The sequence below is a fragment of the Lemur catta genome, chromosome 2, assembly GCF_020740605.2.
Source record: "Lemur catta isolate mLemCat1 chromosome 2, mLemCat1.pri, whole genome shotgun sequence".
In the NCBI taxonomy this organism is placed as follows: Eukaryota; Metazoa; Chordata; class Mammalia; order Primates; family Lemuridae; genus Lemur; species Lemur catta.
The window spans coordinates 55,197,729-55,269,817 of NC_059129.1; the positions used below are offsets into that span (position 1 = coordinate 55,197,729).

The 72,089-nt window shown below is 40.8% G+C and overlaps 1 protein-coding gene across 3 annotated transcripts; it reads right to left on the reverse strand.

The window, feature by feature from the left end:
- Positions 1–1,037: 1,037 nt before the first annotated feature.
- ADGRF1 (adhesion G protein-coupled receptor F1) lies at positions 1,038–36,081 on the reverse strand. 3 transcript variants are annotated; one of them, XM_045543699.1, is made up of 17 exons: positions 35,904–36,081; positions 26,855–26,932; positions 25,737–25,851; positions 24,389–24,446; positions 22,615–22,764; positions 21,226–21,399; positions 19,417–19,517; positions 18,514–18,572; positions 15,413–15,573; positions 13,732–13,895; positions 11,864–12,052; positions 8,870–10,243; positions 7,220–7,261; positions 6,130–6,189; positions 2,443–2,509; positions 1,844–1,846; positions 1,038–1,255 (listed from the first exon to the last, which is right to left on the reverse strand). In XM_045543699.1, exons 3-17 carry the CDS (start codon positions 25,803–25,805, stop codon positions 1,182–1,184), a joined length of 2,745 nt encoding a protein of 914 aa, XP_045399655.1. In that variant the 5' UTR covers positions 25,806–25,851; positions 26,855–26,932; positions 35,904–36,081; the 3' UTR covers positions 1,038–1,181. The 3 variants fall into 3 exon arrangements, with proteins under 3 accessions (XP_045399655.1, XP_045399657.1, XP_045399658.1); XM_045543701.1 differs by lacking the exon at positions 35,904–36,081 and adding an exon at positions 27,071–27,128; XM_045543702.1 differs by lacking the exon at positions 1,844–1,846 and having other exon boundaries at positions 35,904–36,080.
- Positions 36,082–72,089: the final 36,008 nt, after the last annotated feature.

Below are 72,089 nucleotides of genomic sequence, written 5' to 3' on the forward strand. Positions count from 1 at the left end.
TAAGAGATACCCCTAAGACTCTGCAACTCCCAAGACAACAAGGATGAATCAAAAGACTTCATTATTCTGTGCACTGTGGTCAGGGCTGAACCTCAGTGAACTCCAAGTGGTGCAAGCATGGAAGGGAAATGCTGCTTCACACGGCGTCCACTTACCTGCTGCTCTGGGTCTTACCCAGAAGCCACACTGGCTATACACAAAAACAACTTCCAAAAAGTACCTACAGTGTATCGTGAAAGAAAATCAGGGTGTTTTAAGGTAGCTCCCTGGAAGCTGACAACCAAATTCTCCTTCAGTTTCCCTCTTACATAGATAGGATTCTGGGAGTCATGAACCAGGTATCTAACCTCACAAATATTTCTTAGGATTGTAAGTGATTTTCAAGGTTTTTATGAAGCTATAGAAATGGACTAGAAACCAAAAATCTTAAAAATTCCCAGTTCTCCTTTATGATGACCTCACAATCTTTGGCAAGTCACTTCACCTCTCTGAGACCCCACACCCTCCCCCACTGCACTAGGTCTGCCTGGACACTTCACTTTGCAGGGTTGGGGACCAGGTGAAAAATACTGCATTACATACCAAATCACATCACTACATATACTTTCTGATAAATGGCTGTAAAGCTACCTGAAATGGAAGTTTTCATGTTATTTCTGATTAACTTTCCAAGTTAAGTGACTGAACCTAAAAAGCAAAGATGAACATAAAATCCAACTGGAAAATTTGGAAGGGAAATGGCTCTTCTCCAGGAAATTTGCACCAATGACTTTTGAAAAGAAAGAGATTGCCCATTAATTTATCTAAAGCTATTTCACAAAGGTTTCTTACTCCAATACAGATGATTGGAAATGCCACTGGGAATAATGCTATTTTATGGAAAAGGGAACCACATTTTGTGGTCATGAGAAAAAGGTACAACTTATACTATTTCCAACACAACCTACTCTTCCGCATTTACAGAGCAATTTCTTTGAATCAACCACATGGAAATAAATTTTCTTTTCATTTAATTGAAGACAAAGGAGGCAGAGAGAAAGCCGCTGAGATCTCCTTGTTTTATTCCTAGACTCCTAAATCAGAAAATCCCATCTAATACTGAGCATAATTTCTTTACTGACATTTAGCTGTAAATGTCAAGTTGTTCCAAAGTTTCTTCCTTGATTTTAGGGTTCCTTGTTTTATTCAGTTGATGAAAACTGGGTTAGTATGATATCGTTGGAGGAATCTCCAGTATGAGAAAGTGCATAATTGCCTGGGGGAGGAAGAGAGGATAAGAATTATTGCTAGTATGTTGGGATCAAGCATGAGACCAAGGTGAAACTCAGCCTGTGGAATTTCTGACAACTGGGAACAGTTTTAGGAAGGTGAGAAAGATGAGGAACGTGGTTGGTGCAGAGGCACAGCATCTCACTGACACCTGGAAGCTTGTACTACCAGGCATGCCCCACTGGAGAAGAGAAGCACCATGTTTTTCAGATCTTGCTGGGAAATGAGATAAAGTAGATCTGAGATCACAGGATGTCATTGCTAGAAGGAACCTTAGTGATCTCTTAGTTTTTCTGACTTTTACTAATGAAGAACAAATGCCCCAAAAGGTAGAGATAGGCCGGTTGGTGGCAGTGATAATAGGACCCAGGGGCTCTGGATGAGCACATTCTCCAGGCACTTGTACTTTATCTGGAATTCAAATAATTTTGATAGGAATCTAAAATGAGTTGCCCATTTTCCTACCTAAATGATGATATTAACACAACTTAATGTGAAATGGGACTTGAGCTCTTAAGTCTGACTTCAATTCACCTTGTAAGGCAATGACCCCTCCTCTACTCCATGCCCCAACCTTCTTCTCCAAGAATACCGTGACTATTTGCAATGTTTAAATACTAGGTGACTCACTGCTGAATATCATAGACTTTGGTAACTGCCAATATATCAATATAGAGCCAATGTATGTCATAGGCAGAGGAGACAGTGCTCTTCCACACTTGGCAGGTGTGGCTGCCTCCTCCCCGGGGACACCTTGGGAGGAGGGTGTGTGCAGCATTTGGGCACAGGCATGTGGCCCCATGCCTGCTGCTCCGTGGCTGGCTCAGAGGGGTCATTCTCCAGCAGGGACACATTGGTGTTAGAATGGCCACATGCCTTCACCCCATGGCTTCAATGACCAATGCCACAGATTTATATAATATCTAATTGAGGGCATGGAGATAATTTGTGGTGAAAATACATAATGGCACACCCTGGTCTCCATGAGCATCAAATTCCCAACATTGTTCCATCAGCCCTGAGCCCAATCCAGATAACCTCTGTACACACGGCTGCTGATATGCTCACACTTCCCACATGAATTTCTAAAATGTTGCCATTGAATTTTCTCATACGATGTATTCGTATTCTCTCTTCACACCTTTTATAACCTTTGCTTTTATTGTAACTCACCTTTTTTTTTCAGTGGATTGAAAGGCTTTGAGAATTTGGGTTTGGCAGATAAATCTGATGAGTTTTGCTGCACAAAAGAAAAACAAGTTATTTGGACATTAGTAGTATTCTTTTAGTGTATTAGTATTATTAGTGTAATAGCATTGTGTTAGTCTGCATTTTCTGACTTCTTGATGTCATTAATTATCCTTCATTCCATCTACATAGTGTGTTATTCTCTTTTCAACACGGTAGAGTCATCAACGCCTTACTCTCTATTCTGCTTTAATCTATTTAAAAATGCCTAATAACTTATTTCCAAGTAACCTTTGTGTTTCTGTATATTTTTACAACTTCTAACAACAAACTAGAAAATAGTTTTAAAGGAGATATCCTTCTGCATGTCCACGCTTACATTTCTTTGGTTCAAACATTTGTCACTAAAAGAGACCCATGGAGGAAAAACAATCCTCCTGCTAAAAATGGTCTCCACTAGAGGTTTGACTTATTCTTGCTCATCTTAGATTCAGATCTCTCTGTGAATAATCCTTTGGTCATTGGAACAGAGGCCATATAGTTTTCAATAATTTAATAACCAAATTATCAACTGAAATAAAATAGTTAAGACAAAAGAGCATGTACTTATGGAGAAAGATAAAAGTGTTTAGGTACATTATATTGTTTTCTACTCCTTAATTCATCATTCATTTATTCATTAATTTAACAGCTCATATTAAGTGCCTTTGTGGGCCAGACACTGTTTTAGGCACTGGAAATATCAGAAGACATAAGTTCCATTCCCTGCTATAGTCCATGTCATGAGGAAACCAAATAAAGATGGGAGAAAAAGTCCTTGTCACGTGCAATATGCAGAACCCAGTTTTCACTGAGATATATAAGTGGCTACCCCATATTGAGCTTGAAAAAATAAAAAAGTTATAGAGATAGGAATAAAAAGGACTTAAACTTTAAAAGCAAAAGAATTGATTTTCTAGAATTTGGGGTTTCTTTAACCCTCCTCGTCCTCTTCCTAAGAGAAAATCCTAAAGTCAGAATCATTGCATCTAAAACTGCATCCTGCCCCATTTGGAGAGAGGAATCTTAGGTTGCAACACCCACAGGAACTCTGTGTGGTCTGGGAAGGTGTGTGGGTCCAAGCAGTTGGTCGAATAACAGGGTCTGAGTCATTGAAACTAAGATGTGGCTCTAGAAACCTACTCTGGGAGTGGGAGGAGGGGTCTGCAGAGGCCACCAGAGTCTGTCTCTTGGTGGAGAGTTACAGAGAATGTGGCTAGGGACAGTGAAGGGTCAAGAAAGGGCCCTGAGTCTTCAGCATGGAGGGGATTTTGGGTCCCCACAGTGTTTTGGTGAGTTGAGGACGGTCCTTGCTGAAACCATTGCTGGCTTCCTCTTTCATGCATTCCCTTCACAGACTACCGTATTCTTGCTGCTCTTTTTACCTCCCCTTTGCCATCTCTCAGTGGACAGCCTTGCCCCCTATTAAGAAAAAGCATTAAGGTCTGGACCCTCAACATCATGACCCCAATCTGTACATCAGTCTGGTCCTTCCTGTGTTAAGGGAAGAAGCTAAGAGGAAGAGAGAGAGGGAGAGAGAGAGAGAGAAGCAGCTAATCCTGCCACCCTAGTCTGACCGCTCAACCTGTCCTCCCAGGAATCCTCTCTTGTCCATTATACTCCCTCTCCCATTTGTTTTCAGGTTTTCAGACTCTCTCCTTGCTGGCCCATCGCTCTCAACACATGAGCTTGTCACATTCTGGCAACGTCACCACTGGTCCTACGTCTGCATCTGGTAACAACCTTCGCTCCCTTTTCACTCACAAGTGAGTTTCTCTGCAGGAATATTCGCACTGAATGCTGTCTCTCCCTCACCTCATCATCTATAAACTAGGTTCCCACCTTTTCATTCAAACTCCCTCGGAAAATTACAAATACTCCTATTGTCTTTTGCAAATGGATATTGATTTTAAAGCAAATAAGCCACCTAGCCAGATAGCAAAATCTCATTTTTATCACCCATTTTGGAAACTAAATTGGGGAAGGGGTCCAAATCCGGAAGTGGCAAAGCCCTCCCTGACCACTGCTGCCTTCTGGAAAGCGTCAAAGTGTCAGGCACCGTCAGGCACTGTTTGGGGAGAAACACCGGCAGGCATTTCCACTTTTGCTTTTATTTTAATTTTGGGTGTTTTTCTCTCTTTTGTTTTCAGATGAGAAAAATTCTGATTTCCTGCTTTGCAGAGTAGGGAGTGTCTGTCTGTTTATATGCCACTAAAGGCTTTTCTTTGATGTAGCCACATGTGCTGTGACCCGTCCTTTTCTTAAGACAGTGACTCAATTAGCTGCACATTTTCTGGTCCAAGGGATTTTAGTTCTTAAAGACATAAAATGCAAACCAGAGAATGTTAAAACTTTTTGGTTCCAGTAACTAGTCCAACACTTAATTTTTTATAGTTCAGAAAATGGAAACTGAAAGAGATGAAGTGACTTGTAACCATACAGCCAATTCATCATGGAGTCAGAAATACAGAGCAGGCCTGCCGGCTCACAGCTGCTGTTCCCCAATTCACGGCAGTGCCTTCTGCTACAAAATGCAGACCCAGGAAGATTTTTCAATGCCAGAAGATAATTTCATCATTGATTTTTATTTCAAAAGATTATTTCGTCACCTGTAAAAATCTCTAAATGCCCATAAAGGGTTGCACACAGTTAAGTCAGTTGACTTTTATCAAACACAGAAATCTCTGCTTTAGGACCCTTTCTGAATGATCAGTGCCTTGCTGAAAGAGAAGAAAGTCTAAATTAACACAGAAAATACAAAATAGGCATGAAAGTACTTTTGTTTCTAATTATACTATCCTCATACTATCCGTTTGATCGTGTGGCAAAAAATATAATAGGAATTTTCCATTTCCAGGTAAACTTGTCAGTTTGCAGACTTAAGAGATAAAACTGTAAAGGACAAAGTCAGTGACACCAGCCTAGGAGAGAAAATTCAGAGACAGCATTTTGTACAGTAGAAGTTGATCAAATTTATATAAGAGAAATTATTCAAGATCTCCCCCTTTACTTTCATAGAGAAGGAAAAAAATGGTCTAGAGAAGGTCCAGAAAGTCAGAGGGAGGAAAGGGCCTTGCTAATTCTAGATGCTGGCAAGCAGGTCAGACTAAAACCAGTGATATTGTTCAAAGGTATTCTCCATTCTCTCATCTTTCAATAGAGATAATAGTAATATTTATATCATAGCATACATGTGAGGATTAAATGAGATAATGTAGCACTTTTGTTGATACAGTGCCCGGCATATAGTAAATACCCAATAGGTGTTTCTTAGAAGCAGCTGGTTCTCTACCTTTTCGGCATCCAGAGAGCATTCAGGTGGCAGTACAGATGGCAACCGTGGAGGGCATGCACCCGAAAAACCCATGCTCACAGCACGCACCCACAGACCTCCGTGCTTGAGCAACCTTCCGAGTTCCCACACCCTCACATTCACTCCCTCCCTCACTCAGCAACTCTTTACTGAGCATCGACCATGTGCCAGGCCCCATGCCAGATACTAGGAATATGGTGACCGAAACCCAAGGGCTTTACATAGAAGCGGGCTTGCTGCAAGACTGTATAAAGAGCAAAATGCAAAATTGAAACTTCAAGCATTGGATTCATGGCAGTAAAAGACTAGGAGATAATTACCTTTGTTGTTTGCTTCCAAGAACTTAAGGGAGACAACTTATTAAACAGAAGTTGTCGCAGCTATAAAGGCAACAAAGAAATATTGAGGAGATACACATATGCAGTCATACATAAACAAATCAAGGACAAAACGACAGGTTGAAACTTATTTAGTAGTGTTATTAGTATTTTCTAGAAGCACTTAATAGGCCATGACTGGATATCTGATAGAAAGATTAGTTTCTTCGCCTCTTTACCTATAAACAAAACTAGAATTAAACAAAGAACAGTACCAAAAACCATAATAATTCAGATTCTACACATTAGCAGTTGGCAATAATTACTAAATTGAATATCTTTGAAGAGAAGGGTTTCCTAACCATGTGAATGGTACAAACAAGGCAATTATTTAGTACAATTAAGAATAGCAAACTGCTTCTTTGTAAATGAGGGTTTGTGCATGTGCAAAATTGTTGCTATCATTAGCAAAAATTGTTCTAATTATCAAATATTCTTATCTTCCTATCGAAATAAACACTCTACATCTATTAGCTTACTGCCTTCATCCCTCTCGATAGAGTTGCTCAAGGCTTGGGCTTAGGAAACAAGTTTATTTAATTTTTTACTCCACCATCTTTCACTTAAATTGGTTGTCCTTCTTTAGGAATTTTATTTAATGTGAGAGGCTATTTAACATTTACTGTATAAAACACTATAAATATTGAAGTAGATATATCTTTCAGCATATTCCAAGTAAATGGGTAAACTAATTAAAGGAGCAAAAGGGAATTCACTCCTTAGGAAAGTAATTTTTCTATTGAATTATTGCCTACCATGATTTAAATTAGAAAAATTAAAGACAAAGAGAATTTATCCTTTTTTTCTATACTATTTACATATGTGTTTGATTAGTTCTATATAGCTTGTTCAGCAGTGACTATGTAGTTCCTTTGTCTCCTGAATGAGCCTACATTTTGTAAAATCATAGAATTTGATTACAAAAGTATCCATAGACTGACCTCTTACTATATGAATAAAGGCCTCAGAAGTGAAGGGGAGAGGCTTAAAGATGCTTGGGTTAGAGGGTAAAGAGAGAAATAAATGCACGTACCTTACTATCCAAGAGTATTCCAAAACATAAGATGAAAAACCCCTTTAAAAAAAAAGGAATAAATCACATGTATTGTATTTTTCTATTCCAGAAAAGAAAGCATTTATACATAACACTATTCTATCACCCAACACTGAAATTGTTTTCTTGTCTGTCTTCCTGCTAGACTGTAGGTCCCTTGAAGGCAGGAACACAGTGTGACCTCCACAGTGCATGGCACAATACAAAATACTCAAAAAATTTTTTTATTGAATGTGTAAATAAATGATTGAGTGAATGAAGTTTTGCATGCAGGGCTTCATTCTCCCCTACTGTACCATTCCAACCCAAAACAAATAGCTTCCATTTGCTTCTGTCTCTTAGTCTTTTCTTTGACTGGGCGTTTAAGGTTTACTAAGCGTCTGCAATGGCAGCAGATGCGGAGGGCTGTGACCTCTGTCAGCACCCCTTCCTTCCAGTGCAGCTCTTGGGGAACCCCTGGCAAAGGCTTTCTTGGACCTTGGAATCCTCCTCCTGGTCAGAGAACCTTCCATTGGTGCCTGTTCAGACAGCATATCACCTTCCGCTCCTGACAGGAGTTCCCTACACTTGTCACCATCGGGTGCATGCCCTCCATGGTTGCCATCTGTACTGCCACCTGAATGCTCTCTGGATGCCGAAAAGGTGGAGAACCAGCTGCTTCTGAGAAACACCTATTGGGTATTTACTAAGTGCCGGGCACTGTGTCAACAAAAGTGCTACATTATCTCATTTAATCCTCACATGTATGCTATGATATAAATATTACTATCATCTCTATTTGAAAGAGAAAAGAATTGAGGGCCAGAGAGATGAAGCAATTTGTTAGAGGTCACACAGTTAGTAAAATGACACATTTCAGCCCAGACTTATTTAACTCCAGAGCTCAAACATTTAACCACCATTTCCCTGAGTTGTTGTCTGAGCTGGTCTGACAAAACCCGCATTAAACCAAAACTGAAGCCTCTTCGCCACATTCATCAAAACCTGAGGATGACTTTGTCCACCTACTCTCTGAACGTCCTCTGACTGTGGCACGTAAAACCCATCCCTTTGTGGCAGGAGTGAATAGCCAGATAGTAAGTATTTTAGGTTTTGTAGGTTCTGTTGCAACTACTTCATTCTGCTGTTATAACAAAAACAGCCATAGACCATGTGTAAATGAATAAACTTGCCTGTGTTCCAATAAAACTTTATTTACACAAACAGGCTGCTGGTTGACCTTTGCTAGGCCTTGCTCTATTGTACTCTAGGAACTTCCTTTGCACTATTGAGAGTCAACCAGTCCTTGTGATTCATTTCCCTTTCTCTGTGTGCCTTTTCAGAGGTCTGCACGAGAAAAAGAGGACTGGGACAGCAGCAAGAGGGATTAATGTTAGCTATGCAAACTCTAACAGAGTTAAAGCCTTGCAATGGGTTACTGAAGAAGTCCAATATTCTGCTCCGGTATAACAGTAACTATTGGGGAAAAATGGATTTTTTTTTCCTATTCACTGTTTCTGTGCAGTTTTGGTTACAGTCTTGCTGGAGGCAGGGAGATGAGATAATCTCCAGAGCGGTCTCACCAACCTGAGTTCTCTATACGTATCCCAATTGCCTGACAACGTAATAGGTTATTCCTATTGTTCTCACCTGGAATGCATTGAGTAAAGCAAAAATAACATGCCAAGCCAGGTTCTGGCTGTCCACCATTGTTCCTATACCAAAGCCCCAGGTAAGTCCTAGCACAGGGGTCAGAACGAGGAGGCTCTTCCCCATACGGACAGCAGTGGCCTTGTCGTCCTGGCTCAGTCTCTCTCCAACAGCTGGCCTCCAGAGCTTCCTGAGAACTAGCAGCACCACGACCAAATTCACCACCACAATAGTCAGTGCAGGGACAACAAAAGCCAGGAGAGGTTTGCTTCCGTCGGACCAGCTAAGCCAACACACATCTTTCCTTCTGTAGCTATTGCTGGGCAGTGTGACAGCAACGGTGATGACAGAGATAATGAGAGGGCACCCATAGCCCAGGCAGAACCCGACAGCCATCATCAGAGGCAGGGTGGTGTGGTGGAACACGAAGATGATCCGGTACGCCAGCAGGAGGCCGAGCATGAGCATCCAGAAGAACAAAGACAGGTAGAAAAAGTGCGTGAAGAACACTGCAGCTGTGCAGACTCCAGAAGGGTCCACCGTGGCGTCCACAGTAGCAGCGATAATAAACCAAACATCAGCAATCAAGAGGGACAGGGCGGTGTTCACCATGCAAATATGACGTGTGTGTGAGGTTTGGCTTTTCTTGATCTGCTTCCAAAACAGAGCCTCAATGACCAGGCACAAGATGAGGCTTCCCATGGAGATACTCAGTCCCACATAGGTGATCCAAGTTACAACGGGAACAACAGCAGGGGGCACAAAGGGTGACATCAGCATGGAGAAGGAGGTCAGGTGAGTACATCGGCACATCACGGTGTCTGGAGTTTCGTTCACCAGGTGGCAGCCTGCATTGTTCCACTGCAAATGGCTGAAATCCCAAAACACACAATGAGGCTGGCTCAGGTTTGACTCTATCTTGGAAAAAGTCAGGAAAATTTCATTTATGGAATAGTTTTGGATAACCGTGGATATCACAGGCCCATTGACCTGAGCATTTTCATTTCTGGCAATGGGTAGAATGTTCCCCAGGGTCAACGAGGCCATGCTGATGATGGTTTCTGGAAGGGACCACTGGAATTGGTCTGACCCAATTGACACGTGGCCTCTGATGGGAATGGAGGTATTCTGGGGAAACATTTCAACCTGATAGTTGTAACCATTTTTGAGTTGGCTTTTGGTCACTGGAATCCCTTGCCAGTTAATGAATTTCCCAGAAAAATTCAGAGGCAGGGCTGTCGGAGGCACCAGAGTGCTGATGTTTTCCAGTGTCTCTAGTAACTGTGAGCTGGCATGCTTTCTTGTCTGCAGTAAGACTGTCCAGTTGCTTACTGACGCTGAATTAAGGATATGGTCAGCTATATTGATGACTTCCTGAAATACAAGGATGAAAGTCAGTTGTGTTTTGAGTAAACAGACAAGAGACCTAAGAGTGCATGTTCGTTAGTATAAAGTATAGGAAAAATGCCCAGAAAATTGGCTCAGAGATGAACCACATTAGAATTCATTAATTAAATTCAGCTCAGTTGCTCGGCACAGTAGACGCTTTGGGCAAAGAAACTTGGGTCAGCAGAATCACAGAAGTTCCAGGGTGATCACTGCCCCGGGGGATTCATAAGCACATTGGGGCTTCCCCACGGAGGAGAAAAAGTCCTGCAATTTGGGCTGCACGAGCGCATTTCCTTCTCTCTGAGATGGCAAAAGTGACGACACTGCTCTGACTGGAGACATTACTTTGAACCGCTTTCTCGTATGATGTTTGCTAACATCAGAAATTCTAAATTCACATCATGGATATTGAAGTTTTTATGTCTTTTTTTTGTTTGCTACAGGAGAATATAGGACAAAAAATTTAAAACTTGGACCCAAGCAACAAAGAGGTGTTGAATTTGTATGGGTTTTAAGGGTCAGTCTTAGTTTGAAAGATTCCTGTTCCAAGCCATTCCTTCAAAGTCACTACTTTCTCTCACAGAAGCCCCTCTCTTAGCTTATGGCTCTGGCTCCCAGACATTCTGCTGCAGGCATCTGTCGCTCTGGCCAAGTCCTACCCTAACCCAGCTCTCTGTGGCTTATAGCCCAGAAGCCCATAGTGTGCTTTTTCCACCACCCCCAGGAAATCTCTGCTCTTTATTGCTTTGTGTTTTCCTACATTTTTTTACCCTTCATTTTATTTTTAGCCTTTTTGTGCTATTTTGTTGTAGTTGATCTCATGCAAACATGTGGTCAGGTTTTTAAAAAACAAATCCAAGAATTTTTTTCTTTAATTCAGGAATTTAACTTATGCACATTTAATGTGATCTTTAATGGTTACCACATACAGTGAAGTGTCATTTTGTGATTATGTAATACACATATGATCTAATTGTGTACAATATTATGTACTCTACTATATATTAATAAAATGGATATATCCACGATGTTTGGAAGGATATTTATTGAACAAATATTTATTGAGCACCTGCTATCTAAAATGTAAGTAGTGGCTATTTTGCGGTGACCAGATTGCAGATAATTTCTTTTTCTTTTTTTATTTGCATTTCTTATAGGGACTAAATATCAGTTTGTATAATTTGTAAGTTAATTTTTAAATATGCAAATTAAGCCACGATTTCCCCAGTTGAGAGAAGAGAGTTCTTAAAATATACACTGCTAAAGTCAGAGTTCATGGCCACAGAAAAACGTGACTATAGACTGCAAACATATTGAAAAGTTGGTGCCTGTGTCACATGGTGCAAAAGTTCATCCCTTCCTAAGCCAGGTGCTGCCCAGGCAGCCTGCATGGGGCAGCTCTGTCTTCTTTCGAACTCACGGTATGGATGCTGTGAGTCCCTTGTATACTGCAGAGAGAGCAGTAAAGCTCACATGAGGACTATTACATGGCTCTTCTGTCCTTTCCAGTACAAGGATACAAGTCAATGATAGGGAAGTTTTTGTCATGTCTTCTATAAGATTGAGCATTTCAAACAAGCCCTTTCAAACATAGGCAGATCATACCTTCATTGTTGAATTGGACACCCTAAAATGGCCTGCCAGTGACAGGGATGAAATATCGCCCAGAATGGACACCACTGAAGCCAGATTCCCAGCTGTGATTGATGGGCTTTGCTGAATGATGACTGCAAGATCTTGTACCATGGATGACACAGCTGCCTCAGTGGCATTGCTTGCAAACACATTGACATTCTAGAGAGAAAAATGGTTAAGTTCTTGAAAACAATGAAATGCTGGTGTTGCATCAGATTTAAATCAGGCGCCATGGTCACATAGAACTGACATTTGTTGATGAGTTACAACATAGGATGATTATATAACAACAATAACAATGGCTGTTACTCAGTGCTTTCTGTGTTCTAGATGTTGTGCTAAATGCTTTACCAGGGATTTATTGATTGAATCCTTTCAACACCCTTTGAAGGGAGGTGCCATTATCATTTTCATTTTATAGCTAAGGAAACTGAAACATGAAAAGATTCACTAAAACCTTTTTCATATAAATTATTATTCTAATTATACAGAAACTGATGTTCAGTGCGATTGGTGACCTTCGAAAGAGGACTAAGCTAGGAAATGGTAGGGTAAGGTCTACCAGTACTAATCGTCTGTTATATCCACGATACTACACTGAGAATCCCCTGTAAGATGGGAAGACAGAGGGATATATGTAGAGATTTGACTACTGGGCTTGTGCCAGCCCTGATTTTGTTATTAAATTTGGAGTTTCACTTCTTCCTGAGGCTCCCATCTGCTTCTACTACACTGGGCTAACTTGCAAAGCAGCCAAAGAGGGGTGTTCCCTTCCAGTCAACATAAGTCAACCCAGGAGCCCGGATCCTACCTGTTCCCCTTCTTGTTCTTCTCTGCTGACAGTGCCCTTCTCTGTTTAGGGCACTGGGGTCTACCTACCCTCACACCATGGGGTGCACTAGCCCCAACCATTGCTCACATCCAGAACAGAGGCAAAGAAGGCAAGAGCAAGAATAGACATACAGGCCATCCGGCCCAATCCTCCTCCCCAGTTTTCAGATGAGAAAACAGGTGTCCAGAAGAGGAGAAGTAAACAGTGCCTTAATAAACACTATTTCTGAGGTTCTCTGCTGCAGTAGCAGGGTCTCTGGCTGGGACAGAAGTTCTGCTCACTATGGAATCTACTTGCCAAACAGTGTTTGTGAACTGGTCTTGGGGTCTTTCTTTTCTGTGATTTGAGTTCTTCTGATTCCTGATCACTCACTTCCTTCTTTCTGTCTACCTGGTCTTAGTGCTTGTACCTTCCTAAGAGAGCATGATGTAGCGGTCACAGCACTGGACAGGAAATGAAGTGACCATGCTTCTAGTTCAACACTATTGCTGCCAGGGGAACTATTGGCCCCTTGGTCCTTTGCTTCCTGATCTGTAAAAGGAGGTGGGTAAACGAAATGACCCTTAAGTTCCATTGCAGTCCCGTCATTCTATATGATTCACCCCTGCCCTACCCACTCCTTGCCCTGATTTCTGATACATGAACATCCTTACTTGTACCATGCCTACTGGCTTCTGACTCACACCTTCACTTTGCTCTTTGATTCCCTGGCCTTCTGGACTTCTGAGGCTAACTTAGCTGCTGCTCTACCATCCATCACAGACCCCTTCAGCATTGGTTTACTTCTCTGCAGCACCCCTCCCTGACAAAACCATGCACTCTGACCTTTTGAGCTGCTACCCAGATGCTGCCACTCATGCCATGCTCCCCGGGTTCACCCTCACCCTCTGCACACTGGCCAATGATACAAACAGGCATATTTACCCACCACTCAGCCATGCTCGCTGTGAGATGCCCACTGGGAAATGCAAAACCAGGGCAAGTCTACAAGGTGGAAATGTCTCACCTCCTCCAGTTCTTGCAGCTGAAGGAGCACACAAGTCTCCCGGATGACCTGCCACCCAGAGAGCTGGCACCTGGCTGTGATGTTTCCGGCGTAGCCACTGCTACAGGGCAGGATATACTCATCATTCTTACACCCAAATCCAAAGGTATTGCTGTTACACGGGGCTGGGAAAGAATGAAAACAGAGAGGGAAAAGGATTCTGGAATATCCTGGCCCTCTATATAAACCATGCAGTAGTGTTTAAATGCCTTAGAGGTTGAATTTTTAGAGACAATACCTCACCTAGTTTTGGAGAGGTTTGCCCAGAACCTCTAAGAAGTTGGAGAGGTTTGTCTTTGGTGGCCAGCTTCATCTCAACACCACCATTTACACTTCCTGACACCAAACCCTCCCTAAGCCTGGCTCCTCCCTCCAGGTGTTGGGTCTGTGCCAACAACATCACTTTTAATGGGCAAGTATTGGCTGAAAATAAGGCAAGATGTGATCACTCCCAGGAAATATTCTCCCTCTTAAGGGAACGCTAGAAAACCAGAAATTTTTCAAGATACTATGGAACAAAGCAGAAATGATACGGTTAAAAGATGGGCAGTTGCTATTTGGGGGTGACATTTCCTACCTTGTACCCCTTTTAAAAGCTTCTCACATGGCAACCAGTCACAAGTTACTCTTGCAGGTAGCCTGTAATAATATATTCTTTTTTTTTTTTTTTTTTTTGAGACAGAGTCTCACTCTGTTGCCCAGGCTAGAGTGAGTGCCGTGGCGTCAGTCTAGCTCACAGCAACCTCAAACTCCTGGGCTTAAGCGATCCTACTGCCTCAGCCTCCCCAGTAGCCGGGACTACAGGCATGCGCCACCATGTCCGGCTAATTTTTTCTGTATATATATTTTAGTTGGCCAGATAATTTCTTTCTATTTTTAGTAGAGACAGGGTCTCGCTCCTGCTGAGGCTGGTCTCGAACTCCTGACCTCGAGCAATCCACCCACCGGCCTCCCAGAGTGCTAGGATTACAGGCGTGAGCCACTGCGCCCGGCCTTATATTCTTAATGTGTTTGGAAGTGGGAGACGGAAACACTGAATGGAAGATCCACAGAGCTATGATTTTAGTTTGTTTCCCCCATTGCTACATTCTAAGTATCTAGACACTTTGAACATCTGGTGAACATTTGTTGACTAAATGTTGTTGAAACATGTGACACAAATTTTGGTAGAAGAGGCTTAAGATTATGAATATAAAGAAGCAAAATGAAAAAAGAAAACCTGAAGAGTGGCATGTATGTGTGTGTGTTCATGTGTGTTAGAGACATGGATATATGCATTCTTTCCTTGGTTGCTTGGATTGGATTTAGGAATATTGTCAGCCCCAGGGCTCTTTCAACACGTATACCCATAAACTATTGTGCAATCATTTCCACCACGGCCTGCAGCGAAATCAGTCTTCCACAACGTTCACACTAAGAGGTGGGAGATCAGATCACCAAATGGCAAGAATTTGAAATAGTTAGCTGAAGCTGGGTCTCATCATGGTGGGGGAGAAACAGCTGACTGTTTCTATGGAAAGTCAGTTAGAGAACAATTCTTTATCGAAACATCTCCAGTCTACTTCCTGAGGACACAAATGAGCTACTATTAATAATTAAAGGACTCTCTCAACCTGAGCAAAGGATGTGAATCCAGGATTACCTTTTCTGAACACTCTGAAAGAGCTGTCTTCTATGGGAAACAGCTTGCGAAGCTCCGCCTTGGCCTTCGCAGCCACCTGTTCGATGGCTGACAGCAACTCGGATGCGCTGCTGGAACCGACAACTTCGTACCCGGCAATGATGCTCCCATCCGTGTAATGACTGTGGAAAGAGAAATGAGATTCACTATGTTTACTCATTCAGTCACTCAGGGCGTACTCTGTGTGTGCATAACATTGGGTCCACAAGAATAAACCAGACAGATTTGGTCTTTGCCTTCACAGAGCTTACACTCCAGTGGAGAAGGCAAGACAAGCAGGAAACCAGTGACCACCACTTTGAATCTGAGGCCTGAAGGATGAGAAGAAAAGGCCAGTGACTCAAAGAACAATGGCATAGCATGCCAGCACACGTGACGGTCCCAAGGAAGGAGAATGCCTGCGAGTTTAACAAACATAAAGACTGGCATGACGACCTTTTCAGGCCACACCAATGCATGCCTTCCATGTATTGATTTATGACTTTACCTGTAACCCCTGTCTCCCTGAAACACATAAAACCAAACTGTATCCCAGCCACAGTGAGTCCACTTGCTCAAGGATTTTTGGCCGTGGGTCTGGGTCATGGTCCTCAAATTTGGATCAAAATAAATCTCTTTAAAATTAAAAAAAAAAAAAGAAAAAGACTGGCATGATGAAAATCCAATCAGCAAGGGAGGAAATGGGGAGGAGATGATATTGGAGAGGTAATCAGGAGCCAGAACACACAGGACCCTAGAGTTGGAATTTTGCTCTTTATTAAAAAGTTTTGTTCTTTATTGAAAGGTAGTGGTGTGATCAGATTTATTTTTAAGATCATCAGTCTGGCTGCTGTGCAAAAAAAATAGACTGAAGGGAGGCAAGCAGAGAAGCAGGAAGAGCAGTTAGGAAGGAGCTGGTGGTGTTTGAACTGGTTAGGTAGCTGTACATGTGGAGAGAAGAAGTCAGATTTGGGTTGTATTTAAAGATAGAGCCACAGGATTTGGTAATGGAGAAGACTGTGGGTGTCAGAGAAAGAGATCAGTCAAAAATGACTCCAAATAAAGGAAAAACAGATTGTAATATATCATACAATGGAATACTACCGGGCAGTAAGAAAGAAGGAATCACCGATGCTCAGAAAAACAAGACTGAACTTCTAAGGCGTTATGCTGAAGGAAAGAAGCCACCAGGGAACTTCTGAGGTGATGGAGATGTTCTGTCACGGTAGGAAGGCGCTTGCAGAAGCATTTGTCAAAGCTGATTGAACTGCACACCTAAGGTTTGAGCACACTCCTATATGTAAATTCCACCTCAATAAAAGAAATTAAAACAAAAGATGGCTGCAAGGTTTTGGTCTGTGCAACTCGTAACTGGAAGAATAGCATCCTGATAACTGAAATAGGGAAGACAGGGGGAAAAATAGGTTATAGGTTAAGAGGGGGAGAGTTGGAGGACCCTGGTTTGGACATGTCGCATTTGACATGCCAACTGGAAAACCAAGCGGGGATGTCAAGTGGGCCATTGGATATCTGGGTCTGGAGTTCAGGGAAGAGGCCAAGCCTCGTAATACACTTAGAAACCATCCATGTACAGATGTGTTTAAAACCATGAAAGCAAATGGATAGCATCTATTAATTAACTTAATCCTGCAATAACCCATTATATAAGCACTGCGTTATCCGCATTTTATAGATACGGGAACTGAGGCCCGAAGTGAAACTGGGTGAGGTGATTACTAATTATTAATCAATGTTTTGGAAACTCTGATGCTCCAAAGCTCAAATTCTTAACCACTACTTTGAAATTTTGCTCAAAATGTATAAAGAAATCCAAACACCCTTTTGTGCAGTGAAGGCCACAATGCCTTTGCACTGATATCACCCTTCTATTATTTACAAAGTATTTTCCTGCCTACTATTTTGTTTAATCTAATGAAGTTACATCAGTTTCCATGGCTATTAACCGTCCTATTTGACAGATAAATAGATTGAGACAGTGAGAGATTACAATTTGTTTTAAATCATACATGTAAAAAGTAAAACTTTAAAAGTTGTATTTCATAGGCTTATGCCTACTTTTACTGTGATTTTGTCTACAAATTGTTGGAGACAGCTTAAAAGATATACATGATGGAATATAAGTTATAAGTATAAATAGAAAATCAGGAGCAATAAAAGAAAAATATGAATATTGAATACAACAATTACTATGATTAAGTTTCAGTTTTGTCTATGAGTTCATGAACAACAAATTTACAAAGGGAAATATAATTAATTAACTAAGCCTCGATATAAAAAAAAAAAGCAGAGTTTTTCCCAGCATTGAATTTTAAAGAAAATTATTAATGTGGGACTTCATAGAAAGACATGGGATGACTTAAAGGACAATGCCCAGGGCAACACATTTATAGCAAATGCTGTTAAAAATTTCCTATGGCTGTTTTTAAGTTAGCTGTGAAAAAATACGTAAGTCAAATTCTCTGACCTCTAAGCCACTTCCTCTATGAAGCAGACCATGTACAGTTGGTAGCTAATGTGCACATGGCTAACTGAGCAAATGAGCTTTGGAATCAAAGCATAAACAAAAGGATAATTTACTAAATATCTCCTTTTTGTAGACTGCTGGGTTTTGAACTATGGTGTGTACATAATGTCTACACAAAAATGTAATATTTTACAAAATTCTGGCTCCCAATTATGGAACATCATGTTTCCTGTGGTTGTGGAAAGAGAACATCCACCCTTCTGCAACCCACAACCCTCATCTCCAGCCCTCACCGCTTCTCACCCACGTGCATCATGATCTGCTTCCTTCCAAGTTTCTACCCTACTACTACGGTTTCGCAATCCTACTCAGATCCACAGCTTTGAGAATGTTCTCTAATATTTAAGGTCCTAAACTCACTTAAATGAGAATCTAGGCTTTTCTCTTCAGACTTTTTAAAGCATCACAAACTCTTGTCCAGTTAGTAAGAATCCTACTTAGAAAGACCAGTTCTGCCGTGTTTTCTGCCAAGGTCACCTGGGAACAGGGAACAGTACAATTCTGGAGATGGCCTTTCTAAAGCCATTGTGTTACTTACCGAAATTGGGTGACCTGAACTGACTCAAAACCTTGAATTCTTTTGTATGCTGTTTTAAGCTTAGAAAGAAAACAAAAGGCAATGTGTTAATCTTTATCCCCACACTTCAGAAAGACATTTGAGAAAAAATGGATGCAGACAATCACTACATCAACAGTAGCAAATGAGAAAAGAAAAGAGACAGAGTGGGAAGTAATTGCATGTCATACAAATACGGTTAAACCCACAGTTGAGAATGTATACATGCACCCACATGCACACACACACACACACACACATATAAAATTTATTTTTGAGGTTGCTAATGAAGAGTGAATAAACAATTGCTTAAATAGGAGATGAATTTGGTGCCAGATAATGTAATAAATTCACCCCAAATCTATTTTTTCCTTATCAGAAATGTGCCACTAATTTTCACAGGTACTTAAACTGAATCTGTCTCTAAAGTATTTGCTCAGATCTTGAGTTAGAACTACATCTGAGCCGTCATCCTAGGCAAAGGCACACTGATCTAGTTTTTATATGATTTCAGTACGAAACCCAGAGTTTTGCTCAGTAACTCCCTTCAGCATTTAATGAGAGAGTCTTCTTTATGGAACAAACCCCAAAAGCTGAGCTTAGATCATGAAAAATAAAAAACCAAGAATAATCAAGAAGGCTTAATTTAATATTACTCTAATAAGTGAGCACAACTGAACACAAGTGACACAGAAGGAAGTCAACTGGTAAACTTTCCTAGAAAGAAGATACTCAGGAAATTTCAATTTGAGCAGAGCAAATAACTGCCCTATAATAGCTTATTGAAGATGAATAATTAAGAATATCTATTAAATATGCATGTTGAATTGAAAACATGTTGAGTTTAGCAAATAGTTCCTTATATAGTAAGTAGAAAGTACTTACTTGCATTTCAATTCCAGAGGCATATTTGTAGTACATAGCAGAAGATAAATTTAAAAGGTCATTTGTAAATCTTTCATTAATTTTGAAAGTGCCCCAGAGCTCTATGGGAAATAAAAATAAGTTTATAGATACAATAAATTCCTAACTTAATTTTATTAGTAGCATAAAATTATAGAAGTACAATTTGGAGTCAATCTATTCAACAGTAGCATTTTAATTTTTTTCATAATAAATGTTCACCTAAAATAATATAGGAAGCATGCATAAAACCTGAGTTTTTATTTTATTTTTTTTATTTTATTTTTTTTATTTCAGCTCTTCGTGGGGGTACAAAAGCTCAGGCTATATACATTGTCCGTGTCCCGCCCATCCCCCTGAGTCAGAGCCTCAGGTAATTGTGGATTTGGGACAGTAATGAGAAAGTACTGGTAAACGAGACAATCTTACGAGCAGGTGCCAACTCACACGTGCATAAAGAAAGCTGTCACTGAACACTGAAATGTATCCCCATCTAGGCCACGGGCTTAAAAAAATTTTTGAAAACCACACCACCACTACTTGCTAACGTGCACTTGCTTACCCACTGCTGGTGCTTCTCTGCACTGAGAGAGGTCTCCGTGTGGAAAAATCCTGTTTATCCTTCATTCAGGACCTAATCACCTCTTCTGCAAACCTTTCCCTAATCCCCAGATGCAGTCTTTCCCTCCTCTGAATTCCTGCAGTAGTTTATCTGTACCTCCTTCACAGCATCCAGTACCTAAACATCTGCGTGTACCTGTCTCATCTATGCCTGTCCTCACAATACCGTGGGAAGGCTCTCGTGAGCACAATCCCTGTCGGATCCGTCTTTGTATCTGGTCTCAGACCAGACCATCTTTCAAAAGCTAAGCTTTCTTCAACATTTGTTGAAGAAATTATCTTCTTTTCTTTCTTACATTACAGCCTGGTCTTCCCAACCAGCCTGCTAATTCATAGCTAGCAAGAGAAATGCTTCTTTGTATCCTAGAATTTGTCCCAGCACGGGGTGTAAAGATGGTGCTTAATAAACATGTGTTGTCATAACCTGAATTGCTGTGGTCCCGGGACGGGGAGCCAGGGATGTCCACTTAAGCTGGGCTATTTCGGTCAGGTTCCTCCCTCACTCTTTGCTCAGCTCCACCAAAATCTGAAGTTTCAACATAACCAGAGGAGTCTTTGGGGAACCTTTTTGAAGTTCTTCATGACCTGGAGTCCGTGTTATCTGACTCACCTCATCATTCACTGAACATAAGCCCAAGTCCACAGTAGCCCCTCAGCTCTCACTGGTTTCCTAAGCTGGACTTTAGCTTGTGTTTTGTTTCAGTAATGCGTTCAGTACACGCTGGCGCATTGGCACTTCGGAGCATTTCTTTCACTATAATCACTAGGTGTTCCTCCCTGCAGTCACATCTCTAGGTTTCCCTTTGCTCAGAATTGATGTTGACAAAAGACGTGAAAAGAGGGTAAGAAGAAAACCGTTGCTTACTCAAGCAGTTTCCCTGATTGGGATTTTAGTGAATCTCCCCAAATCGCAATAGAGTTACGTAATTGCAGAACCGAGCTGGAAGTACCTAAAGGCTTAAATGACATCCAAATGTCAACTTGTATGTCTGTATCTTCTGCACTGTGAAGCCCACTGTGTCCAGCCAAGCCTAGCAGGCTGTGTCCTCACTGTCCTTCAATCACCCCGTAGACATTAGCTCTCCTCAGCAAGGCAAAGAGCTAGAGTCCCCTCTCTGTTGCACACTGGGGTGGGAGAAGCCCCAGCCCAGAGCATTCTTACGTGCTTACTTGTTCTCTCGCAGAAATTGACACTCTGGCTGAGGTTGCTGAGATGACATTCACAACTTGAGTGTGATCCAGCCGTGTGAAGGTAGCAGTTCCGGGGGTCGAGACAGGAGGAGGGGAACCAGGTGTAGCCGTCTTCACAGGCACACTGCAGGACTCCATTCAGGCTGCTGCAGTCTGCACAAAAAGCAGGAATTGGTTTCATGGAGTCTGGTTTTAATAACTGACTATTGCTGAGTTCTGATCCTTGGCTCTGACATGGAATCTGAACCAAGTATTTCTCACCAAAAGCCAGAAGGATAAAACCAGGATGGCAATATATTTAAGCTAAAGAAATGCCCATCTCAATAGAGTCTAAGGTTGGTATCAGAAACTTAATGAACATAAAACTAAAATGGCTGGGGTTGGCATCCAAAAGAAGGCTGAATGCCCCATAGATACCTGCTGCAATGGAGAAGAGAAGTAGAAGAGGGTATTGGTAATGTGGGAGTTATTTAAAGGATTCTAGAAGGTGTTTGACCATTCTCTTAGTGGAGGCTCCCTTCCACCCACCTGCCACCACGCCCAGGTAGGTTCTATCAGTGAGATGGCAAAGGCAAAGAGACATTTTTGGGGGAGTGATGAAAAAGTTCCACACGCCAGCAATCCAGTATGCTCATTCCCTTCTACCACTCCTGAAATTCCCACCAAAGTCATTCCTTTTTAATAGGCAAAAAAATGAGGCACAGTCACCAAACACCTTTGTGGAAATGCATATGGTGGGGTGTGCAGGGAGTGGTTCTCAAGCTTTCCTGTGCATCAGAGTCAGCTGGAGGGTCTCACCCCAGAGTTTCCAACTCACTAAGTCTAGGATAGGCTGAGAATTTGCATGTCTATGAAGTTCCCTGATGCTGCTGCTGGTCACCACACTTTGAGAGTCCCTGCTGTAGTCAAATAATTTAATTTCTCTTCACTCCATCTTTGTGCTTGTGAGTGTTACTTGACAAACATTTCTTGCCCTCTTCCAGGCACATGGCATTGCATATCCTGGCCCCTCCTGAATCAGTTGGGGCCACAGAACCAGCTCTGGCCAATAAGTTGTGGCAGAATTAGTGTGTGTCACTTCTGAGTTAGAGAATTTACAACTGCCATGTGAAACTCTCCAGTGTTTCATTTTTTGGCTCAGGATGGGTACAGTTGAGACAGGGTCCGATTCACCAGCCTGGGTACCCAAGTGACAACAGACACAGTGCCTCTGCCAACCTGCGACGGACTTGCAGAAGAAATGAAACCTCTACCCTCTCACGCTACGGAGACTGTGGGATGATCGTCTCCACAGCGTAACCTCACCTGCCCTGACTGATGCGCCCACCTTCCCCGTTCACATTTCCTGCCACCAGACAGCTGACTTACATGTGGTGGCCTTTGCCCTGATAACCTTCGTGGGCCCATGTAACCATGGTGATGGAGGCTTCAAGAGCTTCAGAAAATTCTTCAAGTCTCTTTTCTCCTCGGAATTTCTATAGGTCACCTGAAGCAGCAGCTCATATTCCTGGACTGGGGCTGAAGAGAGAAAGAGAGTCAGAAGCCACCTGGCTGTGGCTGGGGGACACTGTGAGGAAGTTACTGGGGGACAGTCAACAGATTCAGCCTGCAGGGCATGCACTGTCCCCTGCTGCTCTCGCCTGAGTTCTGCTCAGTCAGACACTCACTAGAAACTAACATCCAGCATGAACCCGGGCAGATGGTTCTCGTAGAGGTGAATATACATCTGTCCTCTCACTTCTGCCAGGCCAGCTGCTCCTGTGCTCTCTGTCCCCCCCCCCCACCACACACACACAATCACCCTCTTGATTTTGCACACATCCTCAGGGCACACCCAGCGTCAAGGTTAGGTGTCCAGACTGAGCGAAGGAGAGGCGAGGACATTCTAGTCACGCTTCCCTCCCTCCACCAGCCCTTGTGTCCTTGAAGCATCTCCAGTAGAAAACCCCCAACTTCACATTTCCCGAACAGCCCTTCCTCTGTAAAAAATGTCCCATTGATTAGCTATTTGGCATTTATATGAAATAGAAAAGCAAACCAAAACTAAGCCTGCACTCTTGGCTTTGTGCGCCCTCCCCTCCAGCCATGAACGGGTCTTGATTGGGAGAGATCAATCCCATGAGTCTTCTCCCACCCAAAGTTCATTTAAAATTCATTATGACATTCCTGGAGCTCAAGACCCTCCAAAGCTTACCTATGGAGGACCCAACCTCTCACGCTGGAGCGCCTCAGCCCCCTCTCACTCTCCCATCTGCCTGCAGGCTGGAGCCCCTGTGCCAGGCTGTGGGTGTCCCTAAAGGTGGGAGCTGAGGCAATTCCCACTCCTACTGCCCAGGCAGGTGAGGAGTGGGGAGCAGGGAACAGACTGGCCCTGCTCACACTGTCAGGAGTTAATGGCACGAGTTCTGGAGCCAGATTGACTGGGTTTGAGTCCTGGCTCCTGCCCCTAGCTCTGTTTCACTATCTGTAAAATAAAGACAGCTACTGTCCCTAACTCAGAGCATCCGTATGAGGAGTTAATGCATCTGATGTATTTAAAGAGTACCTGGCACCTAGTAATAGTCCAATAGATACTTGCTAGATTTTGTCACTTTTACTCTCAGGAAAAACGCATTCATGGCATTGCAAGTTGAAATTTTGATTTTGTTTTCTCAGCTGCAGCCTAGCACGGGGTAGGTGCTATGGTATTAATGCTAATAGCACATTATCATAGGGCAGATTTATTGCATGGTAGAAAAGCTTTTGTGGATGCAGGAACCAAACAATCATCTGTATGCATCACTGATTCTGTGTGGAAATACATTCAGCACTGGAAACATCAGACCCCCAAGTTAAATCTCAGAACACAACTCCTTTCTAGACTGAGGGCTGTGCCCATTAATTCCATTGTTAGGGTCAAGGCACAGACAAAAATGAAGTATATGGACAGGCTCTTGCCATGTACAGGGCAAGATACTATCCTTTATTATATTATTTAGTCGTCACAGGTATCTTGCTCTGAGGAATTACTATTATTCTCATATAGATTTGGGCATTTCATAATGTGCCTAAGGTCATACAGTCAGTCAGAGGCACGTCTGTGGTTTGATGCTGGCCTCTGGCACCAAAGCCCACTCTACCATTCCACCTAACAGAGTCTCACCTAGATGCTTTGTCTTATTCACAATGAGTTCTCTTTTTGTTTTGATGCCATCATTTCTCTGTCAAAAAGAAAAAAAAAAACAGTTATGGTGAGGCTTTGGACAGTTGTACTTTATAAGATCTTGTTTGGTTTCCCAGATGAATTAAAATCATGGCTCTAAAATCCAAGCCAGGGATGGTGGAGAGGTGGCCAGCAGAGGCTTCGCTGAAGCGAATTTTGAGCAAAAACCTGAAAGAGGTGAGAAAGTGATGATCCCTGGAGGAACAGCTTTCCAGGCAGAGGACAAGGCCCCCGGGTAAGAGTGTGCCGGGCACGTGCAGGCAGAGTGGGGACACCAGAGCATCTGCGAGGGGTCAGGCAGAGGAGAGGGGGTCAGAGAGTTCCTGGGGAGGCAGGCCGTGTAGACCACAACAGGCCATAGAGAGGGTTTTACCCTTTACATGAGTGAGATCGGAAACCACTGGATAGTTCTGAACAGAGGAAAGTCGTGCTCTAATTGACCTTCTAAAGGCTCAGTCCTGAAGCCGTGTTGAGAAGAGACAAGCTCAGAGGCAATGACAGAGCATTTCAGGGGTTGTTGAAATAATACAGGTGAGAGATGATCAAGGTGGATATCAAAGTAGCAGCCATGGAGGTAGTAAGAAGCTTTTGAATTCTAGATATATTTTAAAGATGAAGCTAAAAAAAATAATGCCAATGGTTTAGATATGAAATGTGGGAATAGTCAAGCATAGCACTAAGTTTTTTTGCCTTAGGAGCTGGTGAGATGATGGTACCACTTGCTGAGACAGGAAAGGAGTACGTTTGGTGAGAAAAAGTCATGAGTTTGATTTTGGACGTACAAAGTTGAGGGTGCCAGAGAGAACAGGTTGGCAGTGGACACCTGAGTGTGGGATTCAGTGAAGAGGTCTGACATGGAGATATACATTTGGGGTCATCAGCATGTAAAGAACATTAAAACCATGATTCTGAATGAAAGCATCAAGAAAGTGGGTACCAATGGGAAGACAGGGTCCAGGGAAGGCTCACATCAATCCATGATTTTTCTGCATCTAAGAGGCCATAGTAGAGACTGTGCTGAGCTAGAAAAGATCTCCAAGGTGGTTTAACTGAAGATCCTCCTCCTTTTGCAGTTTGGTCATCTAAGTTCTAAAGAGATGAAATGACTCACTTATCCAAGGCCACACTGTGAAAGAATGTGGGTAATGGTGACACAACTACTCAGGACTTCTGATTCCAAGGCCATTAAATTATGCAGTTGCAGTCACCTAGAGAGTGACAGATTGTAAAAGCCAGAAGGAGAGAGAAGAGGAGGTTGAGAAGAAAAACAGGACATATGCCAACTCACCCCCAGGATGGCACGGTGGCCCCCAGTGACCGCGAAGAAGGAGATGAAACACAGCAGTCCAACTCTCATCTTCCCAGGACTGGACAGGGACAGCCAGGTGCATAGTCTGCGGTGGCTAGACAAGCAGTGTACCAAAGAAAATTGAGGCCCCAAAACAAGCAATTCAAGCCAAAATTGAAAAATGCACGCAGTGGTAGGGCCTAACTGAGCTGATTCAAACCTCTGAGTGTTTGATTATTTTTACAGTTCACGGAGCCTGTGATACCATGAATTTTGCTCCCATTGCAGAAGTAGTAAATTTCCATCTTTACAAACTAACTAGAAAATTGCTCTAAAGTTGTCTTAAAATTGCTAAACTGTCTAAAGTTGCTCTAAAATTTGGCTAAACACAGGCTCTTTTAAAATCGTGACTTGCTTAACATTGCAACTAGGTGCATTTAACATCAGTCTTTTATATTTACTGAGGTTTCCTTTTCATCTCAGGAAAGACAAGCATCAGTATAACCAAGGACCCTTAGAACCATTAATACCAGGATAGAATTCGAGTGTTTAAGCATGAAAATAATAATGAATCAATCCAGCAAATTGCCTTCTTTATAGTTGATACAATTAGCAACAAATTGTCCTTAAGTTTATGGTTATTTCAAATAATTTGGACAAAACTCAGTGCATAGAAATGGTCATAAGATTAATCATTTATACTCAAGTGATCTGATGTCAAAGAAAAATCATAATATGTTAAAATTGCTCTGTTCAATACAGTAGCCACTAGCCACACGTGGCTATCTAAATTTTCATTTGAATTAAAATTTAATTAAATTTAAAATTCAGCTCCTCAGTCACACTAGCTGCATTTCTAGTGCTCAGTAGCCACATGCCGCTAGTGGCTACCACGTTGGGTAGCACAACGCAGAACACTTACATGCTAGAAGTTTTATTCCACAGCATTGATCGGACTTAAAGGATCACTTGCCTATGGCTTCTCAACCTTTCTTTTACATCAACACAAGAAAAGATGAAAAATTACGATTCCCAAACTCAAAAGTCCGCCATTGGAACAAGCGTCCTTGACTAACGGGACAGAGAACACGGCGTTGGGCCTTCCCTCCAGCCCTTACCTTGCTTCCTGCGGGTGCTGCCAACCTCATAGCAACGCTGCCATCCCCCCAGCGCTGCCTGGCGTTCTGCCTGCAGATCTAGGGAGGAGAGAGGGCATTAGAGACAGTACATGCATGACCACAGACATGGCCTGTGTTTCAGCAGAGACCTTTTCTAGGGCTTTCCAGACAAGCATGAAAAATAGGCACTGTGACACATATGACTTTTGAATTTACCTTCTCCTCTTGGGTGGATGCTGCTCTCGCATCCTACCTTCCTGTTCGCCAAAGACGACTCTTAACTCTATCATTTTAAGCTTCTTTAGGCAGCAGCCTGGGCTCTGGATCATTCTTCGAGGTCTTCCTTCCCAAAGCTTATCTGCTCTGAGTCCTAGTCCCTCTGGCCTGTGCTTTCTGCTTTCCAAAAGTGATGGATATTTGTCTCTAGAGAAATGTTTTGCAAACTTTTTTAATGAGGTCTAATATTAAATAGAAAGAAATATATGTTATATAACATGAATATGTGTGTACATATATACATTTATTGTATGTATATATGTGTGTGCATACATGCGCACATATATATATAATAACTGAACTATTTCATGAAACAGAACTTAATTCTTGCCTGAGATGTGTCCTTGGCTGTTTTCTACTTGTTTTTATATTATTTCATTTGTATTAGTAAATTGTCACATCCTCCTAAATTGATTTTATAATACCCTCATGAAGCACAGCCACATTGCAGAGGGAGCTTGTACTTTTTCCAGCACTCTTTCAATTTGCTTTCCCACTTCCAGGGAAGATTTTTTAAAACTGAATTCCTGGGAACTGTTAAGGCCATAGTGTATAGTGCTGGGACTTTCAAATAGCATAACAGTCTTGGTGCCCATGAGTGTGATCTGTTCTCTTTGTGCCAGAGCCTGCTTCCAAATGGGAGGCTTGGTCCTCATATGGCACTCTCTCCTCTCTCTGTCTCTGTGTCTCTGTCTCTGTCACACACACACACACACCCTCTCTAACTCTGAAAAGTCTCCTTTCTTCCATGTGTAGTCCAGGCCTGAGGCTGCAAACCCAGCTCAAGACGGCCTGGTGACAGCTCTGGGCCTCGTTGGGAAGCCCTCTCTCACAGTCTCCGCCTCTTTATTCCCACTTCCTCCCACACTGGAGGTGGCATCTGGGCTGCCTCCTTGAACTTGATAGGAATAGTAAACTCTAACTTACAGTCACAGTTTCAGACCAGTGGTCAGAAATCGCAGGTCTGTAAGCTAATCATGAGTAGATAGACTATAAAGAAAGGCGGAGGGAGGAGGACAGAGGAGGAGGAAGAAGAGAAGGAAAAAAGAAAACATTTAGGAGATCATTAGAAAATACAGGTGTCCCTATCTCACCTTGAACTTAGGAAATCTTAGAAAAGTCAGACATAGCCATGTGTATTTTGAAAGCTGCACAAGCAATGCTCACATTCAGGCAGGTGTGAGAGCTGTTACTCTAGACTGTTTCTAGATAGGAAAAAAAGATTTCTGCACCTAGCTTAGTTCTGTGATAGGAGTTCTTCTTTGGGTTTTGAAACCAATACTCGAACTAATCAGAATTTTTTCTTTGCTTCCTTGATATGTACAGCTTTCTCTGGGGTAGGGTTGAAAGATTTAGCAAATAAAAATACAAGAATGCCAAACATATTTGAATTTCAAATAAACAATGAATAATTTTTTAGTATAAGTATACCCCAGGCAATATTTGGGACATTATTTGTTGTCCAAAATTATTTGTTGTTTATCTGAAATTCAAGTGTAACTGGAGATCCTATGTCTGACAACCAGCCAAAGGGTGGGAAAATGGTATCTCAAGGCATGTAAGACAAAACAAGTTCTGTAGCTAGTCTGCCAGGGTTCAGGTTCCAGATTTGGCAATTTATCAGTTGGATGCCCTTTGGCATTTTCTAAGGCTTTCTATACTTTAATTTACTCATCTGTAAGATGGGGAAAAATGGTATCCAATTCATAGGTTTGTAGGAGAACCGGATGAGTTATTACAAATGAAGTACCCAAAGCAGTACCTAGTATTTCAATATTACCACCTGTTTTTATAGTTACTTGTTGGATTATGTCAGAATTTGACTTCAATTCCGAGTCAAGTTAACTTATCCAAAAATGGCGCTCCTGGGTGGATGGCCACCACTGTGTAAATGGAGGGGTCCCAGCCTCGAGGAAATAAAAGTACATTTTTCCAGTAATTGCACTATCCGACTCAAAGGAGGGTCCTCAGCATTAAGGATGTCGGGAAATACTTGGTGTATGTGTATAGGGTAATCATAAATCCCACTGCACTTTGCCTTTAGTAAACATAAACCCACAGTATTTTTGTCACTTCCCTTTCAAGCCGGAATGGTCCTGCTTGTTAAAAAATTCTCAGAATCCTTGTGTCCTAGCCACAGACGAGGAGCTGTTGTTGTCATTAGAGCTTGGCCTGTTTGCATCACACCTTGCAGCTGGAGGTCAGGGATGCCTGCCCGACAGCCGTGTTGGCACCGGCTCCGTGGGAAGGCTTGGCAGTTTGGGGCCCCTCCTCCTCACTTCCTTGAATTCATTCAAGTGGATTCACTGCTGATAATCCCTGCCCTTCAGTGTACAGGGAACAATCATTAGAACTTGCTGTTGTGCCTCTGGAGACAGCGGGCCGTCGTCTCCCTGTTTTTGCAGTTTTATATTTATGGACTCCAGTCATCATTTATTTATGTCAACAGGTGTCTCCTTATCAACAGTGGTGCTTAGCTGCAACTGCTCACACCTACACTTTGCAGTGTTTTTAGCAACGAACTAATCTTAGGCACAGTTGAACTCTGGGCTGCTTTTCGGGAATCAATATTAATGGGATTATGTTTCTTTCTCTAAAACTAGAATTCCCAGTGAAGTTGTCTGCCTCCTCTGTGTTTTGGACTCACATACGCACATGTGTGCATGCACATTAATGGAAGGCTAGGTCTCCTCATGGGATCTGAAGGAAACCATGACTTCAGCAGAATTAGGCAGGGGACCTGCAAAATCTTGTTTTTATTTTGCCTCTCATTTTATAAGTTTTTGGTAACATTTTCCTTAGGATTTGGCTTTGTGTAGGAATCCTTGGGCCATTTGCCTTTAAGAAAAGTTTCTTTGTGTTTCTTTAAGGAGGCAGATATAATAGATAAGGCAGTTCAGAAACGCAACTAGGTGAGGAGACAGAAGAGATAACTAATTCCATATTTGGAAAAAATGTTCTGAGGTTTAATAAATTTCATGAGCTAGACAAACTTCTTCTTGGAGGACAATAATTTAAAGTTATTTACAGTCTCAGTGAATGTCTATATATGTGTGTGCACAGTAAAATTTTAAACACCTATTTTATACTTCAACATGTTTTTAAAACACAGTAGGGAGAGACCTGGATGAATTAGACTAACCTCAAGTTTGTCCCTTATCTGTAAAGACTCATGAAAGTTAAAACTCTTTGAATTCAGTTTTCTCCCCTACAGAATAAGAGGGAAAATAAAGTGGGTGAGCTTAGATCTATTCACATTCAGATTTTATTTTTATATGCTCGTTTTCCCACTTTCTGTTTATTCATTATTTATTTAATTGTTCTTTCATTAGTGTCTGCCAGTCACCAAATCAGGCTTCGAAAGAATAAAAATGTTTACTCATCTTCATTCTTTTTGTTCTCCTCAGACTGGTTATTAAATTGTTGAACATCTTTTGCAATGGGCTACTAAGAATTTAACCCTTGGGTCAAGAACACAGGCGTCATTTTTAAGCATTCTAGAATGATAAGTCTGAAAGGGACAAAAAGAGTTACTTAGCCCAGTTACCTCTACACCTGGGACACTTTGCCAATCTGCTAACTTTCATTTGCTCAACTACTGTATGTTGAGGGCCTCCGATTTCCCAGACAGTGTGCCAAGTCCTGGCGGTCGACAGTAGAGTCACGCATCATCACTGCGCACATTAAGAGGAACTCCCAAAGCCATGATCCGGACCCACTTTTGCCAACAACTGCTGGGTTGGTGGGAGTCTCTGTGCCAGGATCCTCGTTTAAACCCTCCTCTGACTCATTGACTGGACATGCCTCCAGAGTCCAGTTTGTGACTGTACCTCCTAGTCCGATTCTTTTCCAACCCAAAATTGAGATGTGATTTTTACATGTCTGTGTGTTCTGCCGTTCATTAGAATTTCAGCTCAAGAGCATCTCTCCTGTTCCTGGTGCTGTCAGCCTAGCACAGCCGTCTGCTCCTTCCTAACAAGAATTCAGTTTTTCTATTTAGTCTGCACTTTGTATCTTAGCAGAGCTTCATCCGGGATGATTTGTTGTTCTTAGCTCATCGCCCAGTACGTCTTCTGGCATCCTAGTAGAGTTCACTTCCCACAGAACAGCCCAGCGCAGTTCAGCTGTACAAGGCCTGGCTCCAAGTGGGTTGGCTCTATTCCAACCCCTTGTAACTGAAGATTTTCTCCAGTCACTCGTGGTTCGGGATGGCGGGAGTTACCACCAAACCCTTAAAGGATTATTAACGGCATTCCAGCGTAGGTGCCAAGAAGGTTCCTTCTTCCAGCCAAGGCTTCAGCTTAGAAACAGGGACCCAGCCTTCCTGGAATTCCCGAGCTGATCTTGGCTTAATTAGAGCAGATAAAGCACAGAGAACCTGAGTTCCCTCTTGGATTGTTTGCTTTCAAGAAAAGTACCTGAACAGCACTCCAGAGAGGTGACAGTTGCCTAATAAGAAGAAATAAGAATAATTCTTTCTAATTTACAAAATGCTATTTTACTTACTGATTTGATGACTTTGACAATCTTGTTAATTAAGGGAGAATTATTTCCCTTTCACACTTGCAGAAAATGAAAAGGGTAAAGCTAAGTTCTAAATAAAAAGAATGTGTCGACTATTTTCCTAAATTTCTCTCCCAAAGAATCTAGTATTTCCCTTGGACTATGAGCCGGTGTTTTGTTACTTGGTGCATGATTTTAATGAAGTCATGATTGTTAATTTGATCTCCATCTGAGTCTCTTACAAAGAAGCTCGTTTTGTGAAGAAAAAAGAAGAATATATGTTTTGAAGTTGTCTTCCTAACAAATGTGAGTGTCTTCAGTGTCTAAGGAAACTCTGATGTCCGAGCATGAAAACACAAACCATCAAGCCTGCTGGAAAAATCCCACAGAACAGGCTGTCTGGGACCTTTACCTATGAATGGTCAGATTAAAAATGTCACAAACTCTACTTGGGTGACCTATTTTTAAACAAGGATAAAACAAATATCTGACTCTCTTTCAATGCTCATATTAATAAATCTTCATTGTTTCAAATGTACCAGAAACCATTAACTCTTTACATTGCCTTATACATATTAAAAGTAATTTCATCATAATTTTCTAAAGAGTAAAAGCAAGCTCTCAATCATATTTCCCAAATGATTCTTCTATAAATAGAACCAGTTGACTGACATTCCACTTAGTCTGAAAATATCATGTCGGTCCATACGCACAAACCTTCACACTGCACAGAATGAAGAGCAAACTCGTGATCATGGCACTTTGGACTGCCACAATCTGTCCTCAAGCTTCACTCCTATTAAGCTTCCTCTCATGCATCCTATTCCAGGGAAAGCAGGGTTTTTCTAGGTTAAAAGTGCTGCTTCAAAACATTTATATATTTTGAGTTTTGTTTTTTTTTTCCCCAAGACAGAGTCTCACTCTGTTGCCTGGGCTAGAGTGCCGTGGTGTCAGCATAGGTCACAGCAACCTCAAACTCCTGGGCTCAAGTGTCTTCCTGCCTCAGCCTCCCGAGGAGCTGGGACTACAGGCATGTGCGACCACACCTGGTTTATTTTTTCTAATTTGTTTAGTTGCCTGGCTAATTTTTCCTATTTTTAGTAGGGATGGGGTCTTGCTCTTGCTCAGGCTGGCCTCAAACTCAAGTGATCCTCCTGCCTCAGCCTCCCAGAGTACTAGGATTACAGGCATGAGCCACCACACCTGGCCTATATTTTGAGTTTTGATAGACACGATCACCTTGGCCTCCTAATTTGTACCTGTACTCCCTGGTAAGGTGCAGAAATGCCTCTTTCATCACACTAGCCCCAATATCTTTTTAATGTTGCCAAACTGACAGGTAAAATGTTTATGTTGTTGTTTTAATTTTCATGTGTTTGATTATTAGAGTAAGCATTTTTCAGATATTTGTTGGCCATTTGTATTTTTTTTCTGGTTTGACATTTAAGTCATTGTTCTAAGTTTTTCTACTGGGATATACTTCTTTTTTTAAGAACTGCTTTTTAGGAGCTCTTTATAGAACATGAATATTAGCTCTCTGTCACTTGTGATATCAGTGTTTGCTCATAGTTTTTTGTTTCATCTTTTACCCTTTTACATTGTTTTCTTTTGTACAAAAGATTAAAATGCTCATGAAATCACATCTGTCAGTCTTTTCCATTACAAATTTTAAACCTGAGGTCATGCTAAAAAATTTTTTTTCTGTAAAAAGATTGTAAAAATATTCTCCTATATTTTCTTCTAACACTTCTTTAGTTTTTCAAATTATTTTTAATACCTTTAAATCTTCTGTTCTTCTGGAGTTAATTTAAGTTTGGGGATTTACTTTCATTTCCTCCAAATGAATAGCCAATTGTGCCAACTACATTTCTTGACTAAATCATTTTTTATCAAGACCACTTTGATAATTCTTTATCAAATTTAAAGCCTACCTTTTCATATGATAATATTCTGACTTAAATATATTTTTTAAATTCTACAGCTATCTGTGTTTTTTCTTTTACTAGTTACCTGCTTAATTGATATCTTGGTCAACAACATAGAAGAGCATTATATGTCAAAGAAATGTACCATTAAGTGCCTTATCAGAAATAATTAGCCAGTCTCTCTAAGAGATTGAGCATAGGGAAGTCTCCAAGCAGAGTCAGGCTGAAGTGCAAACAGAAACATAAAAGGTTTTCCTGGAAAATACAGTCTGCTTCATACAAACCCTCTTTACCCAAAACTTTGCAGGTGTGAATCTGTTCAATTATGAGAAGCTGTCTTAACACCACAAATTTACAGTAAATACCTGCTTATCCATAAACAATAAAGGAACGCTTATGATCAGGCTTTAAAATGTTATCTTATGAGAAAGAAGCAAATGATAGGACATTTTTAAAAGACTTTACATAAAACAAAACAAAACAAAAAAGTGGAGTTTCTAAGATTTGAAGAAACTCTAGAGATTAAAAAAAATGACATTTGCATTGGGGACCCAGAGATACCATGAGGACCTTATAAGCCTCATCAATACTTAACTGTATTTTGCAGTTTTAGGACTGCATACTTAATTGTTGTTCACCTTTTTGCATTTTATTTATCCAACTGACCATATGTGGGAAATTTATTATATCTGTAACTATGAAGTACTAGGGCATTTTCCACTTCTACTGTTAATCACTGTAGATTTTCATTCTCAGCCAAAGCCCAGGTTTCCATCAGCCATTGAAAAGGAGGAGGCTGTGTGAGATTACCTGTGGTTTACTGGGGAGGGGGCGTGATAAGGGGGCCTCCCCTCCCTGCTGGTTTTGTGTGCTACACTGTGAATTTAGCAAGGCTTGAACCCGTTGTGCATGGAAGACAGTATGTTTCAGGCCATGATGCTACAGACCTTTAGCACTACCCCTCTAGGTTTCTATTTGCATAGCTATTGAGATGGTATATCTATCTGGTCAAGGACTGTGTAGATCTTGACATCATGTGAGTACTTCTCTGCTAAATCGAACACAACCTAGGACAAATCTCAAGACATATGTATTTGGGAACAGTGTTTCCCCTTATCTATAGCTACGTATGTTCCCTGTATCCAACAACAATTCACATCAGCTTGTGGTTGTGCCTGAAATGAGAGTGTTTGCAAGTTGAGCTTGTAAGACTTAACTTGCATACACTCCTATTTTCAATCTTAATGCTTATTGCTACCATTATACAAACCAAATGACAAGGGTAAGGAAAGCTAAATAATTTGCTCAAGATTACACTACTTGTCAGTGGTAAGTAATTATGTGGCCATTATTGTAAAAATGTTTTTAATTTTGGTTATGGTTGGATAATGAGTGGTATATTTTTTCATGGGAAAAAATATAACAAAAGGCCTGTGCTAAATCCTGATAAATTACAGAGTGTACTTTTATCTATTTTCGTTATTCCTAGCTCAATAGATATCACCATAAAAAAGTCAAGGTCATCATTTCTCCATGGCTATTCCACCTTGACCTTCTTTCTATACCTCCTTCAGCATCTTTTCATCATTTAGTCTCTGGTACTGGTTATTACATAGGCTATCATTACATAAATGGATTTTTCATGAAAAAGAAGAGAAAAGAAAAATTATAAATTTTCAAGACCTGCCAGTGAGAAAATATAGTATGTTAGTTATATTTATTTGGAGAAGTAGGAGAAATGGTTATGAGGGAAAATTTGGGGAGTGTTTGGAGTACAGGAAACGAATTAAATTGAGAAGTACTTCCTGGGAGTATACTGATTCAGGCAAAGCTTAAACTAATTCATCCTAAAGTGAAAATAAACTTCATTCTCTCAAGCATAGTGTTATTTTAAGAGATCGCTATGGCTAACATATTACTAATTAATGGAAGCCATACAATTTACATTTTTAACAAATAACCTTGGTGGAGCTTTTTTTATTCCACCAAGAATATCTCCCAGGCACACCAGAAAAATAGGGGGTTCTGTGTTATCAGAGAGAGAGAGAGAGAGAACGAGAGAGAGAGAGAGAGAGAGAGAGGGACAGAGAGAAGAGTATGCTTTGAGTCAGAAAACCTGGAGTTTGAGACTCAGCAAATCACCTCGTGGTATAGTTAGCAAGAGCTGAACTCTGTTGTTTCTGCCCATTGCGTTTTCAACTCTTCTCCTTTAATTAACCTCCTTTAGGAAATGAGAGATGGAATTAAAATTTTCCCCATGGAGAAAAAGTAATCTCCGATTAACAGGTAGTCCTGGTGACCTTAATACACATTCTCAGGAATCCAGCCACAGCTATTGGGCTTACCTGGCGATGCCTCTCTTCACAGCGCAGCTTGAAGGAGCCCCTCCTTCAGTGCACCGTGGCTCGGTCACTGCTGACGCTGCTCAGAAAGGCAGTATTAATATCTGCACCACAGCAGCTCGAGGGCATGAACACAGGTCCACTGAGCCAGCAGCAGCTCCTGCCTTCGCAGGCAGAAAAACCCAGGACACACCCCCGTCAAGAAGGAAAAAAGAAATGCTTTTCTGCTGACTCTCCCTGCCCCTTAGAGTCAATATCAGGTTTGGTAAGAGGAAGGAGGTCAGAGCCCCAAGACTTACTGATCCTCCCAGCAGACATAGATGAGTGTCTGAAATCACAGAAGGGAAATGGGGGAAAAATGATCTAGGGGGATATGAAACACCCCTGTCCTAAATCAGTTTGCTACAGAGTGCCACTCCATTGAGCTCTTCTGTCCAGCCTCTGGACGCCCTGGGTCATAGCCCATAAAGCTGAAGGAATGCCACATTCATGTGTAATTCCAATAAGAGGAGGTGGGTCATTCCAGTGGGGTAGATTTTTATGTTTCCTTTCCAACTTCTTCACTCAAGGCTGAAGAATCAACTTGCTGCTTTCCCAGATAAAAGAGCTTCAGACTTCTGGGTGGGGTGGTGTGGAATGGGCTCTGGCAAAAGGTGGCAAGAGGGTGCATGCTGAGAGTGAATGCTTTTAGTATGCTCTTTGTCCTTAGACAACCTACAGCTAAACCTGATGAACCTCTTTAATAAAGATGTATTTCCTTTCAATTTGAAAACTACGAAGGATCAAGTTTCATTAGGTGTTATATCTTTAGGCTCATTGGCTCATAAATTACTTTTGGTCAAGGTAACCACAGATGCTAACCATGAGGTCTAAGTTAGCCAGATATCATTCTGTTATAGAATGATGAGGGGGACAATAATATGCCAATTCTCAGAAATGCCACCAAAAAGAATGTAAAAGGTGTTTCTGAATTCCATTGATTTAGTAATTTTCTTCTGCTTCCTTTAATCACTCCGTATTCTACAAACACCTGGAGGTGACTAAATGCAAATACACAAAATGAAATAATATTTGAGTAGAAATAATGAAACATGAATTATAAAGCTCTATATAAACTACATGAACTGTCAAAAGAGAAACTATGAAAACTAGAGGGTCAGTTAAGAAAAATAATCCAAATAATAATCTATGAGATTATTATGTTTTATAAATTTGAAACTTAACTCTAGGGACAGAACTTCCTAACAGTTAAAGAAAAGGGGAAGCTAAAAGGGTCAGGTATGTTGTTCTCATTATCAGAAAAGAGGAAGGACCCAGCTTCCCATAACGAATTGAATAATCTTTGGAGAAGTGAATTCTAATAGAAATATCTTTTTTTTTTTTAGAGTGAACAATATTCCCAATAACATTTGAGCCTAAAATTCATGTTGAAGACATTTGGTGCCACGCTGGCCTAAACCCCAGTGTGACCTCTTGTTCCCCACACCAGGTGGGCCACTTGATCCACATCATGACCAGGTCTGGATCTGGCCCAGTGGAAAAGCTGTCAAGCGAAAGGAGCCTACCTGACAATTGTTCAAGGCAACCCCCAGTTGTTCAAGGAATCAACCATTGTTCCTTTGTCCCCCACCAGCTTGGGTAGAATAAAGCCGATCTCAGAATTTTGTCGAGGTAATTCTATTTTCTGCAGAGATTTGTTTCAGAATCCATGTACCTAGAGACTAATTTTCCATTCAAAAGCTCATGGATATTTAGAAATATACACTCTCACTCAGCTGATCCAGTGCTTAACATTTTAGAATTAGAGATGCCACCTTTTCAGTTCAGTGTTGCCCTTTTCCTATAGTCTATGTTCAAATGCAACTGCTGTAGTAAGTCACTGACATCGTAGTAGGAACGTGTTTATCAAATGGGACTAATCATCTGCCAATTACATGGGCGGGAAAGTGGCTGTGGAATGGAGGTGGGGAGGGGAGGGATAAGGAAGCAACAGAAGGGCAGACAAAGTGGCCAAGTAGTGCAGAGCTTAGTGTGGCGAGGGCTTGCAGCTGAGATGGAAGTTCTGTTACTCACCTTTGGCTCAATGTGTCATTAAAGCCCAGCAACTTCCTAGGGGCCAGTGTATGGCCCTAAGAACCACAGGCAGCCCTACAGTTTCATATTAGACCAAACACATTTTCACAGACATTAGAAGATTAGGCAACAAGTAGAAAACAACGATTTCTCGAGTACCTTGGGTTTGACGAAAATCTGAATCCAAACAAACGAATGCATTTAATAGCCTTTAATTTTGTATTCAATAAAAGGACATCATAGTATGTCCAATATTTAAGTTGTTTCATAAATGAGGGTGTGTTTTTGAAACTGATGACTCACCACGAGGTCAGTTACTCACTCCTTCAGTTTCCTCCTAAGAATCTGTTAAACCACGCAATGCTAAATTCCTCAATACTTCCTGGTGAGTTTGTGGGGCTCCCATGTCCTTGCAAAGGAGAGAGAGCAAAAGGAAGCAGCATTGGAACATATCACATTATGAGTCCAAGACAAAGCTAACCTTCTGTGGTCAGAGCTCAGGAAGCCTTACTGCCCTTATAGCCTGGGAAGGATTGGTAGCTCCATGTGCTACAAATATCACAGGCTAACCTAGGAAGCAGGAACAAGGTGCTCAGCCAGGCATAGGAAGCCAGCTAAACACATTTTTGCTTCATCTGGTCTGCTTTACATTCCACAAATGCAGAAGAACAAGAAGGCCTAGGGCTGAGAAAGAGCTTCAAGCCTTTAACTTCATCTGCTCATTTGCATCGGTTTTGTGAACAGCCTGATGGCGTGATTTCCTGGCAAAAGAGCAAAGTCACACAAATAAGCAGCAATGAACCTGAGCCCCAAGAGAAAGGAAATGGCAAACAGAATCGTATTATTGAGCTAGTTATCTAAATTCATATAATGTCAACAAATTTTTCCTGAGTGACTAGTGGGTGCAAAGCAATACCTAAATTAGACAGATCAGAGCAGGTGGACCGAGGTGAGCTCACTCCGAGGAGGAGGACCCCAGCGGCCGTGTCCACCCATCAGAAGTGCTGGGCACTCTTTGAGCTTGGTCTTGGAGAAGCTTTACCCCAGGGGCTGCAAACGCAAATGGCAGATTTGAATGATATGGTGATTGGGGGCAAGGGAGGTCCTGAACCTTTCAGGTGGCTTTCTTCCATACTTGCAAAATATTTAAAAGCAATAAAAAATATTTCAAGTATAATTTTTTAAAAAAACTGAAAGGAAGAATAAAGAGAAGAGTGGAACATAAAATGTAAATTTCAGTGAGAAGGTTTTCCTGGCTAATACGGCAAGACAATCAAAGCTGACCAAGGGTCTCAGTGCTCAGAACTAGGACTTAAAATAAGGAGAGGTGAATGGGAAGTGATTGGACTATTTGAGGACAAGCCTCAGTCAATGTGACTTGTGAGAAACTATTTGGTGGAGGGAGGAGGGTGGCATTGAGATAACAATTTTATTGCTGCTTAGCATTAAAATATAGGACATTGAAATAAACAAAGGGAGAGTTTACAGAACTGTGAGAAATCTTTATTATACTCTATTAGAGACACGTGTGGCCATCTACAAAATGGAAGCTGACCGGGACAGCCAACGAGAGGAGGAAATGAACTATCAAGAGCTTGGTATCAGCTAACATTTACTGAGCACTTCTTATGTGCCAAGTGCTATTCTGAGCAGTTCTCATGTGCTGTCTCACTCTCTGCAGTCCTGGGAGGCAGCGGCCCCAATCATTCCTCTTCTGTAGAAGAGAGTCAGGGCACAGAGCAGTTGAATGAATGATGAGCCAGGAAATCGACACAGCCTGACGTCCAAGTGTGTGCTGCTAACTGTTCTCTGCTGCTCCTTAAAGACAGATGAAAGATACAGATAGAAGTGTCCAATCTTTGCTAAATAACCAAAGAAAAGGCAAAGGCAAACACAGGTACTAATGAGACAGAGCGTTCTTATCATCTGACCTTCCTCAATCAATTGGAGAGCCACCAAAGTCCTATAGAATCCATACTTCGATTTCATTCAACAAGCAAGTTTCAAGTGTCACTAACTTCAAGATTGTTGGTAAATTTGGCAAAGCCACGCAGGACTCCATCCATGGCCTTCAATTGGTTCGAATGTACACTTTTTGAATGCCAGAGATAACACTGAGAAGACAAAGCTATGAACTATAAATTAAATAAACTTTTTTTTTTTTGCTCACTCTGTCTGTCTTTAAAATGAGAATTATACAGCAGCACCAAGCAGTCCACCTCGCCAAGCTCAGAAGACCCTCCTGAGGTCACATGAAAGGCACAGCTGCAGGCACCAGGACACATCCCCTGAGATCACATGATACTCAGGAACTCACGCGAGGATCAGGGCAGCCTCAGTGGAGAAGTTCAACCTGCTACAGCTTATAGGAATCTTGCTTTTTACCACGCAGATTCTAGAGTCCCAGACCCTTTGCAGTCAAAGGCGTTTCTCCGCCAGCCCAAAGCATCAGCGAGAAGTGACGCAAACAAGGTTTCTAGAGAACATGAGGTTGCCAGGTTAGAGGCTAAAACCCAACAGACTGTCACACTCAGTGTGCTGAAGGGTGCATTCCCGTGGATGAGAAGCTCTCCTAGGAGAAAATTAATCTGATTTCATCCCTGGGCACATTTTCTCTGATGTTGTGGCTGTGCTCAACTTCCTCATGAAGACAAACATCTGAAGAAAAGATGGCCTAAGATTAGAACATTCTTTTTCTCTTAAATATTGTTCCTTTTTAGCAAACCCCAAGTTGACCTCAGCGCTTCTGAATGTCCTCTAAGCAAAGGGAGACATCTAGTGGCCAAGATTCACAATGTGAAAGAGGCCACCTGTTTACACAATCACTGTGGGGTACAATCCTTTAATTGCTACGAGGATGCCCTAAGGGACTTGAGGGGGAGGAGGTTGGAGGAAGGGGAGTGGTCCAAACCAGGCAATCTCTGTGCACCTCAACTACCTTGTCCAGATCTGCAGGGCAGGGATTCTACTTGAAGCAGAGTTGATTCATTCCTCTATTTAGTCATTCAACAAACATTTATATTAAATGTCTACTAGGTGCAAGACACTGTATTAGGCCCTAGGACTTCAAAATCTATGAATATTACCTTTAAGGATCTTATAGTTCAATGGAAAGGATAGCCCAGCAACAATGGGTTAAAATACATTGTGATAAGGGCTGACCACACTGTACTGCCGAAGGCTTAAGTGAATCTTTGAGGGTAAGAGGAAGACATGTCTAAACCACAGGTCTCAAACTGGCACCCTGTGGGCCCCATCTGGCCTACAGATGTGTTTTGTTTGGGTCGTGCAGTGTTTTTGTAACTCTGAATTAGTTGCCAACATTTAAATTTCAGGGGATTTCACATGAAAATCCAGATTCAACCTCTTTTGGAAAATGGGAAGATCTGACAATACTGGTTCCATATTCCTGCAGCGTCATATTCAACTGGAGCTGAGTAGAAACTGCCTTCCTAATACTTTTTTCATAACAGCTAATAATTTGCGTATTTCAATGAAATGTTGGTAGATTTCACATGAACAGGGTGCAAAAATCAAAATTACAAAAATATTAATATATTCATTGAAAAATAAGTCTCCTACTACCCTTGTTCTACAGCCAACAAGGCCTCATCTACAAAGAAACCCACTTTACCAGTTAGAGATTGTATAAATATGTATCCACCCCTCACAGTTTACACCAAAGTTAATTTTATCAGGATTAAAAATTTAAACCCAAAATATGAAACTATAAAGACAGTAGAAGAAAACAGAGAGTTGTTGCTGAGGTATTCTTTAAACAATTTGTAGGTTTAATGACAAAGACAGTTCTAAAGTAAAACCAAAACCCAGATATTACCAAAAAAATGGTATTTGACTACATAAAAAGAAAAAAAATTCTACATGACAAAAAAATACAATAACCAGCATCCAAATATAAATAATGACCTGGAAAAGGATATTTTCAATTTGTATAATAAATGACTCTTTAACATATAAATAGTTCTTTCCAATCAATAACAAAAAGATACAACCAGAGAGACAAATGGACAAAGGGATATGAATAAACAAAAAGAAAGTACACAGCTGTTTTTTGCCAAAAATAAAGAGGACACAAATAGTTCTAAAATATATGCAAAGCAAAGAAACATCTTAAAAATGAAAAATAAAACAATGATGAAATATTATTTTTCACCTCTCAGCTAGGTGAAGATCAGAAGGGTTAATGACAATATTGTTGCAGGTAGGAGGAAACAGGCAATCTCATATGTAGCTAGTGGGAGTATAAATCAGTAAATCTGTATCAAATTTTAAAATTTGAATATCTTTTGAACTAGTAATTCTATTTCTAGAAATATATCATATCTGCAAAATGATATCTATACAAGCATATTCAATGCAGTATTATTTCTAATATGTGAAGATTGGAAGTAACCTAAAAGTTCATCAATAGGTGTGGTGAATTGTATTTGTTTAAAATATGTTATATATGCAAAAGTTTTTTGTTTTAAGCAATTGAAGTTTTGAGATTGTTACTACAATGCAGACTAATACAGAGATTAGGATTAAAAGCAGGGCAAAAGCTGCCATAAGGAAAATCTGATAATATATAGCATTTGCTTCTGGTCTGGTCAATAGACAACAAAGAAATTTTTTATTGAAAGCCAGATGGAGTGACCTACCTAATTCAGTGAAACATTTGCATTAACCTGAATGGCAGATATATGCTGAATTAGGTTGTGGATTCAAGCAAAGAAGTACAATCCCTTTTAATACAGCTGGTGGCTCTCTTGACAGTAAAATTCTCTTAAAAACCTAGTTGGTGCTTTATCTATTTCATTTCAATCAGCTTATTTCAATCAGCTCATCCCAATAGCTATGCTTCAAATTCTTTTCTAGGAAAGTACCTTGAGTGTTACCAGGCTTCCGTGGCAGAGCTACACTTGTGGTCTCTTTTCCCTGAGCAGTTTTGTTCAACAGAAAGGATTTACTCCCAAAATTAGTAGAAGAAAAGAAATAATAAAGATCAGAGCAGAAATAAATGAAATTGAAACAAAAAAATTACAACAGATCAATAAAAAAAAAGTTGCTTTTTAGAAAAGATAAAATAGGCAAACCTTTAGCCAGACTAAGAAAAAAAGAGAGAAGATACAAATAAATAAAATGAGAGATGGAAAAGGAGACATTGATACTGCAGAAATTCAAAAAATTATTAGAGACTACTATGAGTAACTATACGCCAATAAATTGGAAACCCTAGAAGAAATGGATAAATTCCTAGACATACACAACCAAAATTAAATCTGGAAGAAAATCAAAACCTGAATAAGCCAAAAGTAATAAAAACAGAAGCATTTATAAAAGTCTCCCATCAAATAAAAGCCCAGCACTAGATGGCTTCACTGCTGAATCCTACCAAGCATTCAAAGGAGAACTAATAATACCAATCCTACTTAAAGTATTCCAAGGAACCAAGGAGGAAGGGATATTCCCAAATTCATTCTATGAGGCCTATGTCACCCTCATACCAAAACCAGACAAAGGCACAACAAAAAGAGAAAACTGTATATCAATATCTCTCAGGAACATTGATGAAAAGTCCTCAACAAAATATTAGTAAACTGGATTCAACAACACATTAAAAAGATTGTTCATCATGATCAAGTGGGATTTATCCCAGAGATTCAAGGATGCTTCAACATATGCAATCAATCAATCTGATACATCTTATCAATGGAATGAAGGACAAAAATCATAAGATCATTTCAATTGATGCTGAAAAAGCATTTGATAAAATTCAACATCCCTTCATGATAAAAACTGTCAAAAAACTAGGTATAAAAGAAACTCATCTCAACACAATAAAAGCCATATATTACAGACCCACAGCTAGTAACATACTGAATGGGGAAAACTGAAAGCCTTTCCTTTAAGGTCTGAAGCAAGGCAAGGATGCTCACTTTCACCACTGTTACTCAACATAGAACTGGAAGTTCTAGCTAGAGCAATCAGACAAGAGAAAGAAATAAAGGGTATCCAAACTGGAAAGGAAGAAGTCAATATGATCCTATACATACAGAAACCTAAGGACTCCATGAAAAAATTATTAGAACTGATAAACAAATTCAGTAAAGTTGCAGGATACAAAATCAGCATACAAAAATTAGTAGCATTTCTATGTGCTAAGAGTAAACAGTCTGAAAAAGAAACCAAGAAAGTAATCTCATTTACAATAGCTATAAATAAAATGAAATATCTAGGAATAAACTTAACCAAAGAAGTGAAATATTTCTATAATGAAAACTATAAAACATTGATGAAAGAAATTGAAGAGTACACAAAAAAATGGAAAGATATTCCATGCTCATGGATTGGAAGAATCAATGTTGTTAAAATGTCCGTATTACCCGAAGCAATCTACAGATTCAGTGCAATCTCTATCAAAATACGTATGACATTCTTCACAGAAATAGAAAAAACTAATCCTAAAATGTGTATAGAACCACAAAAGACCCAGAATAACCAAAGCCATCCCAAGCAAAAAGAACAAAACTGGAGGAATCACATTGCCTGACTTCAAATTATACTACAAAGTTGCAGTAACCAAAACAGCATGATATTGGCATAAAAACAGAGATATAGATCAAGGGAACAGGACAGAGAACCCAGAAAGAATTCCACACATCTATAGTGAACTTATGTTTGACAAAAATATCAAGAACATACAGTGGAGAAAGGACAGACTCTTCAATAAATGGTGCTGGGAAAACTGAATATCCATATGCAGGAGAATGAAACTAGACCCTTATCTCTTGCCATACACAACAAATCAAATCAAAATGGATTAAAGACTTAAGTCTAAAACCTGAAAATATGAAACTACTAGAAGAAAACCTTGGGTAAATTGCTCAGAACATTGGTCTGTGCAATGATTTCTTGAGTAATACCCCCAAAGCACAGGCAACCAAAGTAAAATTGGACAAACGGGATCACATCAAGCTAAAAAGTTTCTGTACAGCAAAGAAAACAATCAAAAAAGGGAAGAGACAACCCACAGAATCAGACAAAATATTTCAAACTTCCCATATAACAAGGAATTAATAACTAGAATGTATAAGGGGCTTCAACAACTCAATGGGAAAAAATAAAATAATTCAATTAAAAAAATGAGCAAAAGATCTGAATAGACATTTCTCAAAAGAAGACCTATAAATGGCCAATAGGTATACGAAAAAAATGCTCAACATTATGAGTCATCAGAGAAATGCAAATCAAAAATACAGTCGGATATCATCTGACCCCAGTTCAAATGGCTTTTATCAAAAAGACAGGCAATAATAAATATTGGCGAGAATGTGGAGAAAGGGCAACTCTCATACATTGTTGGTGGGAATGTAAACTAGTGCAACCACTATGGAGAACAGTATGTAGATTCCTCAAAAAACTGAAAGTAGAACTACCATATGATCCAGCAATCCCACTGCTGGGTATATATCCAAAGGAGGGGAGTTCAGTATATTGAAAAGATACCTGCACTCCCATGTTTATTGCAGCACTATTCACAATAGACAAGATTTGGAATCAACCTAAGTGTCCATCAACAGATGAATGGATAAAGAAATTGTGGTACATATACGCAATGGAATAGTATATAGCCACAAAAAAGAATGAAATCCTGCCATGTGCAATTAACATGGATGGAACTGGAGAACATTATGCTAAGCGAAATAAGTCAAGCACAGAAAGACAAATTTCAAATTTTCTCACTAATATGTGGGAGCTAAATATTAAAAACAATTTCTCTCATGGAGACAGAATAGAATGATGGTTACCAGAGGCTGGAAAGGGTAGCAGGGCCAGGGGGCAGGGGGTTAGCAATAAAGTAAGAATAGTTAATGAGTAAAAAAATATAGTTAGATAGAATGAGCAATATTTGATAATACAACAAAGTGACTATAATCAACAATAAGTTAGGGTATACTTCAAAATAACTAAAAGAGTATACTTAGAATGTTCCTAACACAAAGATATGATAAATGCCTGCCTGAGGTAATAGATACTCCAATTACTATGATTTGATTAATTCACATTGTACACCTGTATCAAAACAGCATATGGCCAGGTGTGGTGGCTTGCGCCTATAATCATTGCACTCTGGAGGCCAAGGGGGGAGCATTGCTTGAGGTCAGGAGTTCAAAACCAGCCTCAGCAAGAGCAAGACCCCATCTCTAACTAAAAAATAGAAAGAAATTAGCTGGGCAACTAAAAATAGAAACAATTAGCAAGGCGTGATGGTACACACCTATAGTCCCAGCTATTTGGGAGGCTGAGGCAGGAGGATTGCTTGAGCCCAGGAGTTTGAGGTTGCTGTGAGCTAGGCTGATGCCATGGCACTACACAAGGCAACAGAGCAAGACTCTGTCTCAAAAAAAAAAAAAAATCACATGTATCCTATGAAAATATACTATTATGTACATATAATAATTAAAAATTTAAAAAGAAAATAAATAAAATCATGACAATCATAATCCTGACAGATTAAAGTCCCAGATGTTGAAATCTTAAAAGCTGAATTCTGAGGAAGAGATTAATGTGTTTTTGGTTTATGCAGGATAGTTGCATCATGTGAGTTGCATCATGTTAGGGGAACTATTTCCTTGCTTTATTTGCATTTGGTGGAAAAAAATTGGTCATACAATAAGGCAATGATAAAAATTTCAGTTTACAAATGCATCATTTGTCTGCATTGGTATTCCTTCCGGCTGATGACATTCCAGGAGCTTTTAATGAAGTAAAGCTGCATTTGCCTGAAGAAGGCGGCGAAGTTACTGACTGGTTCAAAAATAATTATGTGCACAGCAGGATAAGAAGACAGGCAATGGTATTGCTGTTTTGTTGCCAGTATTGTTTCCACCAAATTTGTGGTCCATATGTGAGTGCATGAAGAATAGATTTCCAGGTATCTAAAAGAACATGGAAGCATGGCACAGGAGATGGGAACATTTAATAGGGAGGTCTCATGTCAGTGTATATCAAATCAGAGAAGGACTTGAAAAAAAGCAGCACTATGTAGAAAATAAAGATGAATGTATTCTCCCAGAAAAGTCATGCCCTTAAAGGAAAAAACCAGCTATTCATCAAGATACAAGACTTCAAAATTATAGTTAATGACTGAAAGTTGGCCAGCTCTTGTGGGCTACCCTCGTGCAATTGTCCATAATCTCTCCCGGTGACATACTTTTTCATATGGCAACTATTCTAGGGATTTTCTTTGGGGGGGGAGATCTTTGGTTCTTTTCTTTTAAATTTTTTCCAATTATTTTAAATTGTCAGCATTGTGTTTTACAATTTGCTATGCTATGTAGTTCATCTTTGCATCATTTCCAATGCTGGTGATATAAATTGTGTGAAGACTTTTAGAGGGTTCTAATCCATTTTATGAAGTTTTTACAAATTTGACTCCACTATCATTGACTTTGTGTGTAAGCATTGTACATGTACATAAAAATGTTGAAACTTCCTCAGTAAAGAGGAAGTTTGTGTACATATCCTTTGTGTACATCTGCATTTGTGAAAAATAAAATTTCTCAGGATCTTGGCACTTTAGGTGACGCATATGTGGTGGTAGCCCACGGTGGTTTTTGATCGATCTCATCAAAAAATTTAGGTTGTCCGTCAGGGTATTTCAGATGACCACAGTTATAAAGCTGGGTGCACACAGTTGCCAACCATAGTGATATGCATTTATATGTTTCACTTTTTGACCTGTTTCTTTATGAATACTGTTTGTCTACTTGTAACTATTATACCCATGCCACCAGCTGTTAGGACACCTGAGCGTTTATGCTTGCAAAAATATATTATTGCCTATTTCATGATATAAAGTGGCCTACAAAATGTTCTGTCATGTTTTTATATGTTTCTCAAATAAATCTCCTTTTATTTTATTTTATATTATTTATTTTTTATTTTTATTTTTTTGAGACAGTCTTGCTCTGTTGCCCGAGTTAGAGTGCTGTGCCATCAGTCTAGCTCACAGCAACCTCAAATTCCTGGGGTCAAGCAATCCTCCTGCCTCAGCCTCCCAAGTAGCTGGGACTACAGGCATGTGCCACCACACCTAGTTAATTGTTTCTATTTTTACTAGGGATGGGGTCTCACTCTTGCTCAGGCTGGTCTCAAACTCCTGACTTCAAACGATCCTCCCATCTCGGCCTCCCAGAGTGCTAGGATTACAGGTGTGAGCCACCGCACCTGGCCTAAATCTCCTTTTAAAAATGTGAATAAATGCCTTTTAAAGAAATTTTTTTTTGAGAATTATATTTTAAGGTTGTTGATCCTTCAGAATTTCAACATTTGGGATTACAGTGTTCAGGATTATATCTTTCATGCTTTTGGCCTAAACCCATCATTAAGGAATAAGTCTAACAAATATGCAAGATTAATATGAAGAAATCTTTTGAAATCTACTTAATGACACAAAAGAAGTTCCCTCAGTTATATCCCAGGGTTTGCAAGGAATGACTGTATGTCTACGTGTATCATTAAAACATAAAATAAAATTGAACCTGATGTTGGGCAATATTTGCACTCTGGATGATATTCCATTGCAAGGTTACCATGAAAGGGCAAAGGGCAACAGATACATCTTTAAAGATAGAAAAATGTCTTTCATGAAGAAAGGGGGAAATAAAAGGATGGAAGACAGAGAGACAAATAAAATACACTCATTTTTGCAATGACTTTTCTGGCCTGGATAATTGTCATTGTTTCTGATCTTTCTTTGAGATGCTGGGTGTAACATGTATTTGCAGGCAGCTTCTATTTCCCTGTACACAGATGAGATGTGAACAGGGTCAGGCCATGCACAATTGTCAGTCAATCTCCATTAGCCTCATTCTTTTTCTCTCCTTTACACCCCTTCCTCACCTTGGCAGTTCCTCTGACTGCAAGGACATGGGGTGTGGGGTAGGAGGGAGGCAGTGAATAATGAGGAGTAAGATCCAAAACCTCTCCAGTGAAATATGTCTGTAGTGCACGAGTAAGCATTGGTACTCATAAACGATACAGGAGAACAAACAATGAGATGAACAGAACTAAAAAATATTTTTTTTCAAAAGCAATACCTATTATTGACTAATAAACTTAGAGTCTAACCTCTCAAAGGTATAATACTATCCACATGTTACTAACTGCTAAAAGTTTAACCAGAACACCATTTACATGTAATACATACACATGTGTGTATGTATACTTAATTTAATGGATGCCTGATTATGTGGCATAGACTTCTACTCATGTAGTCCAGTACTTCCAGACTAACCATGTAAAGTATTGACAAGGATGCTGAGTAACTGTAACCCTAGTACGTTGTTGGTGGAGATGTAAAATTATACAACCACTTTAGAAAACTCTTTGGCAATTGTTAGTTGTTAATGGCAATTGTTAATTTTAATTGTAAAATTAAATATACACTTACCATGTGACCCAGTAGTCCCGCTTGTAGATATTTACCCAAAGGAAATTAAAGTAATACAACATCAAAGAGTTGTATGCAATATTCATAGCTTTATTCATAAAAGCCAAACTGGAACATTTAGATTGTTCAACAACAAGTGAAGGAACAAATTCAAATATAGCCATACAATGGAATACTGCCTAGGAAGCTACAGAAAATTCTTAGCAAGATACTTGGACCTGTAGGAGATAACAAGGACGTTGCACTCTGTGGAAAGACAATGCTGTGCAAATGCAAGGTTACTACTTTCCTTGGTTTTAATCTGTATTCTTGCTACAAGATGTCCACCCCTCATTGCCTACTTTGGATTATACTTATTGAAGATGCTGACTAATGCTCATAGTGCCTCAGTGCCTGTTTCAGCAGATGATAACCTCAATTCTATTCAATAACTATACACTGAGAACTTCTATACACAGAACCCAGAGACATAATATTAATGGGAAGTACATCAGGTCCCAGGATGCAGGGAGTGGACAATTTTGTATGGTAAACCATACAAATGCATAAAAAAATTGAAAGTAATATTAAGCATTACAGTAAACATTTCCAATGCCTGTTGCCTGCCTGTATCCAATAAAAATAATGAGGAGAATAACCATAATAACAAGAACTTAATTAAAACCTTAAGATATGCCACATTCTCTGGTCCTCTCTTGTTTTCATAACTGGCACAAAAGGACATGTGGTAGGAGTGCCAATGTGCCCTATGAAGTCATTTTTCAGAGACTGGAGTTGTATTTTTTAATTTTCCTGCTTCTCTTAATAAACTCTCATGGTGCTATCGTATATTAACATTTTAACTCTTTGCTCAATTTATTTTGTCTCCAGAATATAGCAACATCTCATGTAAGTTATTCTAACCTCTGTTGAAAGATTTCATTTAGTTTGACTTAACTTTATTTTTTAGACCTGATAGCAGACTCTTATGTAGATTATTCTCAATCTTATGCTTCCTTCACATTTTCTGTAAGCTCTTATTCACAGAGTTCGGTCAAACCCATTCTCTTACTTACAATTTATAAGCTAGAGACTTCATTTGCAATTTGTCATATATAAAACTTTTTAACAACTTTTAAACAAAAATCCACATAAGTTTACAGAATTTGGGGGGTGCAAATTTATCATTATAAATGTACTTCTCTTTCCTGGGTCCCTTGCATGACATCTGCTCACAGTTAGGTGGCAGGCCAGGGATGGGGACACAGATACTTCACTGTAGGAAAGGAAACTTGAATGGCCCATCAAGTGCCTGAGCACACTCACATGGCTGATAAACAAAACACAGTTAATTAACCCAGGGTATTAATCAGGGTACTCCAGAGAAAAGAGGATAGATAGATGAATGGATGGATAGGTGGGTAGATGAAGTGATGGACAGATGGACAGATAGATATAAACAGATTTATTGTAAGGAATTGACTCATGTGATTGTAGAGATTGAGAAGTCCCAACATCGGCACTTGGCAAGTTGGAGACACAGGAGAACTGATGTGTAGTTTCCAGTCTGAGTCCAAAGGCCTGAGAACCAGGAAACTCAATGGTGTTAGTTCCAGCCTGAAAGATGGCGGGCTCAAGACCTAAGAAGAGACAATGTTTCAGTCTTGAAAAGACCAATGTTTCAGCTGAAGCTGTCAAGCAGGCAGAGTTTCCTGTTATTCAAAGGAGGGTCAGACTTTTTGTTCTGTTCAGGCCTTCAACTCATTGGACAGAGCCACTCACATGAGGAGGGTCATCTGCTTTACTCAGTCTACCAGTTCAGATGTTAATCTCATCCAAAACACCCTCACCAACACACCTGAGTAATGTTCGACTGAATATCTGGGCACCTCATGCCTCAGTCAAGTTTACACATACAATTAACCATCACACCAAGCTAACTAGCCACAAACTGTCCAGCCCAGAGGTCTCCAAATAGGTTCTAGATATTTCATCCATTCTTATGGGCCCCCACATGACTGAGTTTTACCACATTCTTTGAAAATTGTAAAATTATACTATTTTGTTGAGATCCATCTATTAACCAGAAATTAAGAAAAGTCGGTGAAGTATTAGGCATTACACAGAAACCACCAGTGGGCCAAGAACCTGCCATCCTTTGTCAGTGGTGCGGAAATTTCTGGCACTTCACCTGGATCAGCTTAGCCATGCAGATCCCACAGACGTCTCTTGCAGCCTTGGTAGGTGACGGATGATTTGACACACAACACATGAAGACCCAATGCTAAGACCAACCGTCCTCCACAACCCTGACTAGGTAAAACCATCGCTGGACCCTCCAGGCTCAATCAGCATGCATCATTACTGCATCTACCATGACCCAGCATCCCAAGAGGTCTTCAAGGGTGATGTCTTTTCAGAGTGACCACTTAGGAATAAGGAACATGCTGATAATGACTAACATCAGCTATTCTCGTCCTCAGGACACTTGAAAAAATTGGCTTGCATAAGAGGTACAAAAAAAGAAATCCAAGGGAAAGAATAGGAGCTTTTTGCTGACCACTATTTTGGGTGGTCTTTGGGAAAGAGGTGTAATGTGTCAGAGGACAGATTTCTATAGCAAGAAACAAGAAGAGCTGCCTGACCTTCAGAGAAAACATGATGATCCACTTTCCTCTATGGTGGGAAGGTGGGGGTGGGCAGTGCATTCCCTTCAAGCATAACAATACCCAGGCCATCCCTCCACTGAGTCATGGAACCTGTTGAAGCTGGTTTTTCTGTACTGTTGTCCCACAGCAAACACCACACACTTCCTGCACCCGTCCCCCTTTGCCACCTACCTCTTCCTTGAAGACACAAATAGCCTTCGGATGGAAATAACTGAGGCAATTCCACTAATTTATTTTACCTCTTAAATTAACGGAACACTTACTAGTGCCAGGAACTTTGCACGTGTATTCTTAATTAAATTTTACAACCACCACCTGTGGTGAGTTCTATTTTTTTCTTCCATTTTACAGATGATGAAACCAAGGCTTTGAAAGGTTGGCCAGCTCACCCAAGGTCACACAAGTAGTAGAAAAGCTGTCTCTGGAAATCGGGTCTGTCCAGCTTGGGATCCTGAGCTTTTTATAATTTATCTCTAAGTCATGCCTTAGTGTCTCTTTGTTCAAATTTATAAATCACAAAACCTTAATTATATGGTTTAAAACATTTTTACAAGATTTTTTCTTAGGGCATTGCAAAAGATGAAGGTCCCCTATATGTGCAATGCATAAAAAATAGTGTTTCTGGACCTTTTGGATAAAATAAATGTCCCTCTGGGACATTTTTATTTGTGTCCTGGAATATAAATTTGAATTATTGCTTTAGATTCTTAAAAAAAAGTTCAACCATTTGAAAAGAAGGCAACGAAGGTCTTCAGTCTAGCTTCTTTGTAACTCTATTCAAAATCATATAGCTTAAAACAAATTTGATTTAATTAACTCAACTTGAGATCCGGTGGCAAGGACTGATGGAATTGGAAAGAGTTCAACTTAACCGAGCTAAACACTGGTGAGTCCCACCCCCAGGGAGGATATATTAATAGATTAATAAAAGACACAGACAAGTAAACAATGACAGGAAACCACTTCACTTGTAACGGGAATCAGGTTCTAATTGGACTGATGATGAGCAGACTCACCCAGGTCATGTCACTAGCCTGCCAATGATCTGGCCCTGTCACCCATGAAATTGAATTTTGGTGGTATCCTTTATTGTGTTATAGCAGGGTTTTCTATACCGTCAATATAATGACCAAGTGTTGGATCAGCAGATATCCAAGGGCGTGCTGAGCACCTAAGCCATGTCTGACCACAAAAAAATTACGTAAATTGCATCCTCTCTGCCAGCCCAACTCCATTTCCTATTTCTTCTCAGAACACCCTCTTGTCTCTTCTGTTCTACCATGAAAAGTGATATAGTACGGGGATGGGGTGGCGTTAAGAACAAGAGGCAACTGCTTGGTTTGAATTCAATTCCACTTGATCAGCTGGTGATGCTGAACAAGGTGTCTCACCTCCCAAGCCTTAGCCATAAACCTAGAACAATTAATGCCTAACCCATAGGGTTACTGTAAAGATTAAGTGGGGTAATGTTTGTAGAATGTTTTGCCAATGACTAGCATATAATAAATGCTTTTTTTAAAAGTACCTTCCTGGAATGCCCAATTCTTTCCTCTCCGTTTCTTCAAATCCTAAGATTTTAAGTTACTGAGACTTAAAGCCTGAATCCAGCTCTCCTCCTCTCGAAGTCTTCATGACTACCCCAGCTCTTATGGGAATCTCATCCCTTAAATAATCAACACCACACACTTAAGCCTTGGATAATAGGCTTATTGGACTCTGGCAACACCTGAAAAAAAAGTTGGTGGTATGTGTGTGGTCTGGGGGGCAGGGAGAAGGAAAACAGGCAAACACTAATTCTGCAGGGCTACCCACACCTGTCTGAGCTGGCCAGGTTGCCAGATCATCCCCAAGGTGGGACCAGAAACTGTGTTTCCACCTTACTCTCTTTCCTCCCTCAATCTCCTACTTTCTAGCAGTATAACCTAAGGTAAGGCCAGGCTTTGGTTGCTTTATCTGTAAAGTGGGTAGATCCCTCTTCTCTAGATGAAGTCAGAGAGCTGAACCATATCCTAATGTAAGACCTCTGCAGCTCCAGCTCTGTCATCCTCCTGGTGCATGTGGCCCTGGGATTGGGAGGGTGCATCACCCTGAAGTCAGGTGGCCTCCACATCTGGCCACTCTAGAGGCTTCCATACCCTCTGAGTGAATGGGACATGTTGTTCTTGCTTCCTTCCACCCCCTCCAAAATCCGGACTCTTCCTTCAATCAGGCCATAAGCCAAAAGCTACTCGCACCCAGACTGCCAGTAGGACAGTGCCCAGAGCTCTCTGATGTAAACACTGATGAGAAGTGATTGAAGTTTGGCTCTGCCTGTCTCTTTCTGTGCTATCTTCAGCCAAAGGCCTGGAGGCTTTCATCGGCAGAGCCAAGCAGTGTTAAACAACATTATTCCTCCTTCCTGCCTCAACTCCCGCCCCTCCCTCTGGCCACTGTCTCAAAGGAAATAACAGTAAAGACTGGACAGCCACTCCCATTTAGACTTCCTGTAAATGGGGAGGGTGCTGGGAGAGACAGGCAGCTGCTCTGCTTCCTTTAACACTGGCCAGGTGACTAATCCCAGGAAGGATTGAGAACCAGATAGAAGAAAGGACTGGAGACCTCCTTTGGCTGAAGAAGAAGGGGAGATTTCTGATCAAAGAGCCCTCATCCAATCTGTAACCAGGCAAAACCTGTCTGCCTCTAGCCTTCATCCTAGACATTACAGAAGAAGGACCCTGTTAAGAATGACCCGTAGTTCAAGGACAACCCTGTACCCAACACACAGTGGGAAGGCAGCTGTCCCTGGAAGCCATTATTAGGGCCAATGCATACAGCCATGCAGGTTGTGCCTTCTCAGAGACACCCGGCCCAGTCGGGGCTGAACAAGCCAGCCTGGTCTCCCAGACTTGCTGAGCTATGAGCTGTATCTGCCCAGAGGGGATGCCTTTTCTGATTCTCACAAAAGCTCCATAAAGGCTGGCATGGGTCTGTGTGCACTCCTGTCTGCGCCTCCTGATGGCCATGCTGGATAATTTTGCAAGTAGAAGATCATGGCGTCTTACAGCCACTGCTCTCCTGCATCCTTACTTCCCAACACTGTGGCTTGGTTCTTCTTTCTTTTTTCCTTCTTTTTCTCCCCTTTCCCCAGTACCTTCTCCTTTTCCTCTTCCCCTTTTCCTTTCTTTTCCTTTTACCCTCTCCCTTTCTCCTCCTCCTTGTTCCCAATGTATTGTCACATGCTAGGTGGCCAGCTTATTCCTAAATACTCAGAAACACTCTGGAAAGAGGCGAACAGGTAAGAGTGGAAGGAAGCCACAGAGAAGAAAGTCTTTGGCATTCAAAATACAATGATTTTTCTTTCTTTCTAAAGTGTGGCCTTTGGGTTAATGGCAGGACATTCTGGAAGATAACAGAAAACATTGGAGGAGAATTTGAAAAACTTTGACCAGAAAGAACTTGAAAAAGCTATTGAACTCTGCCCTATAGAATTTTGTGCACACAAGTGCTGAGAGCTAGTAGACCTTCCTAGTTGACTGCTATTATAGGCAGAATAACTTGCCCCTCTTGTCCTCAGAGATGTCCATGCGCTAATCCCCAGAATCTGGAAATATATTACTTTACCTGGCCATAGAAACTATAGATGTAATTGTAACTACTAGTCAGTTGGCCTTAAAATAGGGAGATTATCTTGGATTATCTGGGCATGCCCAATCTAACCCCATAAACCCTAAGAAGCGGAGACCTTTCTCCAGCTAGAAGCAGAAGAGCTACGTGGCAGAGGAGGAAGCAAGAGAGATACCTCAGAAGGGGAAGTGAAAGAGATTTGAAGCCTGAGAGGACACCGTTGCTGGCTCTGAAATGTGAGGGCACACGTGCAGGGGCCATGGCAAGGCCTTTAGGAGATCATGGGAAACATGAGAAGGAATCTGGGCAGCCATTAAGAGCAAAGACCAGCTCCTGGCTGACAGCCAGCAAAAAAAAAAAAAAAAACAGAGATCTCAGTCCTACAGCCATAAGAAATTGAATTCTGCCAACAATGTAAATAAGCTTGGAGGCAGATTCTTCCCCAGAGCCTTCATTAAGGAATGCAGCCCTGTGGACACCTTGAATTTAGTCTAGTAAGACCCATATTAGACTTCTAACCTATAAAATCGTAAGATAATAAATGGGAGGAGAAAAAGGGAAGGCCTGAAAAAGCATAATAGTCTCCCCTTATCCATGGGGGATGCATTCCAAGACCCCCAGTGAATGCTTGAAACGGCAGATAGTACTGAACCCAATTCCTATCAATCAGAATCCATTTTTGTTCATGTTTTTCACCCACAAATTTAGTGCCTTTTCATCTTAACTAAGCCCTTGTCACACACTGTAGCTGCAACTTTAGTAGTTTGAGATATAACAGCAAAACTAGCATGAATTTCTTTTTCCTTCTTCACAATTTCATGGATAGAAGGGTTGTTCTTACTGTAGCTCTTAGCAACCTCAGCATATGATTTTTTTTTCTTTCCTTATTAAATCAAGAACCTTCACCTTTTCACTTAAAGGAAGCATTTTATGGCTACTTTTGGGCATGTTCAAATTGCCAGGATCACTGCTCTTGCACTTTAGGGCCATTATTAAGTAAGGTAAGGGTTACGTGAACACAAACACTGTGGTACCATGACAGTCAATCTGACAATTGAGTTGGCTACTAAATGACTAACTCATGGGAGCGAAGTCAGAATGGATCTGCTGGACAAAGAGATGATTCACATTGTGGAAGAAATGGAGCAGGATGGTGAGAGATTTTGTCATACTAATCAGAATGGCACATAATTTAAAACATATGAATTATTTGTTTCTGGAATTTTCCATTTAATATATTCGAATCATGGTTGTCCATGGGTAACTGAAACTGCAGAAAGTAAAACCACAAATAAATGAACACTACTATGCTTTAAAAAATAATCACTGAAAGCTTCCCAAATAAGGCAAAAGACATAAACTTAACAGATTCATGAAGTTGAGAGAAACTCAAACCAGATAAATTCAAAGAAATCCACACCAAGACACATCATAGTCAAATTTCTGAAAACTAAAGACAAAGAAAAAATATCTTGAAAGCAGCAAGAGAAAAATGATATTTTACCTATAGGGAAAATCAAATTAAATGACAGTGAATTTCTCATCAGAAACCAAGGAGGCCAGAAGGAGATATTTTTTAAGTGTTGAAAGAAAAGAATCTTAGATTCAGCAAAAGTATCCTTCAGGAATGAAGACAAAATCAGGACATTCTTAAATGAAAGAAAACTAAAAGAATTTGTCGTTAGCAGGCCTACCTTAAAAGAATGGCTAACGGAAAGACAGCAATAGAAGAAGGAACTTTGGAGCATTTTAAAGGAAAAGGGCCATGGTAAGCAAAACTATGATTAAATACAACAGACTTTCCTTCTCCTCTTGAGCTTTCTAAATTATGTTTAAAGCTTGAAGCAAAAATTATCCTTTTCGCTGATAAGATTCTAAATGTATCTGGAGAAAATATTGAGGGAATTATATTATAAATGGTGAAGGGTAAAGAGAGATAGGAGGTAAGGTTTCTACACTTCACTAATTTAACTGATAAAATGATATCAGTAGACTGTGACAAGTCATGTATCTGTAAGGTAATACCTAACACAACCACTAAAAAGTGCTACAAAGAAATATATTCAAAAACACTATAGTAACTCCAAACAGAATTCTCAAAAAACTCAAACAGTCTACAAGAGAGCAGGAAAAAGAAAACAGAGAAATGGCAAAAGCAGAGAGGATAAAATAAAACTAAAAATAAATGTCAGGCTTAAGCCCTAACACTTTAGTCCCCAACCCCTGAACTGGTACTGGTCCATTGCCTGTTAGGAACCAGGCCACACCACAGGAGGTAAACAGCCAGCAAGTGAGTGAAGCTTCATCTGTATTTACAGCCGTTCCCCATTGCTCACATCACTGCCTAAGCTCCACCTCCTCTCAGATCAGTCACGGCACTAGATTCTCACAGGAGCGTGAGCCCTACTGTAAATTGTGCATGTGAGGGATCTAAGTTGCATGTTCCTTATGAGAATCTAATGCCTGATGATCTGAGGTGGAGCTGAGACAGTGATGCTAGCACTGGAGAGTGGCTGCAAATACAGATTATCATTAGCAGAGAGGTTTGATTGCACAATAAATGTAATGCACTTGAATCATCCCAAAACCATTCTTCCCACCCCAGTCTGTGGAAAAATTGTCTTCAATGAAACCAGTCTCCGGTGCCAAAAAGGTTGGGGATTGCTTCCCTAACATATAAATAATTACATCAAATGTAAATGGTCTGAATAAAAGACAGATTGGTTGGTAGAGGGTATTACAAAAATATAACCTGAGTATATGTTATCTGCAAGAAATTCACCTTGAATATAATGATTTGAGCAGTTTGAAAGTAAAAGAATGGATAAAGATGTATTATAGAAACATTAAACAAAAAAAAAGCAGAAATGGCTCTATTAATAGGAGATAAAGTAGAATTTAGAACAAAGAAAATTATCAGGGACCAAGAAGGGCATCACATTGTTGGGCCTAAGAATACTGAGTCATAGAAATGCCCCCTGTATTTCTGGAGACAAGATTTGATTTCAGAAGTCACATAAGGCTTTGCCTTAAAGAAAAAAGAAATGTGTTGGTTCAAAAGCTGCCTCGTCTCAGGAGGGCGTCTCCTTGGTCAGTAAAAGCTGCACTTCAAAGAGACAGCTGTAAACTGGGCCTATGGTTCTCACCTGTTTTGAAAGACAAGGCAGGCCTCTTCCTAGAGCCATGGGTTGCCGGAGCTGGCAAGGACCCCCGGAGATGAGAGCTGATCAGAGAGATATGCTAATGCCCAAGCCGGGCCCAGAAGGAGCCATGCGGTTAAAGTAATTAACACAAAGCACAGCTCATGTTGACTTCTGAAATCATCTATGTCTCCAAGAACACAATCACCGGAGCCAAGATGTCTCTGTTTTTTGAAGTAATAGCCTTATCAGAAAACTTAGAAGTTTGCCCCAAGAAGATTTTACAACTCATTGTTCCCCTAGTTAGAGTTAGTTAAAGGATCTGTAGTAGCCTTTTAGAAGACTTTGACCCTAAAGCAAACTGCCTGTTAGTATGTGAATTCCGTTGCCCTTGGCAACGGGAGCTTGTATCTACCCTATATAATACCTGTGTGGATATCAAGTTTTGGAAATATTTCTAGCGGGAGGAAATATCCCCATCCGGATACTCTGCTTTTATCTATTTTCATAAACCTCTACTTTATAAACTATATCTTTGGCTCTGTGTATTATTATTATTATTTCTGTTTCCTACTATTTTTTCATCCTTTGTGATGACCCCTGCCTGAGAGACCCGATTGGAAGAAAAAACCTCTTTGCTGGGAGCGTAGCTAACTCCCTGCAAACTGGCGTGGTCAACTTAGAGACCTGATCCAAAGAAAGAGGAAAAAACCCTTTTGCGGGGAGCGCAGCTAACTCCCCGCATCACATGATGATAAAAGGATCAATCCACCAAGAAAACACAGCAATCTTAAATTTCTATGAACCAAAGAACAGAGCTGAAACTGTGTGAATCCAAAACAGATCAAACCGAAAGCAGAAATTGAAAAATCAACAATTATAGTTGAAGACTTCAATGCCTTTCACTCAGTAATCAATAGAACAAGTAGGCAGAAAATCAACAAGGATATATAAGAATTCAACAACACTATCAACCAATAGGATCTAATCAACATTTATGGAGCAGTCTACTGTACAACAGTAGAATAGACATTTTCAAATGCCCACAGAACATACACCAAGATAATCCATATTCTGGGCAATAAAATAACCCCCCTCCTAAATTTAAAAGAATTAAAATCATACATAGAATGTTCCTGAACCACAATGTAATCAAACTGGAAATCAGTAACAGAAAAATGACGAGGAAATTTCTAGACATTTAGCAACCTAACAATATAACTTGGAATAATCCCTGTTTCAAAGAAGTATCAAGGAAATTAAGAAGACATTAAAGTAAATGACAATAAAAATTACAACATTTCAAAATTTGTGGGACACAGTTAAAGCAAGGCAGGGAGGAAAATTTACAACACTGAATGCATAAATTAGAAATGTGGAAATCAATATTCTAAGCTCATGAATTCTCTAGAATTTCAATAGTCTAGAAAATAAGAGCAAAATAAAGCAAAGCAATTAGAAGGAAGGAAATATTAATAATAAAGATAAGAGCTGAAATTAATGAAACCAAAAATAATAGAGAAAATTAATGAAATAAAGAGCTGGCTCTTTGAGATAAATAAAATTGGCAAGCCTCTAGGAAGACTGATTTTTAAAAGGGAGAGAAGATACAAATTGCCAATATCAGGAATGCAGCAGGAGCTATCACTACAGACCCTGAAGACATCAAAAAATAAAGTAATACTACAAACAACACTACATACATAATTTTGACAACTTAGATGAAATGGACCAATTCTCAAAAAAACACAAACTACCATAACTCACCCAACAGGAAAGAAATATAGTCATGCATTGCATAATGACATTTCAGTTAACCATGCACCACATATACAATGGTGGTCCCATAAGATTACAATGAAGCTGAAAAATTCCTATCACCTACTGATGTATTGTCATCCTCAAGTCATAGTGCAATGTATTACTCACATGTTTATGGTGATATTGTTGTAAACAAAGCTAATGTGCTGCCAGCTGTATAAAACTATAGCACATAGGCTGGGCATGGTGGCTCACATCTATAATCCTAGCACTCTGGGAAGCTGAGGTGGGAGGATTGCTTGAGGTTAGGAGATCAAGACCAGCCTGAGCAAGAGCGAGACCCTGTCCCTACCAAAAATAGAAAAAGTTAGCTGGGCGTGGTGGAGTGTGCCTGTAGTCCTAGCTACTCAAGAGGCTGAGGCAGGAGGATCGCATGAGCCCAGGAATTTGAGGTTGCTGTGAGCTAGGCTGATGCCACGGCACTCTAGCCCGGGCAACAGAGTGAGACTGTCTCAAAAAAAAAAAAAAAAAAAAAAAGCAAAAAAAACTATAGGCTGAGCGCAGTGGCTCACGCCTGTAGTCCTAGCACTCTGGGAGGCAGAGATGGGAGGATCGCTTGAGGTCAGGAGTTCGAGACCAGCCTGAGCAAGAGCGAGGCCCCGTCTCTACTAAAAAATAGAAAGAAATTAATGTGACAACAAAAAATATATAGAAAAAATTAGCCAGGCATGGTGGCGCATGCCTGTAGTCCCAGCTACTTGGGAGGCTGAGGCAGGAGGATCGCCTGAGCCCAGGAGTTTGAGGTTGCTGTGAGCTAGGCTGACTCCATGGCACTCTAGCCCAGGCAACAGAGTGAGACTCTGTCTCAAAAAAAAAAAAAAAACTATAGCACATACAATTATGTACAGTACATAATACTTGTTAATGATAATAACTGATTATGTTACTGGTTTATGTATTTACTATACTATACTTTTTCTCGTTATTTTAGAATATACTCCTTCTACTTATTTGAAAAATAAAGTTAACTATAAACAACCACAAGCAGGTCCTATAGGAGGGATTCCAGAAGAAGGCATTGTTACCATAGGAGATGATAGCTCCATGCATGTTGACCCTGAAGACCTTCCAGTGGAACAAGATGGGGAGGAGGAAGACAGTGATATTAATGATTCTGACCCCATGTAGGCCTTGGCTAAGGTGTGTGTTTCTGTCTTAGTTTTTAATAAAAAAAAGTTTAAAAGTAAAAAATTAAAAATAGAAAAAAGCTTATAAAAGAAGAATATAAAAAAGAAAATACTTTTGTACAGCTGTACAATGTGTTTGTGTTTTAAACTGTTATTACAAAAAGTCAAAAACTTTAAAAAAGTCTTATAAAGTAAAAACTTACAGTAAGCTAAGGTTAATTTATTATTAAAGAAAGAAAAATATTTTTTTTATAAAGTGAGCGTAGCCTAAGGGTACAGTGTTTATAAAGTCTACAGCAGTGTACAGTAATGTCCTAGAGCTAGGCTTTCACAGTCACTCACCACTCACTCACCGGCTCACTCACCCACAGCAACTTCCAGTTCTGCAACTTTCATTCATGGTAAGTGCCCTATACAGGGATGCTATTTTTTAAATCTTTTATATCATGTTTTCACTACATCTTTTCTATGTTCATATATATTTAGATACACAGGTATTTATCCTTGTGTTACAATTGCCTACAGTATTCAGTACAGTAACACGAGGTACAGGTTTGTAGACTAGGAGCAATAGGCTGTGTGTATAGCCTAGGCATGTAATAAGCGATACCATCTAGGTTTATGTAAGTGTACTCTATGATGTTTGCACAAGTGTGAAATCACCTAAGCTTGCATTTCTCAGAAGTTATCCCTGTCATCAAGCAATGCATGACAGTAGATAATTTGAAAAGCTCTATAACTATTAAGAAAATTGAATTTGTAATTTAAAACAACCCTGAAAAAGAAATCTCCAGGACCATATGGTCTCACTGGAGAATTCTACCAAACATTTATAAAAACAATTAACATAAAGTCTACACAATCTCTTCCAGTAAATAGGAATGAACACTTCCCAATTCATTTTATAAAGTTAGTATTACACTGATACCCAAACCAAACAGTATAGAAAAAACATAGACCAATATCCCTCATGAATATAGACACAAAAATCCTTAAGAAACCACTAGTAAATAAAATTTAGCAATATATAGAAAGAATTATACGCCATGACAAAGTGGAATTTATTCCAGGGATGCAAGGCTAATTGAATATTCGAAAAATCAATCCACATAATTCACCATACTAACAAAGCTAAAGAAAAAAAATCACATGATCATACCCATTGATGCATAAAAAGCATTTATCAAAATTCAACACCTCTTTATGATTAAAAAAAAACCTCTCTGAAAACTAGGAATATAAAGGAACTTCCTCAACTTGATAAAGAAAGAACAATCTGTAAAATACCTGCAGCTAATATTATGCTTATTGGTGAAAGATCAAACACTTTCCCTCTAAGATCGGAAACAGAGTAAGAACATCCACTTTTACCACTCTAATTCAACATGGTGTTGGAAATTCTAGCCAATGCAGAAAGGCAAGAAAGCAAATAAAAGATATACAGATCAGAAAGGAAGAATAAAACTGTTCTGATTTTCAAATAACATGATTGTCTATGTAGAAAAATCCCAAGGAATCTTCAAAACAGAAACAAAGTCAAAAAAGCTCTTTGAACAAATGAGTCAGCAAGGTTACAGGACCAACACTTGTTGCAAAATCACTTGTATTTCCGTATGCTAGCAATTGCACTCCTGGGCATTTGTGTAAAGATATGTTCACACACAAAAAGGTGCACATGAATGTTCATAGAAGCTTTATTCATAATAGCCCAAAACTGGAAAGAACCCAGATGTTGTTCAACAGGTGAATGGTTAAACAAGTGGCAGTACATGCATACCACGGAACACTTCTCAGCAAATTGTTGGTCCACATAGCAACCTCTGGATGAATCTCCAGAGAATTATGTTGAGCGAAAAAAGCCACTCCTAAAAGGTTGTGTACTGTATTACTCCGTTTACATAAGATTCTTGAAATGACAAAACTATTATTATCATTGTGGAAATGGAGAACAGATTAATCATTTTGAGGGTCAAAGAAGGGGATGTGGATGGGAAGGTGGCAGATGTGACTTTAAAAGGGCAACGTGAGACATCCTTCCAGTAATGGAAATATTCCATATCTTGACTGTGCAAATGTTAATAGCATAAGATATTACCACTGGCAGTAACAGTACATTGGATCGCTCTGTGTTATTTCTTACAACTGTATGTGATCCTATAATTATCCCAAAATAAAAAGTGTAATTGAAAAAATTAAATGTATTAGAAGATTTGTTTATTTGATCTTGGACATCTGGCTCATGTTGAATTTCAGAGGATGGAACAAACTAACACCTAAGTAGTCAGGGAGTATGGAAACTCGTCAAGAATTAGGATAGGATGACACAACTTTGTCTTTATGCCAGGTGGTTATAGAAGAATGGGGGTATCCAGGCAGAATGAGATGTAGGATGATTAGCAGGTAATAAAGGCCAGTGATTGGAAAGAATTCACAGACAAATGCCTTTGCTGCCTTCCCCTCTCTGCTCAAAGACATCACCAGAAGCCAAGAAAGCTCTTGATGAACACCATCTGCCGGATAAGGATCCTTCCACTGAATGGCGTGCACGGGGTCTTAGTTTCCCCTTTTGTAAATGAATCTGCACCTGCTAGGGTTTTTATAAAGGATTAAATGAGATACTATGGAGAAAGTGCCTTGTACAGAGTAAATGCTCAGTAAATAGTATCAGCTCTGATGTATCTTTCCTCTACCACCTTTAGGCAAATATTCCACAGAGGTGGGCCCGGGGATGTGTCCCTCACAGCCGCCAAGGAGTGAGGCCTGTGCTTGCAAAAAATAATATAGCAGACCACAAATTCAAATTAGTTTTGTTGCTAGTACATAAAAGTCAAGTACAAACCCATTTGCAAAACTTATAAATTCAAATTGCTGAAGTGTTTTCTATAACCTGACCTTCAAAATACTAAAGAGCATTAAAAGCATTTATTCTGACAGCCATTTCAATGTTTGACTAACAGCAGGGAATGTTCTCACACTACCTAATACTCAGTCAGCACTCCACAAACGCTCACTAAGGGAAAATCCATAGTATTGATTATTGAAATATTGAAAATCTCAGGCAAGCCAGATGGCCGTATCTCCTTTCTCATGGCAGACTTATCCTCCAGGGCAAAACTGTTTACTGGTGAGTGCTTGAGATTTGTAAATTGCATTTGTAAGACTGGAAATGGTAAGAGTTCATTCATTCACTCAGAGAAACATTTATTCAGTTCTGGCACTGTGATAAGTGCCGAAACAGAAATGAGCAATGCTGGCAACAAAGGGCTATAGATCCCACGGTGGAACAGCCTGCGTAGTGCCATTGGGAAGGAACAGCCGCACCTGGAAGCAAAAGCCTCCTAGTGGTTACAGGTGAAATAACCCTGGAATTGGGTCTTAAAATAGGTAGGTGATGTAGTGTTGAAGGGGGCTGAGGGTAGAGGGAAATGAAGCAATAGGACAAGTAAGGAAAGGCAAAAAAGAAAGAGGTCATCCCGGGAAAAGTGAAAAGAGAGTGTGTATTCAGCACCTGTCTGTGTTGAGCGGAGAGCAAGAGATTTAGGTGACAGATAAACTGGAGAGCTGAGGGGCAGTCAAGGGCTAGATAATGTCAGGATTTATCGGTGCTACTAGGGAGTGTAGACCTCGTCCTAAACGCAAAAGGGAGCCACTGAAGGAAGTTCATGCCAGCTGCTTTGTGGGAGATAGATGGTGGACAAAAAAAAAACTGGGAGCAAGAAGAGCATTTTAATAATCCAGGGAACAGACAGGAACCGAGGAGAAGGAGGGGTCAAGTACATACGAGGGATTCTAGCGAGGTCAATTCCACGAGGCGTGGTAGCTGATTGACTAGAGGAGGTGAAGGGAGGAGAGAAAACGAAGATGACCCCCAGGTTTCTGACTTGGATGGTGGTGTCACTCTGTGGATTGGGGTACAGGTTTTATAGGAAAGGTGAGCACAATTTGGGGTATGTTGAGTTTGAGCTGCCTGAGTGACATCCAAAGGGGAGAGATCTTGAAGGAAGCAGTTGGCACTTAGAGGGGAAACCTGACGTGGAGGTATAAACAGAACGGTGGTCAGTGTGTAGGTAAAAGGTGGAACTATGGACGTGAACGAAATTACCGAAAGAGATTGAAAAGGGATGAGACCCAAGGACCCCGAGGAATGATAGCATTGGGGAGTGGGGGTGGGGAGGAATCATCAGAGAGGGAGAGGGAAAATGGGGAGGTGGTGGAGTCGTGGAGATCAAGAGGACAGTTTCAAGAAGAAAGAAGTGATCCGTGGAGACAAATGTTATGTAAAAGTCATACAAGGTAAGGCTAAAAGGGTCCTTTGAATATGACAAATAGGTCTTAAAAAACGTAGCTATGTGAGATAAGATACCTTAATCTGCTTCCCTGTAGTAACTGTTTTACTATATATATGTATCCTATGTTGTAAACCTCAAATATACACAATAAAATTTATTTTAAAATAAAAGGAAATAAAAAAGGTCTGTAGTACCCTGTTCTGGAACCATTTCATTGAAATTGTGGATGATGAGTGAGAAAGTTGTTTCAAGGGAGGTTGAAAGTTTAAAGAGGAAACCATAGCATGGAGAGTGTAGCAGGCAAAGTGTAGCTACGAGTAGAAATGTCCGACATAAAGCATCCTTTGAAGGATCGTATCCAGGAAGGGAAGGGAAGAGAAAGGGAGGGATTGGGGGAGAAGAGGAGAAAGACACAGGTGTGGGTGGAGGATGTTTTAGAAGATGAGAGAGAGCTGAGCATCTTCACAGCACCGGGAATGCAGCCAGCTGGGGGAGAAGAGGACGCTGTAACACAGAGCAGGGGTAACACGGACAAGTTCCTGGAGGAGACGTTTGGGTGAGGAAGACAAGAGGAGGGACGGACAAGCGGGAAACTGGAGAAAGGCTGCCTGGGTGTGAAACCCGAGGAACAGAGGCGCGGGGTCGGGCGGATCCTCAACTTTCTCTCCGAAGCCGGAGGCCAGGGGCTCTAGGCAGAAAAAGGCCGGAAGGGAGGGACAAAGCTTTAGCAGGGCAGATGTGGAGGGGATGGGGCAGAGACAACATGACCACTTTCCTGATGGTTCGAATTAAACCCTGTAAATGAATGAGAACATTCTGTTAGAAAGGAAACAGGGACTTGTTCAGGCTGCAGCCTCTGGGGGTGGTTTTACTCTGAAGAATAACTTACATAGAACTCCTGTTGCCTGCTTTTTTTTTTTTTTTTTTTTCACACTTCTGGGTTCATTTTAATTAAACTAGCCTTTGTTCTTGCGAGTGAGCAAGGAATATTCGGAGATGAAGCATGTCACAGCATGCCCAACAGCTACACTCATTCCTCCCCGTGGATCGAGTTAGCAGCTGCAGAGGGCCCATCATCACTCTGCCCATTAAAATGACACAACTGTCCTTACGGTGGAGAATCACAGGACGCCTGGTTTGGCAATCTGCAGAGGTCATTAAGGATGCTCGTGGAAGGGGCGAGGTTCCTGGCACTGCACGTCTGCTCTGTGTCACAGAGTACTGTGGCAGAAGAGCTTTGACAACAGAGGGTACCAACGTCCCTTTGGACACCAGATCACGGGGCTGAGCGAGATGCTTATCTGGGCTTGTCCGCCTCCGGAAAGAAAAAAGATGGTCTTGGAACAATTTGGGCAGGGATACAATAGGATTCTTTATTTCTTGTCCCAGGAATGAATGAATCTTTATCCTAAATGCAAAGCAAGCATTAAATCCAAGGACAATAAATGGTGAGCCCGACATTCCAGGAACAATCACAGGCTTTTTCTGTGCGCTCACAGTGAAAACGGTCCCACGGGGCTTCAAAGAGACATGTGGATTTCTTTTTCTCTTCTTAAGTAAACAAAATTAAGAGGCAACAAGCAATTCCTACAGCTCTGGATGCTCACAGTTTCTCCCTACCCTATGCCAACCCTGACCCCAATCCAAGGAGCCTTGTCTCTTCTGCCTTTAAGCAGCATGGACACGTGGTGGCCTTGAGGTTGAACTTGAAGCTATCCAGGCACTCCCATTGAGAGCAAGGTTGAAATATTCTCTAAAGCACAATGAACTTTCCTCAGCCCCTTGTGCCTTGTGGTCTTCTTCTATTCTTTGAAGATAAACATACACGTGTTTGAACAAACCCCAATATTGATCACGTATGTTTACAACATCGGTGAAGCTGATGGGGAGGTCAGACAGCTGACATTGCAAAAGTGTGTCTTGTGATCCTCTGAAGAGCAAGCTCCTTGATGCATTTTAAAAATTAATTTTTATTTCTAGAAATAAATGAATGTGTTCTTCCAGTACAAATGGGCATACCAGTATTTCTTTAGCTCAGCCTTCAACTCCTGAAGGAGACGCTTCATCCTATTAATAAAAACTAGCATGAAAAAAGCCGGTGCTGGTCAGGATAGGACCTGCAGTGAGCCGCCCCCTGCTCTCCAGTTCCTGTCGGGCTGGCGGAGTGCCATCCCCACGAAACGTCTCGCCTTTGTAGAGGCCGGCAAGGCTGTTTGTGGAGTCACCTCTTGCCACTTCCCAGAAATCACTCCTGAGTCAGGGAACTGCAAATAAAGTTTGCTGCACATCACATGACCCCCCCTCCTCCCACAACATCCCTCCTTGAGTCCCATGGTCTGCATATTCCCACAAGGTCAAGTCAAGGACATGTGGTCACATGCAGAGTTATGGAAACAATACACATAGAGCCAGCTGTGCAGCAAGCTGAGAGAACAAAAATTTCTCTAATTCCATGTAGGCTTTCACATGGGACTGCTTCTCTTTGACAGAGAGTTGTCCTTTTCCCAGAGCAAGCCTAAAATGTGCCCAGTCCTTCAGGACAAACAATTTTGTTTCAGTTCTGTGAATATTTCTTACAGGAAACTAGTATTTGCTACATATAAAGAGCGACAAAAGAAACTGAAAATCAGGTTTGGGCATCAATGACCTTGCGATACAGACGAAAGACAGGAAACGCGTACACCCATGAAATAGTTAGTTGATTCATTCACGCAATCAAAAAGTGTTTATTAAGGATTTGCCTAATGACAGGCACTATGCAAGATACTGGAGAAATAACAAATCAATAAGGCTTGTCCTCAAAAAGCTTGCAGTCTAGCTGCTGGAAACAGACCCATCAGGAAACATACGCTCTGTTGATACACGATGTGCCAGGGCCAGTGTTGACGGGAAGTTGTTAAGGACAGAAATAACTTAGACATCCAATAAGTATTGAAGGAGTTCACTGCAGAAGAAGTGAGAAAGTACAGCAGAAATCAGGGAAAGTACGTAGGATTGGGGTTTGATTTTTCTTTTAAATTTTATTGTGCCAACAACACCTAACATGAGATCTATCCTAATAGATGTGCAAGTGTATGATAATACAATATTGTTATCTATAGGCACAGGGCCGCACAGAAGATCTCTAGGATGTATCATCTTGTGTAACTGAAACTGTACACTATGAAACAGACACTCCCCATTTCCCCCTCTTCCTAGCCCCCGGCAACCACAATTCTACTCTTTGCTTCCATGAGTTTGACTATTTTTCAGATCCCTCATGTAAGTGGGATTACGCAGTATGTGCTCGTAGTGAGGACTAAGTAAGTTATATACACATAAGCAAATGTGCTTAGAATAGTGCCTGACACATAGTATGTGCTCAGTAAATAGATATGATTATTAAATATAGAAAAAGTACAAGGAGATACGGTAATAATTGCTGGCACTTACTGAGTGCTCCCTCTAGGCCAGGGAATGTAGTAAGCGCTCTACACGTATTCAGTAACTTCATGGATACCAAAATATTAACAAGATATCTCTGGATAGTGGAAGCCCCAAGTGATAGCTGAGCAAGATTTCTCCCTGACCCTGCTTAATAACTTCCATTAGTTCTTGCTCTAGGTCAGATACCTAGATGCAGAGCCTGAGACAGGGATTCCAGTTTTATGTAATTTATTGAGTTAACTCTCAGAAGGAAAAGAGAGAGGGAAGAAGATGGGGAAAGGAAAGAACTAGACAGGACGTGATGTCACCTGAGTTCTGGCCTTAGCCTAGTCTCACAGGGAGCACTGGAGTGTCGACTGCACCATGGAGTTGGTTCTGTTTGAGGCAAGGAGACCACCTCTTGTACCAGTCATTGGGTGCAGGCTGCCCCTGGGCTGGGGGTGGTGAACTTAACGCTCCTTGTGACTCCAGGCAACCTAAGCCAATTCTCTGAAGGGGTAAGCGGGCAGCTGTAAGCTGTTAGCAGCCCCCACTCACAGCTGGCTCAGTTAAAGGGACCTGGGTGCTGCCTAACAAGCTTACCGCAGACTTAGTAGCTGAAAACAACATTCCTTCATTTTCCTTACAAATCTACAACTTGCGCAAGGCTTGGCTGGGACAGTTTGTCTCTGTGTTATGTGGTATCAGCAGGGTAGCTTGAAAATAGGGATGGGGTGGGGGTGACCAGAGTGCTGAGGACTGGAATCATCGGAAGCCACAGGACGGCACCTGGTGCTGGCTGTCAGCTGGACACCTATCTGTGGTTTCTCCACGAGGCTCCTTGGCTTTCTCATGCCTCTGGATTCCAAGAGAGAGCCTCTCAGGAGAGCAAGGAGAGGGTGCTTGGTATTTTTATGACCTACCCTTGCAAGTCACAGAGTGTCCTTCTGCCACACTCTATTGGTTAAGGCACCTTTAAAGGTCCACCCAGGTTCAAAGAAAGGTGGGTGCTAGGGACTAGATGTGCCCCCCCCAAATTCCTGTTGAAGCCCTAATCTCAATGTGATGATATTTGGAGGAGGGAACTTTGGGGAATAATTAGATTTACATGTGGTCACGAGGATGAAGTCCTCATGATGGGCTTAATGTTCATCCCGGAAGAGGAAGAGAACGGAGCCCTCTCTCTGCCATGTAGGGGACGGCGAGAAGATGGCTGTCTGCAAGCCAGGAATAGGGCTCTCACCAGAACTCAGCAGTGCTGACGTCCTGATCTCAGACTTCCCAGCCTCAAGAGCTGTGAAAAATAAATGTCTTTTGTTCAAGCCACCCGGTCTATACTATTTTATCATAGCAGCCTAAGCTGACTAAGACAGGGGGCGTATTAGTCTGCTAGGGCTACCATAACAAAATACCATAGACTGGGTGGCTTAAACAACAGAAATTTTGTTTTCGCACAATTCTGGTGCCAAAAGTCCAAGATCAAGGTGTTGGCAAGGTTGGTTTCTCTGAGGAGACTCTCCTTGGCTTGCAGATGGTGACTTGCTTGTTGTGTCCTCACAGCATCATCTCTGTGCCCATGTGTCCTGTCTTTCCCTGTGTGTCCAGATTTCCTCTCCTTATAAGGACACTAGTCCTCATGGATAAGGGCCCACCCTAAAGACTTATTTTTTTTCTTTTTTTGAGACAAAGTCTCACTCTGTTGCCCGGGCTAGAGCGCCATGGCGTTAGCCTAGCTCACAGCAACCTCAAACTCCTGGGCTTAAGCAATCCTCCGGCCTCAGCCCCCTGAGTAGCTGGAATTACAGGCGTGTGCCACCACACCCAGCTAATTTTTTCTATTTTTAGTAGACACGGGTCTTGCTCTTGCTCAGGCCAGTCTCGAACTCCTAACCTCAAGCAATCCTCCCTTCTTGGCCTCCCTGAGTGCTAGGATTACAGGCGTGAGCCACCACATCCAGCTCCCAAAGACTCATTTTAACTTAAGCACCTCTTTAAAGACCTTATCTCCACACAAGGTTACATTTTGAGGTACTGGGTGTTGTTAGGACTTCAACGTATGAATTTGGAGGGCAGCACAATTGAGCCCAGGACAGACAGGAGGGAACACAGACTCCACCATGCAGGGAGGAAGGGACAATGTCACACTGTGGGAAGAGTATGTGGAGTGGCATACATTGTGGGGACCACCTTTGGAAAATACAGTCTGCCTCAGGCACCCACATCTACTTCAGTGCCCTACCCTTTGATCTCTGATAAGAACAAATCTCAACATCAATAAAATATTCTGCAAATGAAACGGTGATACAGTCTCCTTAGTTGTCACCTTCCAACTAGTCTGTTCTTCCTACACAGAAATTCTGAAGCCACCAATACCTCTGGGTGATAGAATTATCTATCTATTGGCTCTATTGTTTTTCATAATAATATATATGCATTCTTACAGATAGATTACATGTTACAGAGAGTGTGTGGATTTAGAAAAAAACATGTTATAACAATAACGCACTGAAGAAAAATGGCATTGATTAAGAACTGCTTAAACTCCTAAGCATAATTTCAATTGTGGCAAATTAAAAGAAAACTGCTCTATCCACTGTGCTTCAGGAATAACATCCCCCACATTGG

Bases quoted from the DNA above. Each gene is read 5' to 3' on its own strand.
- ADGRF1 (XM_045543699.1), bottom strand. From the start codon at position 25,805: ATGAGAGTTGGACTGCTGTGTTTCATCTCCTTCTTCGCGGTCACTGGG. The intron at 24,447-25,736 runs GTGAGTTGGCAT...TCTTTTTGACAG, and splicing joins GCCACCGTGCCATCCTGGGG to AGAAATGATGGCATCAAAAC. The intron at 18,573-19,416 runs GTAAGTACTTTC...TTTCTTTCTAAG, and splicing joins CCTCTGGAATTGAAATGCAA to CTTAAAACAGCATACAAAAG.